This window comes from Malurus melanocephalus, unplaced genomic scaffold (genome assembly GCF_030028575.1).
Source record: "Malurus melanocephalus ecotype Western Australia unplaced genomic scaffold, MMel_1.1 scaffold_519, whole genome shotgun sequence".
NCBI classification, from domain to species: Eukaryota; Metazoa; Chordata; class Aves; order Passeriformes; family Maluridae; genus Malurus; species Malurus melanocephalus.
The window spans coordinates 1-67,676 of record NW_026623751.1 but is presented as its reverse complement, the minus strand read 5'-3'; the positions used below and the strand labels follow the sequence as shown (position 1 = coordinate 67,676).

Genomic DNA, 67,676 nt, shown 5'->3' with positions numbered 1-67,676 from the left:
GAATTTTATCTTTAAAAAAATAACATGCACACAAAGAAAGGGATTGAAAAAAATGTGCAGCTGGACTGAATTGCTTCTTGGTTCTTGGTTCCTCCAGACACCCTGAAACACAATGAAGGTTTGAGGRGAAACAGAGCCAGTGATGGGTTCTGGCTCACAGGGAGGGCCTAGGGGGGTCCTGCAGATTCCAAAGTCTCTAAGAACATTATTTCTTCACAAAATAGAAGTTTCTGAATAAAATCCACTGCTGATTTTCAAAGCCCAGAAGGAGGAATTAAATTATCACCTCTAGGACAGTTTCAGAGCCTGAATATTTTGCTCCCTGAATTTCCATGGATGGGCATCCATTGGCTCCAACATTCCATGGAGCTGAGAGCAGAGCTGAATCATGAGGCAGAACATTCTTTGGCTGAATATAATTTATTGTAGAATCCTTTCTGCTCCTCGTTGGCCATGGCAGTGAAGTATGAATGGCTCTTATGTTTTAGAAAGGTGCAGAACAATTTATCCATAATTTTGCTTGAGAAACTGAGGCACAAGAGAGATTAATTTTTCCCAGAAACACACAGGCACAGTTTTTGCTGGAAACAGATGGCTGAGATTCCACTTTCAGTTCCATGCTAATCACTGGCATATGCTGTCTCTGATTATGCAATGAAATAACTATCAGATGAGGCTGGGTTCCACACTGAAAAAGGACATAATTTTTGTGTCATAGTTCTGACAAATTTAGGACTGTATTTTGACAGAGCACAGAAATGCAATGGCAGATGCCACAAACTCTATTAGACCTCAGCAACTAAAGAAGTAAAGCTATTTTTGAGTTGTAGAGTGAAGGCAAAACCTAACTCTCCTAAATGTATACATGAAATAAAATCCAAACAAAAAAAAATTATCAATTCAAGGATCATGACAGAGGACAACATAATGATTTCATTTCTAAGGACAGGGTTTGGATGGACCCTGATGCTGTATTTGAGGAATCTAGTTAGGCAGGAGCTTCTYATGGCATTCATTCCAGAATAATGGGCAAAGAAAATGAACATTAAATGCAATGCTTTAACTGCAGCACCACACGCTGGCTCCRTTTTGTGAAAAACCATGGCAATTGGTGAAATGATAGTAATGTGTGATATACAAATATTTTGGGTGAAATATATAATCAGTTAATTGGTTTATTAAATTATAAAACTTTTGTTTGCCTGAAAGAGCAATAAAACTAACTGACTAAATGAATATTCGCCCCTTTGAAGACTTCTTACATTAATTATRTTTATGCATCACTTGCAGCAGTAATGTTAGACAAAGGAAGCTTTATCTTTATATGCCATAGCTACATTGTATTGTGGTACAAATGATGGCACCGACTTTGTGTCTACATAATTACTGAAATCTTATCCCTTTTGTGTTTGCACATCATTTTCAGTTTTTTGGAATAGTTAAACTCCATTTTACTTTTTAATAACATTTTAGAAATCATTCTGATTCAGGTAAACAGAATTTGATTGCTTTGATGGATTGAAAATGGTTAGCTCAGCCAGAGCTTATTTGATTTGTTTCTTCAGGGATTACAAAGAATAGGATTTTATCTATGAACTGACAAAAGAGGCAATCTCTGCATTTTTGCCTATGAAATAGCAGATCCACTAAGCCATTGCTCCTTCACATAGTGAATGTATTAGTCACGGGGTTGCTTTTTATTCATTTTCAAAGTTTTTATTCCACATTGTATGGGGTGTCAAGCTCCTTTGTTCTTAAAAAAAATTAATCTGGAAAAATAATACTGTCAAATGGAGTTTGGGGAGATTCAGTAGCCCATTAGATTCAAAGCAGATTTAAAAAACAAACAAACTCTTTGTCACCAGGAACTGACATCTTAGACAAATGCTCTTCAACTAATGCCATGGATTTAAAAGCCTGAAGTACCTGAATGCTGATTACCTGGCAAAGTTCAGCCTGGGAGTTCTCCTGTGGGTTTCCCAGGAGCTCAGTCCCTGACCCAGTCAGATTATGTGGTTTTCCTGGTACTGCTCTTCATTTTATCCTGTGTGACATGACATTTGCAAAGCAGACAGCAGCAAGAAAATGTCAATATACGTTATAGAGATGATACAAGACACCCTGAATAATGTGTTTGGAATTGTTCTTTCACTGGCTGGTGCATTCATTGAGTCTCTTCAGAGGTGCTGCTGRTGGCTGGGGCCCTGTGCTGAGTTTGCTTCATGGTGAAGAGATTGTAGCCTGATATGCATAAAAACACTAAACAATTTTTCAGGGAATTTGTAATTTGCAGGCACAATGTTTGTCTCACACTGGGAAAAAATGGATCTGCAGCCAGGTACTGGAGGATTCAAGCTAAACACATTTCTATCCAATAATCTTTGTTTTTCAGTCTTTTCCCCTTTATTTCTATTTGGGCTAGCAAAGAGAGAGATGTTTCATTATTCATTGTGGAAAATGKTTAAATACATTTAAATACAATACAAATTCAATTTTCAATAAGAATTACCCACTTGCTTAAACAGAAGTTTTTGCAGCCTTCTCTCCTGACTGTTTCCAGATTTCATCCTCATGCTCTGACTATTGGAACACAGCAGGATTTTCTGTGTGCACTTTAAGGCTCTGTTAAGTTCTGCATCCTACAAAGTCTACTCTCAAAAAAGTCCCTTAACAGCAATAACTTAATGTTCTTTCTCAAAATTCCCATTTATGGCCAGACATGATGGGAACTGCACAGCATGTAACTTCTGTATCATCCCCGTTAAGAATGAGGTTTTAGGCTTTCTCTGTAAAATTCACCAGGCAGTTTCCAAGTGCCCCAGATTAGAAGAGCAGCTGGTGCAAATCAGGTTTGATCCATTTTCTCCTTTGATCCACACTATCTGAAGATTTGGCCCAGCATGGGGCTGTTTCTCTTCCCTTTAATACACAAATATTGGAGACTGACTGATTCTGGTTTCTCAGGTCCTGCAAGAAAATTTTGGGGAATGTGCACACAGCTGCTCTAGGAAAAGCTTTAACCACAGCTCTAACCTGGACAACTCCTCTCATCCAATAACCCCAGAGATGACACAGGATGGTGCATGGGTCAGGAATGGTTCCCAGCATACCCAAAGCTRTTACTCTGTTTTATTTCAGTTAAACATGAATGCTGTCTTTCCAAGGTTAAACATAAATAACTTTTAAAAAAAAATTGAGATGAATACTCATTCTTATGCTTWTAGAAGGGAGAATTGTTTTATCTATACCTCATTTTTATAATTAGGTGCCCCCTTTTGCTGATTTATGACATATTTTAGCTTTAACTTGTCCGTGTTTCTGACAGCAAAAAAGATAATCCATGCTGCCAYGTGAGCTTCAAAGAAATGCTGATTATCTGCTGGGGCTGATCCCAAGACCTGGCAGCAGCAAACTGGAGGAGGAAAACAATGTGCTGAGTATTATTGAAAACCTCCTCAGGTCACTGGGGTTGCACTCAGAGCCTCTCTGACACTGAACTTCTCCCAAAACTGTTGGTGAGRCTTTGTCTTGCCCACTCCTACCAGGATTTGGGGAGGCAGTGCCTCTGTCTGAACCCTGTGCTGTGCAGCAGCACCTCTCCCACTCTCCCAATTCTCCCCAGGGCTCATTCACAGGCAGTGAAAGGTTCACCACGAAAGAGTTAAATCCAGCCACCCTCTCAAGGCAACAGGCACTCTGTGCTGCTTTACAAGGCCAGGTGAGCTCATTCATGAACATCAGACAGTTCATTGCCAGCGCTCTGAACTCCTCTGCTTTAACCTGAGATTTGAGTTGCAAACATCTTGGGCTTAATCCTGTATTTAATTAAGTGAAGGTCAGGAGGAGGGTCAACTAGACTACTGAACTTAATCCAAGACCCACAGGTTATACAATAGCTGCTTTGGGGAGGTATAATTGTAGATAGGAATTGAGACAAGAAAAGACAATATAATTGAACAAGTTATATGATAAAGGAGGAGGGGAAAACTGGGATTAATTTTTTTTAGGCTGTGTAACACTGGATGTATTTTTAAGAATAGCCACTAGATAGCAGAACAGGAATGATGCTCTGAGAGTTTCCTGGGCCAAATGCAAGACAAACTGACTTGGTCCCAGCAAATACTGTGTGTGTGACTGTGTTCAGCTGGGACCACTGTTTCACAGGAGAGAGAGATTTTTAAGATGATATTCCATTATGCTGCTTCTTGCTTCGGTGATCCTCGMGTGTTTTAGTTCCAGCATGCTGAAAAGGGAGCTGATTTCCTGAACAAGTGATCAGCCCTGACTTTTGCTCTAGGGAAGACTTTCTTAAAGACTGAGCTGATCATTTGCTGAGGTCAGGGAGCTCCAGCCTGCTGAAGTCAGGCCAAAAATGGCTATTTTGTATTCAAACTTTGMCAGAAATTATCTTTAAATAATTGGGTTAGGAGCATTGAAGTGGGTTCTCACCTGGCTGCATCTCTGATGAAACAATAAAAAGCTGCAGTAGAATTTCATTGGTACAGACACCTCACAGTCTTGCTAGGAAAATTTCATTCATGACCTTGCTGAGTTTGAAGCTGTGCAGCCACTCTCCTGCAAGACCTGAATTACAAAAGCCTCTTCAATAGATCAAAACATTTTTGAGCAYYRAYTGATKGACTCATCCAGCCCCCAAAACAAGKCTCCAGATCTTCAGGAGRGGGCTGGAGCACTTCTGTAAGTCAGAGGAATTAAAAAAAGCACCCAGAGCTTTTCCAGTGCTCCACATTTTGCGCTGTACTGTAGCAGCCTCCTGTGATGACTCAAATCCTCATCTCCAATTCCTATGCTGCCAGACCTGCTTGGGAAAGTCTAGAACTTAATTATGTAAAAACATTCCAAGACACCAATAGTAATTGATCCTCATTACAGATTCAATTTGTCTGCAATTGTTTTAACTAAATAACAGAGCTGTTTTTCAGTTACAGCAGAGGAGGGAAAGGGGTGTGGAGAYTTAAACAAGGCTTCACTTTCTAACTCACTGCCTCAAGGGGAAAACAAGATTTTTCCAGAAAAAAAAAATTAAAGTAATTAGCTCCTGAGCTGAGATATTTTCAGCCTGCTGTGAATTTTTATGACAGTGCTGTTAGACTGCTGAAAATATGATTTCCTAGTTTATCTTCCAGAATTTCAACTATGATGTGMAAGTAATATTGGAGGAGTACTAATTATATATCCATAGCCAGATATACACATGCATATATATCCTCAGATATTTTAACTTGTCTCTTGTGAGAACTGAACCTTTTTTGCTCAGTGAAAGAATGAGCTGCACTGCTCTGCCCAGTTCCATAATATTTTATCTGTCTAAAATGAAACTTTAAAAAAAAAATCTTGCTTTAAATGTGCTGTTCAGTGAATAAGGGACTTGGTGGATCTCAGAGAATCAGCTTTCAATGCCTTCCCATTGTCTGACTCTAGACTAGCAATATTTGCTGTCTCAACCTCAACCTGGTTTGCAAATTGGGGATAATGATGCTGAACTCATTTGCAAAATGCTTGAAAGTRGAGCCGGAATAAGACCAAATGCTCTTAGTTGATATGAATCATGTAATTCTATCTAACAAGAAAAAAAATGTTGCACTGGACCCTCTCAGGGTTTTTATTTTTAAAAACTGTTTTATTTTGCAGTCTGTTATGTCTGAGCTGCAGACACTTTGTCGTATTTGTCCCAATACGACACCGTTCTGAGATCTGCCAAAAGCTCACCTCGGTCTCTACAGAGCTCCCTGACAATGCTCAGACATCCTCAGTGCTCAGCCCTGTCCCYTTCCATCCTGAATCCCAAAGGAATGGCTCTGCACACACCGTGGGGATGAGGTGGAGGTCAGGAGCTGTGTCACACACAGGGACACCTGGCTGGAGCAGGGCTGGTGGCCAGAGGRGCTGTGTGACCAAACWCCTCCCCACTTGGTAGGTATTTCAYATCAATTCACATTATTYTCAAAGGCTGAAAGCTTTAAAGCTTTTAACAATACTTTTTAAAATAAGCCAAATAAATAAACAAGTGGAGCAGGCATTTCAGAGCCTCTCTCCTTAGGGAACAGCTTCCCCCCTGTCCATACTCACCCATTCACAGGAAGCATCAGCCTGCAGGTGACACCAAAATCTCCAGCCTAAAAGAGAGAACAGTAAGGAGGAAATAATACTGTCCTGCCTGTGTAATTAGAGAAGCTGATGCGTGAATCATTGTTATAACGAGTTTAATTATAAACATGATTAAATAGGCAATTAATGCGTATTCTGCCCCGGATAAACAAAATTAAATTCCTGCAATATTAACATCTTCCAAAAGGTTTGTTATTAGATTGCTGCAAGTCCTGTGTTACAGGAACATTTTCACGGCCTTTATTTGTCGTGAACCAACACCATTTTTCATTTCCACTTAACCAGATGTAAAGGACAACATTGGCCACTCCTCTAAACTGCCAGGGTCTCTGGAAAAACAGCATCCCATGCATTTAAAAAAAAGTATCACATTATAAGCCACAGGCAGGGAAGTTTTTCCAAGCTTACCTGGTGTATCTTACCACGTGTATCTATGTGGAAAGACACCTTCAATATATAGGGAGTCCTTTATCTGAGTAACTTCAGAAAATGGTATAAATATATAAACAGCCTTTTCTGTTTAGTGATTACTGGTTTGAGACTGTTGAGGAAAAAGAGAACATGTTGAATGTCCATCTATCTGTGAAAATCAGGGTCTGGGAGAAGCCTCCAGTTAGCAAAAATCTGAACTTGTTTTAGGATAGCTTTTAGTTCTGGTCTTCAGATAAAAAAAGTAACAAGAAACTGTTTGAAACTGSTTGCCAACTCCRAAAGGATTTAAGCCTTTTTYTYYTTTTTTTTTTTTTTTTTTTTTTTTSYWCAGCRCAGTCCCTGTCCATTTTTACTTTGGTTTTCCTTGAGGATATAATTTATGTTTTCCCAAGTCTCTAAAAAATTTTAAATTCCATAAATTATCTCATGCTTCCTAGACAACTGAGGTGGTATTTGTGATTTAAAGTTCACAAATCAATGTGTCAAGGAGCTACACATATTGTTTATTTGTCCTATTTGAAGCCACATCCTCCTTAAGTGCAAAACTTTGGGGATAGTTGCTAAAAAAGAGGAAGCTGCTGCAGTAACATTTAGCTGTAATATCACATCCAGTGTTATTATTCCTGACTGTTGAGATAACCAAGATTCTTTCTCTGCATCTCTCATAATTGCCCTGTGAATCCAGAAAGGATCCAAAATAAATTGATATTCTGGCCATATGCATAAATCTGTCTCAGCAGAAATTGATTCAGCAAATTTTCTGCAGCAGGGAAGCCAACCTCACCACCCCTGCACATTGTTCATTGTGTGCTCAGCTTTTGGAAAATAAGCAGCATTCATATAAGGCTGTTATGCTGTGCAGTTAACATCTTCTGCAGTGATGGAATAAGCAAGCAGCTGGGTTAGAGAGTCCAGGGAAAATCTCAATTTGGATAAGAAATTGCCACAAGTAATTTTAGCTCTACACTACCGCAGTCCCTTACTCTTTCATGAACGAGGCAATCTTGGTCTAATATAGCATGGCATTCACTCCTCACCTGATACATAATGGTGCTCATACCACAASAAAATTTGTGTCTCTATTTACAGCTGTTAGTGATGCTGCAGCTTGTAAATCCTCAGGTGGATGACACAGGCAAATCCCAGCTTTTTCCCCAATAAAAGTGAGAGCCAGATACCACTTTGCTGATCAATTGACTTTGTTGGGTTGACTGGAGTGCTCAGTCCAGCAGGGTTTGGTGCTGGGCACTTGAAAGGAAGGTGGGCAATGCCCTGATGGATGCAATATTTTGGAGTTTGGATGAGCAGAGTGCCCTGGCTTTAGGCACAGGGGATTTTCCTGCTTGTGCCCCTCACAGCCCCACAGTGACTCCAGAAAGATTTGTATTAGCCCTGGCYCTAATGCTGATCTGCTGCACAGGAATGAGTTCAGCATCAAACTGTGGTGAAAGGTGCCCTTGCTATCTGTGCTGGGGTTCAGACAAATTTACTGATTGAACAGCCCTGCMTTAGGCCAGTGAGCAGATTTATACTGCAAAGGCTGCACCATCAGGCACATATTACTTTGTGAAAGAAGTAGGTGACATAGTGAGCTATTCCTCCCAGATGCAGCACACAGACAGCACAGCCCTGGCTCAGGAGAACGCTGCCTCCTCCACACACCCCTTGTGCTTAGCRAGCCTTTATCACATTGTCAAAATCAGCACCAGCTTCAGCTTTCTGATATCAATATAACATTAACTTGTCTCGGGTYGACATTACCTATTAAAGAGCAGGGAAGAATTTCAGAATTCCCCTAGACATAAGCACACTGAAAAGCCAACTGAATCCCCAAATATGTTTTTYCTCAAAACCGACAGGTGTACTTTTCTTTCTCTTGTTTCTAATTGAACTTCTTGGCATTCTAGTCAATGCTCTGTAGTGCATTTTGGAAAACAATAAATCCTGGTAACATGAGAGCTTGCTGCAGTATTTCACTGTTAAATCTTTGCTGAGATTTGGGAAGAGCGTACAGGGGTTTGTGTGCTGAATTATGGGGTGTGCAGATGAAGGACTTTCCTCCCTTCACTTTTTCCATCACAGAATCAGCACACAGGGAAAYCTCTGATGAGTCAGATTCCTACTGTGTCTGCATTTGAATGTGGATTTCAAGTACACTTAAATCTGTCTTTGAAAGTAAGTTATTGTTTCTGAGTAGAGAACCCCGATGTTTTATTTTACAGGGCAAATTGATGTTTGATTTTGTTCAAAATTTAATTTTGACTACAGCCTGTTTTCTCCTTAAAGGAAATTTTTGGTTAATTCACAAAGAACTCCTGAAGTTTTTCTTGTTTTAAAGCTCTGTCTATAATTTTAAAATATTTTCCTAATCTCATAAACAATTTTTGAAAAGGAAAAATATTCTTTGAGGCATTTTTTCAATGGAAAAATCCACTCAATTTTCCCTGGGAATGTTTGGAGAAAGAGATAGTTTTGGAAACGTCATTAAAACATTTGTGTTTAACATTTCCTGATTATTGTGAATCCAAATACTTTTCTGTTTAATTGTTATATCTTTGATACTGGGACTTCCTGAAAAGAAATCAGAATATTTCTGAGACAGTCACTAATTTGGCATTCATGAACTTCCTGAAATTGTCTGAAATGGCAGGTTACTGAGAAACATTTTAAAAAAAACAAACCCAAAATCAAACTCCTGAAATTTCAAAATCTTGTATATATTCCTAAAGACCTGTTGAGGCATTTAAATATGGTACTGGGTTAAACATCATTGAGGYCTTAATCTCACAAAGGCATAATAAAGACTCCAATATTTCTGCACTAACAATGATTAAAAACTGTGAAATTGTATTTAATAATTTATAGTCTATATTTTAACTGAAATATCATGAACAATAATTCTTTTTTGACTATTTTTTTCCAATTTAACATCACTATTCCTCAAGAACCAGAGAAGCATAACTCTAATAATTTTCCTATTTCTGAGAAAATCGTTATGCTGCTTTAACAGACTGTCCTAAATGAGCTCAGCTCTCTGTCACAGACTTCAAACGCTGCCCAAACTTTTTACCCCAAGCTGACCTGGAAGATCAACTTTTTATTCCTCTAAAAGGTTTTATATGTCAAGAGCAGCATTCATAGTACCATGCTGGGTTTGTTTYACCAAAGCATTTTTGGCCATTTACAGGGTCCCTCAAGTTCAGTCATTAATCCTGGAGCTTGATCATAACATGGCTATTAAAATAGAAGATTACTGGGAAAATAGCATTCATTCTTTCCAAATCTGTACCCTGTAGTTTCACATATTCCCCTACATTTGATGTAAAAATTAGGACATATATATTTAAAGCTTAATTTTTGCCTTTATTCTTGAAAGTTAWGGAAAAAGTAGACAGCCCAGAAGACAAGTTGCCAGGTGTAATATAAAGAAGGATACTACAGAAACTGAGAACTGGTTATGGCAGATACCCTGTCAAAGGAATGATTTATAATCTGGAAATACAAGCAGTAAGAGAGGCCCACCAGCCAGACCTGTATCATCTGAAGCAATCAAACCCTGCAAATATAAAGCAATTTAGYATTACCATTTCCAAGTGCTCCCCACAATAAGGACTCTTGTATGCCAAAGTTTAATATTCAGAGCAGAAACCACAAAGTGCAGCAGCCGCTTCTGGTCAGGACAGCTCATAAGAGTTCCCAGGAATGGCCCAGTTGTAATGGAATTGCACAGAGCAGCTGGGGATTTACTTGTATGTCAGCTTCTACATCTGAGAGCCAGAGAACCATGGTGGGTCAGACATCCATTTGCTTTATATATTGATATAATTTCATCAGAATTTATGATGTGGGAATTATTGCACTGGCAAGAAATGTAATCTAACCTTCATCTTGCACAATGTAGTGCCGATATTATGTTTTTGAAAGAAATATAMTGACTTGTTGAATCAGATTACTCCAAGTACATTCCTAATGGATTTCAATATTCCCTTGGATAAACCAATGCTATTTGCTCTGTATTTATTACATTTTAAAAAAATATACAGAAGATAAAACCTCTTCTAACACCATATATTCTTTCATTTTGCAAACTACAAACATACATTTTTTCATTAATTTTAATGGCTAAACTTCTCCCTRGGTAACAGTCACGGCATTTACTCAACTACCTATATTTCAACTACACACTTTAAATGTATGAAGAATTTCAATTCTGAGTATTGACAACTGCATGTTTTTCTCCTTCCTCCCCYGGATTAGGCAGCTTGTCCTTGCATATCTGTGAGCATCACATGGTACAATAATTAGTGCTGGGATATTCCCAAATGCCAGGGCATGCCACTGCTAATAAGTGATATATTTGGGATAGCCTTTATTGTGAGACTTCTAATGTAACATAACTCCAGGGGATTTTATCAAGAGATAAAAGTTGGATCAGTCCTGAGGCTGCTTTATATCATGAGTCAAGAATGGGGGAAATAATAATAGCAACAAAGATTTATAGAAGAGAGAGTGGGATCTTGAGAGCAAAAAGCTCTGAAAAGACCTTAAAAACCCCTATGAACTCCAGTCCCTGACCCATAGTTAGATTATTCCCAAGAAGAGTAATTATTTTCAAACCCATCCATATCATGAACCATGCCCACTGCTAAGTTATCTTCTCCAAGGTCTCATTTGCCAATAAAAAAACCTGGCAACTTCCCCCAAAGAGATTCATCTTTTCTGGTGGAACATGCAGCTTGGTGAACATCATCATATGCTGAGAGCCCTGAAACAGCTCCTGGGCAGGAAACACTCTGAKCAAGCCAGGCCAGCTGGAGATGGATGAGCACAGAGCACACCATGACTGTCAGCTCACCTCAGCACCTCCCTCAGCCCTGGCAAATCCCCAAAAGGCAGGAATGCTACCGGGMTGAAAAACTGGAAACAAAGCTTCAAAGAAGCAAAGCAAGAAAACCATCAAGGTGATGCAGCTTTATCCTGCTCAGCTGCTAGTCCATAATGCCTGTGAGGACAGTGTGGGACAGTGAATAAACTCTGAGGGTGAAGGGCAGCTCTCCCAGACAGGATACCAGCTCATGGGGGTGTCCTGCTCACCCACCCTCTTCACCTCCCTCACAGGACATCTCTTACACTCCATCTCAATCAACAGCTACTGACTGGAAATAGYTCTTGTCCCATCCCATTTAGAGATCTCCTCAGTCTCCTGACTATTTACCACACAGATTGTTTCATATTCCTKCTTCATTTCATTGTCCTTTCCTCCTGCTGTGGTGATCAGACAAGACAGAATAGGTTTGTATATCAATAGAAATGCRAACTGCTGTGCATAGTGGGTAAATATTGATATTAGGAACGGGGAGACCGAATTAATACTTCCACACATTGTTAGTTAAAGGGTGCTCYGTCATGTCCAGGCAGTTTTATAAACAAATATATAAAGAAGAAACAAGACATTCAAAGATCTTATTCCTCAGTGTTATTTATGCTTGAGCACAATTAGAATCAGGAGAGGTAGACAATCTACCAACATCTGCTGGTGCGCAGTGCTGGAAAGTGCATTTTAGTTGGAAATCTCCTTTGTGAAGAGCTTCACATTTTCACAGTCTGGTCAAGCCAAAGTTGGTTTAGCATTGACACTGGGTTATATTTTAAGTGGCAGATGATATGAGAGAATGTAATGAGGGAGCGTTCATTAGAGCATTTGTAAAAAATTCACCTTCTGAACTCAAAAGCCTGCAGCCCCTCTTGTTATGGTTCAGTTCCACTGCATTCRCTGCTGATTTGGTGTTTCAGGATCCCCACCCTGAGGAGCTCAATGAGCTGTGATGCTCCTCAGAGTGCAGATCTGAAACAGAGTCAGATCACAGAGATGACTGCCTTGCTTGGAGAGTTTCTTGGGGAAAAACAACCAACCAACCTCCCCCCAAAAGAGCACCCAGGGGTTTGTGAGCACCCCAGGCTGAGAGTTCCTGTTGAACAGACACGCAATGCTCATGGATGAAATGCACACATCCAGATAGCTCTCTACTGTTATTGAGTGGCAAAGCCATTATTAGTCAGAAGCTCTGGATGAGATGGGAGATGATTCCAAGAGCAGCATTCCCTGGGCATGGGTGGCAGTGCTTCAGAACACGTGGGTGGTGTGTCCTGAGGTGGTCACCACTGCTTCACTCACCTGTTCTTTATTGTCCTTCCATGGTCGTTGCAAAGGGGCATTATTTCATGATGCAGAAGCAATTGCAGCAGACCAAACTCTCCCAAGGTTTTTTTGGTAACCTCGTCCTTGCTTCAGCACATGTGGCCTCCTCCTCTTTGCACCTAAATCACMCACAGGTAGCAAATATCACCATCCAATATGATGGAGTCTTGTGTTGATAAGATTTTTTCCCTGGGAGGAAAAGCTCTGTGTTCTGAAGCTCACTTAAATAAATCATTACTAGTATTAAATACTGTGCTTGGAAAAAGGCTTCAGCCCAAAATTAGGGGGGGAAAAAATAATGGTGAAGTTTGAGCGTGCAGCCACGTGAGTACATCTGTCTGTGCTTTACAGAGGCAAGGTTGAGGTATTACCTARAAGCATTCATTTCAAAGCAGTGTAGTGAAGCCTGAAGGAGCACTATTTTAAAACAAATCAGTCAGCATTTTATTGGTGTCGGCCCAGCTTTGTACTAAACACTCAGATTAATGTTAAATCACAGCTCAGGAATTATTCATGAGATCTCATACAATGTAATTGCTGATTTTGGCATCAATAGTCTGTATCCCTTTATTTCCTAGATTAGCTTCCCTTCCTGAACTACTGTATGTCATGCCAGAGACAATGATTTYATATGACATATTTAGGAAAGAGGAACCCACCTATTTTACATAAAAGAACGTCTGAGAAATGTACCCTTATTGCTGAGATGCCAGTCTGTGCTGACACGTTCCTGTGAGAGGCAGAGCCTGCTGGGAGAGCAGGGAGCACAGTGCTAAATGTCTCCTTTCAAACTGTTGACTGAATGGTTAGTTTTATTCCAAACCTTTATAAAAACTAATGAAATTACCCTTCACCTATCTGTAAGGATTAGCATTAATGCTCAGAACAAACTGCATGACTACTAATCTCTTAATGTCCCTAAAGATATGTACAAAATGAAATTTATAAATAATAAATGAAACCCAACTTTTTCTAGAAATACTCAGTCATCCTGCTCTTTCCCTCTCTCTCTCTGAGAGTTGTGTGCTCATGAATAAGGTCAGGCTGATACAGGGAGCTGGAGAAAGGTGCCTTTGAGCATGGAAGTCAATGAGCTCCTTGCTTTGGGCCTCCACCATTTTTTTTCCTCTACAAACACTTCCTTTTCTTTTTACAGCAGGGTGTTTAGATCTAAATACCTTCAGCCTCTCCCCCTTTTCATTCCTTCATGCTCCGAATACCTGTATCACACGGGTGAGCAATGAGAGCAGGAGTCCCTGAAGACACAGAGCATTTCATGCTCAGGTTGCTACATCCTGTACCTTCCAGSAAAGGAACACCCCCACTCATGCAATTCCCTGCATCGAAATTTTCATCCAAATGGAAAACAAGACTTGAATTCTCAGTGTTGATGAGAAGAAATGGGTAAAATTTAATGAGAATTCATTGCATGTACTGCAAGAAAATGAGTTTCCCAAAGTGAGACACCCAGCTGCTGCTCTCTTAGCTGGAATGCAAAACCAGTGTTTTTCTAAATGATGATACTGGAGAGAACAATCATTCTGATTTTACAGAGCCTTCTGTCCACCCACTGCACTTCACCCCTGCTTACAGACACACTTGCATATTTGAGGATTTTCGTATCTACCTTTAAAGATTTGCAAATGATAGATTTGGAATTTAGTAATTACAGATTTCACAGGAAAGCTGTCTCTGACCTCCATTCCTGGGGTGTTTGTTTTTGCAACAATACACCTGAGGTTTTTTTATCACACTTGTACATACTTTAGAGCATCCCAGGCACAGGAAATATATATTACCTGAGACTCATGCACTTACTTTTTAATCTCTGAGCCCTCAGAGCAAATTTTGGAACTCTAAACGAGGCATTTAGGCTTCACAAGCAAAGCAGAAGCAGAATGATGTGYCTTGTGGAGGGAATACATGAAAACAGTAAGCTCCAGAGTTGACAAAAGAGACATGAATTTATCCTAAATCATTCCCTATTCCAAGGGGGAAGGACACTTTGCTTTGACTGTCAAATAAAGTGATCCCATCATTGCCTGAGTTTGGAGAGGCTGATCTAAGCAGGTAAATTAGGGTGTCATCATCATCCTGCTCCCTCTAAAATCAACAGCCCCCACTACATTTGTACAGACCTGCCTCGATGTTTACATCTACTGGATCAATTCTCTGGGAGGACAAACCTGGAGAAACACCAAACCTATGGATCCCAGTTGAGCCCAGACATTTGGCAAAAATCAGTATTCTGTGCCTGTAGTGAAGCAGAATTTTTTGAACACTGAGATCACACTGAGACCCACAAGAGTTGGATTTGCTTGAAAGTTAGGCAACAATGCTATGATGATGATGATGATGATGATGATGATGATGATGATGATGATACAAGATTGTTTCACTCATCAAGATTGGGTTCCTTTGATTCTGTCAACCATGGCATGAGAAAACCAGGGTGCTGGTTCAGACCTAGGTTTCTAATCCAGCCTCTCCCAAAATCTCATTTGTTTCCAGCTGTGTTTGCACACTTAAGGCCTCAGAAGCCTAAACCCCTCTTGAGAAGGTTTATAGGAACTGTTGTAAGAAAACCATACTTATCCATGATAGAAAAACATACTTTATGACAGCATTGTCTGCTCATATGTATCAAAAAGTCATGAAATGTTATGATAGCATTGTCTGCTCATATGTATCAAAAAGTCACGAAATGTTTTTTTAAAAATACTTCCCAAGTGATCATTAGTGCTTGCAAGGCAAATAGTGATTTTGTTAAAATAAAGCAGATCTATTTATGAAAGTTGTAAGACTCCTTTAGGCATTGAGTGGAACTTTAAAGAGTCAGAGCCCAGAAAAGCAACAGCACCTATTTTTATGCTCATAATTTCGCAGTGGCCAAATGTAGAGTCTTCTAACTTTATAAAAATTGYATAAATTAATAATACAAAATAAAAATAGTATGATCCAACTTACCTCAAGGCTGAGATACCATGTGCCTAATTTCAGCCCAATTTTCATGGCTGTGTTATCTGGGCCTGCATATTTATAATGGAATTATTGACAACCCTTTTTTCATAAGGAGTTCCTCCTGCTTTAAGATCAACATGAGCATAGCTGGACAAATTTAGTATGCAGGAAAACAAAAATAAATGAAGATTTTGATACGCAGAATAATACAGAAATGACAACATATTTCTGACTGTACAAAACCATGCATTCATCTGCAAATGATTACACTTCTATCTGTGGCAGAATGGCAGTGTGGGGCATATGAATCTCACCTTCAAAAGATATTCTTTCGTTCTACAAAAAAAACGCCGGCAAGCACAGGAAACTTCAATCAATGTCTTATATTCGAAAACTATGACACTGTCAAACTGGTGTCATTAAAGCTAACTAACCATATTAAACGAATATTAAAATATAGGTTTCTTTGCATAACATAATGAGTAAAACTGCTTTTAAGTTTTTCCCTGTGCTTTGAGGTGTAGGTGGCATTTTCATTCCAAAACTTTGAAGTCAGAACAAAATGTACAGGTAGAGGGTACTAGATCAAATAATAATCAACTTCAAAAAGCATTTTGGCTGTTAGATGTCCCAAGGCTAATTTCCTCTAGACATTTTAAATGTAAATGTCTAAACTCATTTAAAAATTGTAAATTGGTCTAGGTTCAATCAAAAACCATCCTGACACAGAACAGGGAGACTGGGCTAATTGTCATTTGTTTGTCAAATGAATTCCATTTGGAAAGCAATGAAACCTCCAAGCTAATTCTTTTAAGGTGAGCTGGTAGTTGTATTATCAGTTAAATGCAGTAAAATGGATAATCACATGATGATAATGAAAACTGAACCTATGTTAGCACTCAGGCTTAGTCTGCCACAGGGCATATAGTGATGGAACTTAAGTACTGTAATGTTCCACTGGGCACAATGGCACCAAGTCTGCTCTTTAGCCTTACAGACACTTTCTTTGCATTTTAAAAAACTTTATCAAAGCACCGTGGCAATGTAGAAAATGTCAAAGTGAAATGCACTGTAGGCAAATTGAGATTTCATTAAGTTTAAATTTATTGCTTTTGACTGATGTATTACCATGCTTGTTAAGAACCAGTAATTTGGAATATCTGCCTGCCTGGTAAAATAGCTTTGTCTCCTTGYGTAATACTTTATATGGACTTTGAAAGACCACAGTAATTCAAAAAGAGTGTGAGTTATTTTATTTTTCTAAAGAACAATTTCAAATATTTTAAGGTCCCTGACCTAGTGGATCAATAGACTTATGTGTGTGTCCCAAGTGTGTTGTTGGTGCACTTGGTAGAAAATTACAGTACTGTTATTTTTTTGCCTTGGTATAACACGGAAAACAGAACCTTGGGAAGCACTTAACAATTCTACYTGTTCTGTCACTCTCTGATATATTGGAATTAAATGAAAATATCCGTGAGAGATAAGGAATTGAARAAAACTGGTGGGASACTRTGTGCAGATGCATAATTTTTTTWATATAAATATATATACACACACATAAGTTGTATGTCTACATGAGTTTGTGCATAGATTTATTAACAGACAAAGCAGAGMCACACCTGTATCTGTATCAGGGAACAGACAGGTACTCTGGTGTTGCACAGTATAGATGTTATTTACTTGGCTTCAGCTGTGGCAAAAGCTACATTTGAAATGTTGACATAAAATCTCTTAATGTACTCCGGTGTTTTTTTCACCTTCAGAAAAGGACTGAATCAATAGTGTAGGACTAGCAGAATTTCTGACTGATGAGGAAGGTTAGGCCTTCAGGAACAGATTACTGCCCTTGGAGAGAGACCTGGATTGAATTTAGTATATTCTAGATGTATTTATTTACACGAGGTGCCAGGGTTTTATGGCAGAAGTGACAAAGTTTGTGAAACCCGGGAATGCATTATCATGTTATCTGGTATCTTAGATGGACAGTGAATATGAACAGACTGCAGACACACCTGTCCCAGTATCYAGTTCACCAAGTAATGAAATGGAAACAATAAAAGTCTTTGAACAAACAACAGACATTTGAGTCTTTGGGTTTAAACAAGAGGRTTGTAGAATTCAAATGGGTTTCCTCCAGTGCTGCCAAGGCAGCCATATCTGTATTGGTGCCAGCACTGAGAGACACACAACAAAGCTCGACTTGTGTCTGCCCATGTGCTTTTATCCCAGACTATGGATATATGTACTTCTTGGGMTGGGGGCTGAAGGAAAGAAAAGAGTTTTAAATTATACTTATTTTATCTACACTTTCAATGAAACTTCCAGTTGAAACCTGAGGAGAAAGTGACATGTGGGTTTCTATGAATTTAAACTGCATTTTGTTTTTACCACTTAAACATTTCATTTTGAGGATTAGGGCAGGTTGTGTGAATTAATTGAATTAAGACACAATTGTTTGCCCCTGGAAAAACTGATTTCTCTCCTCATAGGGATACAAGCTGCATCCCTCCACCCCAATACTCAGATTCTCTCAAACACTCCCTGCCTGTGACTGCAGATTTACCAAGGCAGGACACGGCTGCATCTGCAGAACCTTGACCCAAATCCACCTGAGTGGGGCACTCACCCCTCTTTCCACATCAACCCCCAAAAGCTTCCTTTTTGTACTCTCCCAGGGGACAGCTCACCAAGGGAACCTTCTGTCACCAGTTCAGACTGATCAAGGGACTTGCAGAASCAGGAGAGATCCATGCAAAGGAAGCCCACCAAAGGTGGATGCAAATYTCAAACCCTACTTCAAAATAAAGCTTTCCAGTTTTGTTTGTTCCCATTGTACAAAAGCTACACCAGCTCCCAATAGGAAGGGTGCAAATCAGGAGCCAAGGTAAAGCTTTTTATTTGATAAAGTATCTGTTTTTTTGCTTTAAGACACACACGTGCAGCTCTCTTTGAAGTCCAGAGCTGTGCAAGTCTACACTGGAGGGCAGAATTTGGCCCAATGTGATAACACAGGACCTGCAATCTGAAAAAGGAGTGTGTTTATTACATTTTAAAGATTTTGTGGGTTAACTCAAATTAGCAAGGAAGAACTAATGCCTTTGAATAATTCTCTCTCTCAACACACACTTCAGAATACTGAAAGAATTACAACWAAACTCCACCTTTCTTCTAAGGCACTGGACAAAATTTGCATTTTGGAGTAAGCCACTAGCTGGAGCTAAAGACCTGTAGAGCAAATTCAAAGGCAAAAAAAAGGAAAGAAGGGGGGAAATCCAAAACCTAAGGAGAAATCCAGACTTTTTAAGGCAGGCCTGGAACAAGATTTTGAGTGAATTGTAGATACTGGTTGTTGTCTGTTAGAAGGACAGAATGACCAGCCTTAAAAAAATAGAAAATAACCATATTCCTGAGTTGATGGCTAGCTGAGCTAAACTGTGCAAAGTCTGGTATTTAACAGAAGAATGAATCAAAACAATCATATTGAGCTTTTAAAAGCACCCAAAGGAGCAGTGAAGCAATGAAAGCTAAGAAAATCTGACTAAAGAAGTAATTATAGGCAGAAATTGTAGGTTAACTTCTTTGGAATTGAGAAAGAATTACCTAGAAATACAAAAAGCACCTAACAAACTCTCTGWCCCATTCACTTTTAATTATTGATATTGCAGAGGTTCTTTAATATGTAATTGTTTAAACATCATCCCAAAAGATGCTTTTATGGGAGCAGAAGAAAAGGTCTCCTTTTGTAGATAAAGATCAATTTATCTCYGGCAATCAGATACAATATATCAGGTGGGAACTGAGCACTCCCCGGTTTTGAAGGGTCAGAGTGGAACAGAGGAACACAAAGAATATTCTGCACATCCTCCTCGTTCAGTGGCACAAACACAGGGTTTGATCTTCCAAGTAAATTGTGCCACTGAGATGACTTCAGTGAAAATGTGAATTGCTCTGAGTCACTCAGCTGCAAGCAAAACATATTTCAATCTCTCAAAACTTTTCAAAACATCGCCAAATAAATGCCTAATGTGCCAAATGGGATTAAAAGGGCCAGCTCGCCCTGCAGGCCTCCATAGAGGAAAACCAGGAGTAAAATGCTGCTAGGGAGACAGTAAACATTTCCTAAGTTTCCATTTGTGCCTCCTGCCCCCTCAGCCGAGGCAGATACGGGGCTGGCAGGCCAGGTGTTACACCTGGGGTAAGGATGTATATGCATATTCAGCGTTCCCACAAGGGTTACACATGTCACGCTCATATCCTGCTGCCCTTGCCATGATTCAACAAAACACTGAAATATGAATGCAGATTTAAACACTTGCTGAAGAGCTCTCCTGGAGCTGCCTGATAACCGCTTGTTAGAGTCGAGCCGGGTGTTGAATATGGGGCTCAGTTTCTATACGGAGGCATTTGTTTTCCACAGCAAATTTAGGTTTCAGAGGGTCACAAATGCATCCTGGAAATGGCTRTGGTAATTTCACCATTGGGATGGTTGTCTGAATCAGAGTAAGTCCTGTTCTTTGAGCAACTGGTGTTCACTGGATTCCTGGAGCCAGCTTGCATGGTCAGCACCCACATCAGCAGCAAGGCAGCTCCCAGCACTCTGTAGGAAGCAGTGGAATATTCTCTCTGGCACTACTGAGGTGTTGTTTTGGAGCAGCCATTGTGACAGACTATAGCYATCCATCTGCTTGTTATATTGAATGTGACAGATTCTTTAATAATTTTAGTAGGCAATTTAGTATTTTTTTTAACATGTATACYCTCTTTATTCATAGTACTAACTGCATTAAACATGGATAGTTGCAATGCCTTGAACTGGACCTTTCGTTTCAGTCCTTAAATTTAAACAGAGCTGCTTTCATATGTGAACATGAGACTTTCTTCCCCGACTCGGGAGAGGAATTTTTTTTTAAAGCAATTTCCACTCAACTACTTTCCCAAACCAATAGCCTGCAGACATAGTAAACAGCTACATTTTCTCAACAATACCACAATTCTGACCATTTATTCTTTTCTTTGAATTGTACAAAAAACCTTTGAGTTAACACCACCTTCAGAACTCCTTTACAACACTATGCCAAGTGTATTGATATGCTGCTCCTTAGGATTCAGAGAAAATTCATGTTGTTTCAGTGCTCCAGGCAGCATCGCAAATAAAGCTTTTCTATTGATACACTTAATGATTCAGAAAAGTTTCCTTCTGGGTCACTTTGTGGTGTCTGTTATTAAGTTCTGAAAATCAAGACAAAGAAAGACATAAAAATCACAAGGAATTSTGTGTGTACTTGTGTACRTTCCATTMGAGTGTTTGAAAAATTCWGTTAGGAAAAAGTAYAGTGTTCCTGAAGTAGTGRCTGCCTTCATTYTRTTGCACACACACTTAAAAWWRWKYYSYRYMWSMSYSWRMAYASARRWAYMYYTTTWYAYRTGKWSAWAGKGRWWRRRMMAARGGGRAMMRKTTTWKAMTKWAARRRGRRRRRWTTWRRWTKRAWKKYMRGRARRAAWTYYYYWMYTWMMRGGKKGKKRRGSSGKKRMMMMRGKTKSCCMRRRRWWMYKGGGATGCCCCATCCCTGGAAGGGTCAAGGCCACGTTGGATGGGGCCCTGAGCAACYTGKTTTAGTGRGTGGCATCCCTGCCCATGGCAGAGGTGCTGGAACCAGAGGGTGTTWAAGRTCCCTTCCAACCCAAACCATTTATGGTTCCATGGATACAGGATGGAGCAGGACATAYGCAGCCTTACTCGAGGTCCAAACCTTCTCTAGTGATGAGATTTAAAGAGCTGAGCAGCAAGCTGAGAAATTTCCAGAGCAGACAAACTGAAAGCAAGGAGCCTTGGCTGCAAATCCAAAGGAAACACACAGTGACTCCATTTCCCTATGGCATCCTCCACAAATTCAGTGCGTGGGCCGCTGTGGTACACCTGATCCTATCTCTTGTGCATACGATTGCATGGCATTCCCTAGAAAGGAGAGGCACAGTACTTTTAAGCTGTCCTCTTGTGAATCCTGTCAAACTGACACCACGGTCCTGTGACTTTCTGGAGTAGGGACGGGACATGACAACAGAAAAAGAGAGCTGTGCTGCACGGCAAAGCAAGAAAGCAGGTCAGGAGCAAACGCACAAGCACGATGTTTGTTTTGGAGAGGAGGAACAGCAGAGGATTCAAAGGCATCAGGCACAGCATGTAAAGGAACACCGAGGGCTGGCTGGCCAGGGAGCGCCTCTCAGTCATTCCGTATCGTGTGTATCCGTAAGAAATCGCACCTATCGCACAAAGACATTGGAGTCATTTACACAGCCTCGGCAGCAGTGCGAAATGGCTCCTCGTGGAGTCAGACATTTGGGAACAGATAAAGCCCCTAAAGAATGCTTCTTTTCTCCCTAAGAGATTAATGTAGATGCGAACACATTAGCGCTGTTTAAGGGAGAGTATTCTCTTTGACAGATAACTGGGATTGGGAATATTAGATTACCAAATAATGGACCTTTTAAATTCTGTCATCATTACTTATCAGGTACATTAGTTTAAAACCTGCAATTTTGAACTTAGCATTATTGAGCTTTTGAAAGATTAAATTACTGAGCTTTTGTTTGTGAATGGCTCTGTGAAATTTCCTGAAAAGGATAGTCCTCGTCCTTCATTGTGTCGATGTGAATGCCAAATAACATACTTTATTGATATTTACAGACATACAAATGATAGGACTAATGCACCTTAATGTCTGTCTCCCCGAGTGAAAAGCCAGAGCACTGTTAGATAATATGGTGCACTGTATCTCTTTTGTAACCCCGTTTGGAAGAGTTAGTGTTKATCTCCCCCTCCCCTCCTTGAAAACCTCATTTGCACAAGGAGCTTCACATAGGCAGGTTTGCAGTACAGGCTCCCCTGTAAGGGTCACTTGCTTTTACCCATCAGGTAGGCCAAAAAATACATAAGTTACAGACTTATAGCTTGCGTGTATGGGTTGGCAAGAAAGCCATGTCCAATACATTAAAAAATGGGATATTTATAAGCACATCCACAATTGCATTACACAGGGAGGATAAAGCCCCATATTYATTCTCAGTCAAGGGTTTAGGAGCAAAACTCTTTGCTGTCCTGTTAAACCTCTGGGTTCAGTGATTCAGCAGATCTGCTCCAACAGCCCTTGCAGGGAGCCTGACTGCTCTGATGACACAGGTGCCATCTGTGTCCTGGACCTGGCAATCTGTGACCTTCCTCTTTTCGTAATGAATTGTGAGATTGAGTCTTCGAGGCAGGATTTTCAAAGMTGAATAAGGAAATTAATCTCACAAATCCCTTAGACACATCATGAAAATTGGGTATTTTCTTTATACAAACACCTTTGAAAAYTCCCCCATAGTTTCTCAAAGTTGTTGGTGAGAGCAAGGCTTTTTATTTTTCAAACTTTACCAACTTTTTAAGAAGTCAATAGAGTAGTGAGCCAAAAAATATGAAGAGTGATAAGCTATAGCCATGAAATGCAAAAGGAATGTTTGYGAGAATATATGTTTGTTTAATGAGGTAGGTTCAAATTATGCTCATAAAACAAAATCAGAGRAAAAGAAAAGATATCCAGTAAATATCCCTGACACTCCATTAGACCCCAAATGTAGGTACCGCCTATGCCTAAACAACTCAAAGCACTTGGAAACAGTTTAAAATATATTTTGTTTTGCTTGTTCAGTCTTTATGTGTTTGGTTTTTTCCTTTTTTTTAAGTTACCACATTTTTTCATGCCTCTGAGATAAAACCTGTTATATTTGGGAGCCAGACTTCAAAAAGATGAATGTTCTGTAAATGTTAAAAGAAAGAAAATTATTTCAAAAACAAAGTCYCTTCTTCTGAATKATGCTTTTTTTTYYCCTTTTTTYCCCCACAAATGAAATRTACTCTCAATTCAGATGAAAAAAAACCTGGACATCTATTCAACTCATCAATTCAGCTAACAGCAAGGAGCATACTCTAGCTACAATATTCATGAGTTGTTTATCAGGTCAGGCTTAAAAGCCTTCCAAACTCTTGTATGTTCTTAGGTGTCTTTGCCACAGAGAGAAGCATCATTGTTATACTTGGATACTTGTAAGATTCACAAAATGTCACATATTCATCCAAAAGAGCAACCAAGTTACTCAACAAAAATGAGTTTCATTATCTCCTCAAAATGGTATTTCTGTTGTCAGCTCTCACTGAGAGAAAGATCAAAATAATTTAAATTTATTTTTAATTTAGAGCAATTTTGTTGAATCTCACCTAAATTGCTCCAGGTATAATTTATGGCACATAACAATGGCATTATTTTCTACAGGTTTAAACTGCCTTATCTGTTTATKTGACTTCTAAATCATTGACTGTACATCACTCTGTACGAATACATTTTAAAATGTACCTTCCACATTCTAGTGGAAAATGTGCCTGCCTCTGACAGGGAGGTTGGAACTGGATGATCTTTAAGGTCTCTTCCAACCAAAACCATTCTGTRATTCGATGGAAAGATAATAAGGATGTGCAAACAAAGGAAAATATAATAAATCCAAAATGCGTATAATGATTTCTCAGCCCCAAATTAACAAAGCTATGGATAAGAAGAACACTGGAATAGGAGGTTTGACACATGAGAGCATCCTCTCTCTGTGTGACATGAGGGGTTTTTGTGCAAAATGAAACAAGTCAATRTGCCTCATTCCAGCCAAGGCTAACATCTGCTTTTGTATTTGGGGAGTAATGTGACTCAGAGACCCACAAATGCTTTTTCTTGCCTGTATAAGCACTTTTCATTATGCTAAAAGCTCATTACCATTTTAATTTTTTAGATCACGATTCTCATTAATTGCTACTTAAAAAAAAAAAAAAGGCTTAAGGTTTGAGCAGTGTGGAATGCTAGAGAGTTTGCATGAGCACCAAAACTTTTTTACCCACAGTGTGTGGGAAATTCCTCAATGGCTCAGCAGTTACTGGACTATACTGAACCCTTAGATATGGGTGGTAAAAATGYATCCTCCTCGAGCTRTTGCTCATGAAGATTCTTCCASCTTCTTCTAAAGACATGRTTAGAAATGGATGCTAAGATYCARAGCAAGATTKTAGGATTTTGGGGGATATGGYTAAGGGGTGGKTATCRTGGTGCTGGGTTTATGGTTGGACTAGGTGATGTTGAARGTCTCTTCCAGCCCTGAAGATCCTGTGATTCTGTGATCASTTATGWGAAARCAGTTTTCTCTGGTGTCCTCTTTGRAGGSATAAGGTCTCTGTCCCACTGGTGGTAAATGCCTTTAACTCACAAGAAAGCAGAACTGTTTGAAATTAAACCTCTTCTGCTCAAGATGAGTGGGAATAYACACAAACTGCTTGATGTGAGCTTATTCAAATTTACAGAAGCCTGTTTGAAGAGCACATCCTACTTCTACCCTCGCAGAGCAATTTTTAAGCATTTCCATCCATATTTTGTCGATGTATACAATGCCCAAACACCCACTGCCATTTTTTACAGGCTAAATGACACGAACATCTCCTACCCCAYGGAATTTCACAATACTCCAGTGAAAATGATGGGGAAGTAAGGAAAGCCAGATACTCATTGCTGTCCCTCCTCCAGCCTCCTCTCTTTTGCTCCTACAAATCTTTACACACAGAACGGATGAAATGAGGTTTTTAACMTGAGGTCAGCTGCATGTTGGCCTTGCAATGCCCAGCAGGAAAAGCCTGKGGCTGCAGACAGAATGTGTTGTACTGCTTGCTGGGCACCTCATATGGACAGTCCTGACAGTAGAGTTATGTGCATTAGACACTAGAAATCTAATTTATGCCTACTAATAAAGAGTCTTTCAGATAATGACCGACAAACATGCTTTAGTTTAGGATACAGAACAGAAAGATTACACACTAATGGCAACAGCCAGGAAAGAAACGTTATAGGCAGGGACAGAGAAGAGCAAACAAGAGAGAATTTGAAAATKGTGAAGATGCAAGCAAATATTTGTGCAGGCTAGCTAATGTCAACCTACCTCCACAGTGTCTGGGGGGTGTGGCCCTTGAGAAGGACCCTAAGCTCCATCCTGTCTRTCTCTCAAGGGAAAGAGGCTTATCCAGCTGGAAAATGCCCCAGCACTTTGAAGAAGAGGAGGTATTTGTCAGACATATGGTTTAGAGTGGAATTCTCAAAGAGATACTTGAGACACTTTGTTAAGCACAAAAACTTACAATCATGGCTGCTAGGGTGCAGGGCCAGACAAAGCCCCTGTGGTGAATTTTCCTGAAGTGTTTGTGTTTTGTTAGATGCAGAACTAACATCCAGCTAAGCAGAAATAGTCCACTTGAAGAAATTAAGCTTAAATAAGCTCAAGCCTCAAATGCCTATGTTTAAAGCTCAGGTAAATKTGAAGGCAAAGACAGAGCAAGCGTTATTGGAAGACAAGATGCAAATTAGAGAGTCTAATCTCTGTGCAGTGATCAGCACACKCACTTTATCAGGTTTCCATCTGTCATCTGAGCTGCAAGTTTACAGGCAATGTACTGTCTGTCCTGAAATCTACATCTCTGATAAGGCATTTGCTTTTCTGTGGTGGAGAGTCTCCTCCATGGAGATAACCAGTCTTTTCTTTGGGGAAAAWGGTAAGGGAATTTATTCACAAACATACTGGAAAACTGACAGCTTTTCTGTCTGTTTTCACTTTTAAAAGAATGTCACAGTTTTCTCCTAGAATGGGAATAAAATTTCCAAGCTCAGAAAAAATGTTTAGAATAAACAGAGGGGGCTTTTTTAGGTGATGATAAAAAGTACTGTCAATGGAACTAAATGGAATTTAAAAGACCATTAGATTAATTAACTTTTCTGAATAGTTTTAGGTAATTTTTTTTTTGTAGATCAAAAAACTCCCTGTTAAGAGTCAACTATATTATTAAATAAAAAACTAAAAGCACAGGTGCTAGGGTGCCATGCTGGACAGAAGTCTCTGTGGTGAATATGGAGGAAGCAGAAATGTTGACATTTCTGAGTCCTGAGCATTGTTCATATAGGGAATTTCAAAGGCTTTTCCTCATTTTATGTGAGATCTAATTCCAATYTAAGATTTGTTCCATGATTGCAATAAAGCATCAGGAGTAGCAGATCTGAAGCCAGTCTGTGCATGGGACATCCCATAGACAGGGGAAAGGGAGAACTGTTTAAAATKAAATCTATCTAATCCCTAAAGTCAGATGTGCATGGAATCCATGTTGACTGTGGGACTGTCAGGTCAGAGTGGCCATAGCCAACTTGGATATTGGTATAACACAGAAAAGCCAAATTCATCTGTAAAAGTTACAGACCTTTATATCTATGCATATATGTTTTTGCAAAAAGAAATAAACTCTTCTGAAACATAGACCCTCTGCGAGATGACAATCTGAACCACCTCTAAATAAATCTATTGCCRCTCTTTGCTCTTATTAAACAGGTTTAAAATAAAAAAGTTGGAAACCAGAGTGCCAAAAACTTCCATAAAACTGATTAAAACTCATAAGCCTTACGTGCAACAGGTATTGGATCTAGATGCAATGTGCATTATGTTACCACCTGGGCTTTTCTTATTCTGGCCAAAACAACATCCTCGGCAGGTGTGCAGGAGGAGCAGGAAGGTAACTTTAGAGAAAGGGGAGAAAGCAGCACCTTTGGCTGAAGCTTTCACATCAAGTGTGCAGTCAAGGAACACCAGAGGATAACCAGGTCTGTATGCACAAATCTCTGTGTGCAGAACCAYGTGCAGGTGAGGGCACCAGGAAATACCTTTTGCCAGCTACATTTCTCTGAGTATTTCTGCTGATCCAGCTGGAAACGACAGCACATGCCAGTTGCAATATTTCCTGGGATTAATAAAAAAAGGATCAATTAGACAAACATAGTCTTTYATATTTATCATAACCACCATATTTATAAGCTGTTTCTGACATTTCTTTTCTCTCTCTATCTCTCCATTCTGCTGCAGAAGTAAGAATGCTGATGAGATGAATGACAGTAATTCAACCCTTAGCTGCACCCAGTGTATAAAGTTCAAACCCAAATGAGAGGGTTTTGGATGGAGAAGTAATAAATTTCACTGGTGATCCTGGTTTCTCAGCTTCTGTGAAGCACCAGGTCCACCAGGAAAGTGCTGGCTGCTCCATTAATACCTGGTGTTTCTTCCTCATCAGTTCAAAATTCATTAAAATTGTGAGTCAGACTCCAGAAGACTTTTCTTAGACACGCTGCATCATTTCTTTTACAGGAAACAGAATTTACATCCCTCTCACTCAGCTGAGAGAGGTTCTCAGCAAGCAATCTCCACAGCTATCTGGAAGGTAGAGCATCCAGGCCAGAGGAAGAGATACACTTTGAGCATTTGCAAGACTTTGTTATTCAAAACACAGTTTGAAAATGGCTGTAGGAATTTAATTAGAAACTTCCATTAGGAGATTAGATGACTAGAACAAAGAAAACCAGTGAAAAGRCTTCTTATTAAAACCAGTAGCACTGCAGAATATTGATAATATAACAAAGGAATGAGTGGATATGCATAGCAAATTATTAAAGGTTAGAGATAWATGTCCAGAAGTTGCTTAGTTTCTGGTTGTCCCAGCATATAGAGAAGCCACTGAGAGGAGATGACACATGGATCCTGCCCCTGCAGAATACAGTGACTGAAAGAGCCAGAGGTATTAGAGCACAAAGCWCAGCAGTGCTGTGCAATTACTTGTTTGCATCTTTCCAGCTCYAGTGCACAAGAGAAGCATGAACAAACACACACAAGTCCACAGGTTGCAGCACGAATTCCAGCCATGGAGATTAGTAAAGGTAAACTCCTCTGATAAAGAATCCTGCCAGCAAGAAGGTGAATCTATGCCTGGAAAAGGGCTGGAGCAAGAAGAGACTCACAGGGCTGCGACACCGCAGGATCCCTAAATACCCTCATTGGGCAATGTCAGCCCAGGTGAGCCTAAGCCCTAGAAATTTCTGCCCAGAAAACTGCCTGAGCAGATTTCAGAAAAAAAAAAAATCAATACAAGACTTAAGATCAAACCTGAACATAATTTAAATCAGTTCACCTTCCTGGAATGCAGATGATTTGTTGCATTTGTGGTCAGTACATGGAATCTGCTTGATCCTATTGTTCCCATCCAAGAGTGGTTTGYATTCTCAGTAACTATCCAGCTCCAAGTTCTTGTGGTTCTGTCTACAACGATCTGATTTGTTCCTAATTTTGTAATTTCTACAACTAGCAGCTCAGCTTTGTTTAAATCATTCTTTCTGATGCAGTCTGGCCCACTTTTGAATCTACACTTCAAATTTTCCAGACTGCCAAGAGCAGTCAGTGGGTTTGCAGTACGAGGGAACAAACAGCTGAGGCACAAAGCACCTTCCTTTTCAGGTCAGAAGAGATGGATTTCCACTGCCACCAAGGGTGACACTGTTGGTTATGTGTGCACAACGTTGCAATCCTGAGCTTGCCCAGGGCTGCTCAGCCAGCTGAGCACTGTGCTGATGTAGGTGCTTTGCTGGCAGTATCTGAGTCGGGTCATGCAGAGTTTGATCAGATATCTTCGCATGATACTTCAGAAACATTGAATGATAAACTGTAATATTAAGAAATGCTTTACCAATGATAAAAAACCCCATTTATGCGAATACAGATAAATATGCCCTCAGTTATTGCTTGAGAGAAAACCCTTAAACAATCAAGACAAAACCAGTACATGAGTAGCACTCAGTCTTGCCACAACCAAAGATCCTCCCATGTTTTCCACATTCCAGCAGGCTCCAGTGAGCCAACACCAACTGCCTTGTGCCTCGCTGCACTGCTGTAAAAGCTCCTTCTTACTGAGATCAATGTGCCTTCCTACCACCCTGCTGAGGTGGAAGTCAAAGCAGCACAGGTAGCAGCTGCCAATGGCAACATTWGTACAACTTTTGTCTACAAAAAAGGGGAGTAAACCAATAAATCAGCACACAAAGGTTTCCAAGAGACAAGTTTCCTCTTTGTTAATACAATACMGCAWTTTAGTGGTTGTCAGTTACTAAAAGGTTAATAAATTTGAATATTTCCRAGAARAAGTAAGGGTATTACAAGATGAACAGATAGCTAGATGGATGACTGTAAAATACTAGAAAATTGCTGATTGCTTTGCTAAAGGGCAGAGGCAAATTACAATCATTGTCTTTTGTTCTTGTGAACCCAAGGCATTCTTTTTTTTTTTTTTTTTAATAGCCAAGTTATTTTAAAATGAACCATACTAGAAACGATGATGTCCTAGGAAACAGTGAATATAACCCAGGATATTTACATGGGTTGTGAAGCCAACCTGAAGAAACATTGAAACACCCCAATATGTCTGCATGTTTCACAGGCTTCACGCAGTTTGGAAAAGGCAAAAAACATTCAAATGCTTGTGAAACAGTACTACAGTATCTTAAGGTCAATGTTATGGTAACACAAGCTTCCTTCCTTTGAATACAGAGAAGAAATTGTACAGCTACTGGAAGACAAAATATCATCTCGTTCAGTACTACAAAAATTAAAAAGTATTTTTTTCTACAGTAGTTGCTGATGAAACTCGATGCAGTCKCCTGCTTAGAAAAGCAAGGACTAAAGGAGGAGAAGCATGTAATGGTGGCAGAACAGCTCCAAAAGAGACCTTGCTTGGTACTTACAATTTTTCCATAATAATTATTACTATTCMACTGAAATGAACCAGCCCCCTCAAATTCAAACATCACAAGTCCTTCACTTTTTCAAAAGCCTTTSATGGTTGCTGAGTAAATCTTGGTTATACTGTGACTATTCCTTTCAGAATAAGCTGAGGAGGAGCCTGGCAGCCTGTTCCACAAGAAAAAAGGGATCTGGAGACAACTGGGACCTTGGGAAGTCAGCAGCCTTGGGGGTCTATTAGGCCTCTGTCTTCTTTAGGCAACAGTTCTTTCAAATTTCACTCAAAATAACTCTACTATTCCCCCAACCACACAATACCTGCTTTAAACTTATGTTTATATGGTAATATTTAAATTATAAAGCACTAGCCTTTCACCTTTAGGTCCCTGACTGGTTTCAAACCCTCTTCCGATGGGAAATGAGTTTGGTGGCCTAAGCAGAGTCTYGAGTAGACAAAAGTCCTTATCTCTAAACTCCAAACATAATTCAGTACAACATGTCATGATTGGAACTCCCTGCTCAGGAAAAGACAAGGAATGAGCTTGTGTCAAAAGTAAATTACCTAAGTAATCAAATCAATACTGAATTCAAAATGGAAATATCAAAATTATCAGGTGGTGCTGTGGAGGCTACAAAATTGCTGTTTAGCACAATGTTTTCCAGCTATATTCAAAATGAGAAATGTCATTTAGAGCAGATAAACTACAAAAAATGAGGTCAAAGCTGCAAAGAAGCATTAGCTGAGAACCTTAATAAATTAAAAATTTTCCTTGAATAGCACCTTATCTCCCCTGGAAGAATGCATACAGTCTGGAACTGTGTATCTTCCCTCCTCACGAGTGTGAGGCAAAGAACCACGATCTACATCTCAGATACATTCGAAGATGCCTGAGCATGGGGTAGAAATACCATTTAGAGGTGAATCCTTACATAAATTTGATGAGTTTAAAATTGGACATTGCATGCTATGACAAAATACCTACAGATGAACTACCGTAACTTTAAGTTAAAAGAAATTCAAGAAAATACAGATAAGCACAGTCCCCTTCTTCGGTTGGAGGGGATAAAAAGACGTAACAGGCTATGAAACTTYTCACCTGATGATGAAAAAAGCAAAACAAAGTAGCTCTCAGCCATGTTATGGTCTGTAAAGCACCTTGTGGTCAAGTTCACATGGCGTCAGATCTCCACTTCATCCCTGGATGTTTGTTTTATAGGTTCTACMCTTAACTCACCACAAAATGGATGACAGTTTCATTACAGAATGGCATCACTTGTCAAACTTTGAATTACTGATCATAAAAATATATATCAGTTATGCTTTGAAGGATTGTTTGAGCATTCTTTTTTTTTTATTATTTTTTTTTATCAGCAATACTGTTTAGTGCAGTGTACACAAGGGGTTGAGTGGGGGAGTGATGGTGGAAAGAAATCAAACCTGGCTGAAGAGCTAAGAGTTTGCAATACCCTACCCATACAAACAAGCTTCTATCGCCGTTATAGACAGCAGAAATAAAAGGGAGCTTTTTGGCTCACAGCTATAAAAAAAAAAAATTATCATAGTGATGAAGTTCCTCAGCCATCAACAGAGCTGTGATAACGCTGTTTGATGATGATTTTCCCATGAATGTTAAACAGCCGCCACTGCGGAGGAAAAGGAGCTTATCTGCACCTAATACTGATCTCTAATTCCTGCCCTTCTTGAACCATCCATTTTCTAACAGCATTAACTGGCAAATTTACATCCCATCTTAATGCTGCTAAAGAGGACAGGAGATGAAGAGTAAATGACAGCAGTGTAATGAGGATGGCTTTTTTCTCCTTTCTCTTTAATGGCTGAAGATTTACACAATTGTCTGTAAGCTTATATAGAGAGCTTACCTGAACCTTTTGCCAGCATGGATTCAACTTACAGGAGCTTTTGTTAACTAAATACACATAAATATTTTTAAGGAGGTTTAATATTGTGACTTCAAAGAAAGCTAAAAGACAGGGTGAGAAAAAATATWTTTTTAGCATTTTGATTATGGATAAAAATTGCTAATATTTTTTCCTTAAGCAGATGCAGTTGTATTTACAAAATACAAAAATCAGATCCTAACAAAAATTCTTTTTCTGCTCAAAAAATGCTTGTCTTTTTTTTTTTTCTGTCATGTGGAAGAAGACATTTTTTTCCAGTTACAGAATTTTAGTGAAGAATTATCTCCAAAACTCAGAAATCAATGGTTATCCAAATACATTATGTAGAGCTGTGTTTCACATGTCACCCACAATATGGATTGCTTTCTGATCATGTCGCTGCCATCGGAATAGAAGGCRCAGCCCTGCATGGCAGAGAGGAGAGCAAGGAGGGAATGTTCTAATACAGGAAACCACAGCAGCAACACTTGGCCACATTCAAAGTGTTTCTACAGATCCAGATGATAATTTCAGTGGAAATTAGAACCAGTTCAAGATGTGTTGTTGATATTCAAAAGGCCCTTGGTCTGACTATGATACAAAAGACTAAATTCAATTAGCAAGAATTTTTTTTAAGATAGCTTTTTTCCCTACTTTAATTTGCTTCGTATATATTATTTCTCCCAGAGTGTGTAAGGAAGACTGGAGTTGAAAGGGAAAACAGAAAATGTTGTTTAGAAATACCAGGGTGGAGGCTTCAAATCCTACTTTGTGAGAATAACCCAGGGCAGCAAATGTGTCTGAAGGAAATGCAAGACAGGGACATTGCTGTTTTTCAAAGACTTTTGTTATAATCTATTAAATTTAATCTTCAGAAATTTCAGTGTCTCTTTAATACACATTGTCACAATTCTTGTGTCAGGCATGTCTCAAGTATTTAATACAAGACAAATAGGCATTTATGCATGCATGTGTATATATACACACACATAYACATATGCAAGTTTAATAGTGTATCAAATGACAAAAAAGAACCTAGAATAATAAAATAATTTTTTTTCCTGTCAGAAATATTGTAAACCTGTAAATGTACCTTGAGAAGGGTTCCTCAGTAGGGCCCTGTGTGCTGCCAAGCATCTGTCATTGCTCAGCTGATGGAAGTTCAGGAGCCTTGAACCATTGCTGTGCTGGAAATGGGAGCAGACAGCAGCCCCAGCCCAGGTACTGTCACTACCCTGGCTGTGGTGACACATATTCCTGAAAGCACATGCAAACTTTCTTCACTCTTAGGATATTTGACAGCTAGATTTATAAAGCGATCTCCACCAAGACTCCAGGAGCTCGATTTTCTAAGATGTGTAGTTTCCAAACTGCTTTAGTACCTCTGAGTACTTTAGCATTTATTTTGAGGACATTGGAACCTGCTGGAGGTAGAACCCAAGACATGCAACAAAAAACTCAGGACTGATCACTGAAAGACATACTTTGTCATTGGCTAGAAATGAAAATTTTGGTGCCTGTTCTTCTACATCAATCTCTTGGTCCTAAGAGGTTGGTAAAATAAAGTAAGCTAATTTGTAATCTGTCTTCACTGCCCATAAAAATGTAAACAATTTCAGCTTCAAGCCAATCTAGTCAGCTCTCAACCCCAGCAAATGAAACACAACTTTCTTCTAACCATTTAAAGACACTTTAATTACCTGCTATAAGCAGATCTCAGTGAATGAAATAAAAGTTATACATACCCAGAATAAACAAGAGGTTAATCTGAGGGCTTCTGTTTATTGATCAATTCAGATTTTTTTTCAGATAATTAAGTTTTATGTAGTATATTACCATAGCCCAGCATTACTTAGGTTGCAGAATCACTAAGGAAGTTGCCATCGAAGACATATAAGAATACACAGAAGACTTCACAGAAGAAACAGAGAAGCCTGAATTTCATTTTGTATCGATCTAACTAATTTCAGAGGCTGGGAAGGTCTGTGTAATCCTGTTTTGGTTTTGATTTTYCTTTGAGCATCATCCAAACCTTCACTACCGCTGGCTTTTTGGCAAACAGAATTGTCCTGTCACAGACTTGTTTGCCTCTTCCAAACAGGTCCTAAACTGAAACACTCTTCCCACCTCTCAGATATGAAATAACCTCATGCTTACTAATGGAGCTGTCTGCATGACATATTAGTACTGTCCARTCTGACTTTCCCTGCAGCCCAACCTCCTCATTGCATAAAACTGCCTGAAAGAACAAGGACACAAAGCAAAAGGCCTAAACTGAGAAGGAAATGAGAATCTAACACAGCAGGATACAGATGTAGAGGATACTGGAAAAGATTTGAGGAAAAACAACTGCCATTCACATTTCACTCTCTCTGCAAAGCTGCAATCATGACAGCATCTCACTACAGCTGTGTGAGAATTCTTTACAAAATACTGTTTTTAGGAAAAATAGTGCTCTTGTCAWAAGAATCAAAACATTATGACTTTCTTATARAAACAGAATATATCTATCAGGCAGAAACTCCCTTTGAAATAATGGGAGGAGGTTTGGGTCTTGCTTTTGTTTTAAAATGAAACTGAAACTGATTAATTTAAAACATCTGAATTMCATTTCCCATAAATCACTGCAGCATATTATGAAGAAAAACTCARTTCAGTGTTAAACAATGCCATAGAAAACATCTGTTTGGCCTAACAAACTAAAATGAAGCATTTTAACATTATCAGTTTATTCATATTACTGATATTAAACTGAAAAATCACTGTGGTATCATGAACCAAGAAACATCATAACTTCAGCACAGCATATATTTCTGTTTTCAGCCAATTCCTCCACCCACACACACAAATTTAGATCCACAAATGGAGTTGGTTTAGAGGTAGCAGGACGGCAGAAAGGTGCAAATCCAGGTCAGCACGGCAGCATTCCCAACAACCCTGCAATGACCATCCAATTTTCATTTTGCTGCCCACCATAAATCAATATAACAGTATGAAAGAATGGAAGCTAGCAAAGCAACAGGACATATCCACCTGCATTACACATTTGAAATGAGATTAAAAGAAGAAATATTGTCACAAAATGTCACTGTTTCTGCATGTTTTAGCACATAGCATCAGAATCACTGTTGGAAATRCCAAATGCCAAGTGCACCAAAACTCTACCTTACCAACAGCTGCAGATTTTTTTCTGTGATAAACACTTTAACATAACAGGACAGCAAAAATGCACCTTCAACTGTACTTTGCAAAATACTTTCTCCAGGGCTGCATACTTGGGAAAATTAGGGACAAGGAAATAATAAAGGAAAAAAATACAGRCAGAAATTACAGGTTTTAGAGAAAAAGCAGATGCACCCTCACAACAACTAAACAAGCAAAGAAACAAAAAGCATTAAGTGCTACCCAAATCACTTGAATATATCGTGAAGCTCCATATTCTGTTAACATTAAGCCTTACAGTGAGAGATGGAAAATATGATGTGGCATAACTGCATTTAATCAAGGTGAAKCCCTCTCTGATGATTATCAAGTGAGGATAGATTTCTTGCTCCACTCTCTCTATCTTTATACATGAAGAAAGATACTGAGATAACATCTAAAACCATAATAAGGAAAAGAGATTATGTTAACTGTTGCTTAAGAAGTTTCTTTGTGCCAGAGAAACAAACAAATTGAAGGCTTTAAAAATCAAAGGGCAATTTAATGTTGCAGCTCTACAAACACAAAAGGACTAACAGAGAGCTGCCTCCTCTTGTTGCAGGTAGATCACAGAACTCTCACTGTTTCCAGCTTGCCAGCAGWGGCTTCCTACTACCTGCACCTTACACCTGCCCTGGGCTGACTGGCTTTATCTTCAAAACTGGATTATAGGCTGTCTAGTTTAGCTTTATTATAGCACCTGATAGAAGAAAAATACACTGTGGTTATTCTTTTGGGAAGAAAACCTTCAACATACCTACATAAGCAAGGTATATTTTTAATTTGTGATGTGGCTCGTTGTGCCGTACCACATATTTGGAATACCAAGCCAGAGGTCCCTCATGAACTACAATGGTACTAGACTGTTACAGAAATGGATTTTATCTGGCAGAAAAAAAAAAAAAGAAAAAAAAGCTAAACACAGAATAAACAATCTGAATTGGGGACCCCTAAAACAGGACCCAGAACAATAAAAATCCCAATACGCTTGGTTGAACTGAAAATCCCTTCTCGCATAAAGGCTGTCCTGGAGAATGACTGAAGGAATAAAATCTTCAGGACAATGAACAGCTGGGTTCTGCTKTAGTAAGAAATGTTTCTGACTACAATGAAGCCAGGAAGGGATTTGCAGGTGACAGATGACAGTGACTGTCCTGTAGTGCCACCAAACACTGCAAGGGCATTGCAAGATTTCTCTGTACTAAGTGTATGGTTCATCTCAGGGGATCACTCTGATCTTTGTCTCTCTTTCCCTCCCACACCCTGGCTCAGGGATGAGGATGTGGACATCCAGAAAGTTCAATGCCATCAGCTTTACTGTTTGTCATTTGAAGATGCCTTAGAATGTCCTAGAAATCTTCTGGATCCTCACATAATCAAATATACCTCCAGTCTGTTATTTTGCAAACCAATATATTAATTTCAGTTAATGTAACTAGAAAATAGAAGAAAGAGGGTGTCGTGCCAAAGTGATTTTATATCCAACTGGATATTCAGTACTGGRCATCCAGACTTGGTCAAATAGATGGAAGCATAAGCAGGAAGCACGACAAAAGATAGGAGCAAATATTAAGCAGATTCAGGGGTTTTTTTTGTGCACAAACCCCAGTGTTTTGCTTGTAGCCACAGATCTACATTAATTTTTGTGACTTTGTCAAATTATGATGCTCATAATGCAGTATTGTGAATTCAGCCTCTGCAATCTATCACCAATGGCATTTTTAGTGGTCCAGTTTGAAAACGTGACCCTTAGAGACTCGATGAATAAAATTAGTCAACTCTGTAACTTTAAAATAGCTCTTTTCTAATTAAAGTGTGATGAAGCTTTCAGCCTATCTAGCTAGGGATGCAGAGTGCACGAGCAAACCAATTAGAGATAGTGGCAAAAACAAAATGGTGTCACAAAAAGATTTACCACATCAGTCCCTCCAGTAGCTGTACCATTTCTGCTGATAAAGGTGAAACAACAGCTACTGCTGCAGCTAAGGCTGAAGCTAATGTTAAGCTGACAAATCAACTTTTAGAGTCTTGGGAGATTCAGCAGAGCTATCAAGAGGCACAAAGGCTACTAATGCTTATGTCATACTTCTCAACTCTCACATTTTACCCAGGAGACGCCAGATTTTTTTGGCTTAAAAATTTTTTGATTTTTGTATTCTCTTGGGCAAAAAATCAAAGAGGCCCATTAATTCAATGAGAATTTCACATATCTCGCTGCTTGATTTTTTTTTTTCTCCACAAGACTCACACTGTTTGAGGTTGAGAAGTATGTTCTACTTTGATAATGACACCCTGAAGGATAGCACTGGTAGAASGATGAACACACAACAAAATCCCAGCTGCTGCCATTCAAGGCAAATACTCAGGATGTGTCGATGCTCAAATTCAGGTGGAGAGGCCACCACATATCACTGTAGTGCCATTGTGTGGAGCCTGCACAATCAGACCCAAATTCAKCCAGTATTTAAACCACACAGCACAGGGAAGAGAAGAGCTTGGCCTGACTCCTGTGAGCAAGCACACAGCTAGTAATAATCTGTCAGACATTTGCACGCCTTGTGGTAATCTGGTTCACCACTTCTTAGAGGACGTGATTACATGCTTACTTGAACAAATCTCCCTGGCTGTCTAGTGGTGAGCATTAGTAGCAACGGGAAGAAACAAACAGATGTGATGCTACAAAGAGAAAAAGCAATGATTTTTATGACAGACTTTATGTTGTTCCAGTCTTTCATATATCGAAATACTGAGAAGTGAAAATTTTTTGCAGAGATTGAAGCTTTAGACAAAAGCTAAAAGCAAAGTGAGCATTAGAGGCTGGAACAAGGTTTTGACAGTAAACTACTTCTCATGTTAAGTTCAAATTAGGGTCCAAAAAGCCCAAGAGTATTGCTTCTTTGTGGTCAAAAGTGCATGTGTTTGGGCACCTGAGGGCAGAATTACTGGATCTTTTGCAAACTCTGTGTTACCAAACCCACCCAGTGTACTCTGTATTACATTCAATGTTATTCCACRTGACAGAATCTCTGTAGCACAAGAATAAGAAGCAGTACATTGCTTACATTTTCAAGATCTATATCCAGCTTCAAACAAATAYATGCTCCTTTGCTTCAGTTGCAGATAATTTTGTAAAGAAAATGTAARTGCCTAATATAGAGAGTTAGGGTGAACTGTAGATTGAAACACAGATGCAAATTTTCAGGATTCAGTAACCCAATGTAGTTCACCTGTAAAGTTCATCTGAAAAGAAGAACTGAAAAAAGATCTGAAACCTAATTCAAATTGTACACGTGTAGCTCTTCAAAGCCATAGATTTATTTCAAGCTTAGCTGAAACATTATTATTATGAAGAAATAGTAATTAAAAGACTAACTTGGCCAGAGGAACTGGGAAAAAATGTAAGACAAAGTGTAATTTTAAGATGTAGGTAAATATGGAAGAATGATATCTAGTTAATTATGTGCAGGAGAATAGAAATAATATGAGTTAGGAATATGACAGTATTGAAGGTAATAACATCYAGTAATACATCACAGATTATATGAGATAAGTGGAAGAAGAGCAGACTCTTTTCAATGCATTCAGAAAAGGCTACAGGTAAGTAACCACCATATAGATTCCCATCTATGGATCTGATAGGGAAACTGCTTTAGGATATAGCACAGGGATGATGGCTGATATTCTATATAATTCTCACTCAGTTTTTCAGAGACGGCAGAACAAAAACTGACAGATTCCCTGACTCATTGGATTAGCAATACTTGCAAAATGTGGTGAAAACATCTGCATTTTACGTAAGATGATGTAATCATAGTGGAGGAGACCTCTGGAAACAGGGAACCGTATTRTGGACCTGGTGTTGGAAACAGGAACTAGAGGGGAGAGTTCTAAACTCAYAAAAACTCAGAGATAAGTAATAAATATTTGATTTTCAGTCTGCAAAAAAGAGAGAAAAGACATTAAAAAAATTATTACACGTCCAACAGAAATACATTTCTAATTGGCCTAGGCCATTMTGCCTTTAAAATGCTGATACCTGTGTTTCTGATTTGGTCTTACTAAAGATGTTTTCTGAAACTGTCATTTTAAGCAGCACGTGCAAAATACAATCTGTTTTTTCCTGGGGCCAGCTTTTTTTTTCCTGGGCTCTGAAAGCACAGCTCTGATACAAATCTACATCTCTGTGTGCCTGCTGCATTAGTGATCATACGCAGTGGCCTGTCTGCTGTGCGAGATTATGGGGATACTGCAGGCAGGGGGCAAGGGATCAGCCAGGATGTGTACAAACTTCAAATTGCTGGCTACACCCCTGACTGAAGTCTACATAAATTATGTCCACCACGTTCCCATCATTTATTCCTTTTGTCATTCCTTCAAAGAACTCGGTCATATTCTGTCTGACAGGATTTATTCTTGGTAAAACCATTGCTGATCTTCTTTTAATAACCCGTTCTCTGATAAATACCCAGCGCTTTCATCCCTAATGATTGATTCTCATATCTTAACTTTCAGCAATATATCTGAGGAGAGCTATTGAAAAGCAAGTTTCATCTGCCAAGGCAAGTTTAAAGATGAACTCAGGTGGCTCTGTGCTTAAATGTCTATGTATCTATTTATCATCTGTTAAGGTACAAACAGCTCATCATTACAACAACAACCACTGAAGATGAAAACGATATCCTTCACTCAGTCAATTCTAAAGCAGGAATCAAGTGTCTGCAAATAACAGTTTAACTTTTTTGAACATGAAAAGGAAAAAGCAACCCTTTATCACAGACATTTTTTTTCTGTCAGAAAATCATTTCTCACCCTCTCCCTCGATACACGTCTACTGCATTTGTATAAAAATTGTGACAAGTTTGTTCTAATACAGACTCCCAACTTTCATAGGTTCAAGGTCCAAAAGGTACTGGTTTAACATATTTGATTGGTGACACTTAATAATATAATAGCAGGCAATAATTGAGGCTGTTGTATATTCTAGCATTCTTACTGAGTTTGTTAATGACATGTTTATATCCTGTTTTAAAACAGAGAAACCCCGTGGTACCTGTTGTTGCTGATGTAATTCTGCATGGCTGTGCCCACTCTAGAACTCGATAATGCATTTCCATGTCAGCATTTTGTCGGTCTCACTATTGCACTGGTGAAGAAACTTCAGTTAGTCTGGAACTCAGCTGCTGAAATTTTGACTGACACCATGCATGAAAATCACATTACYCTGGTTGTAAAAAACCTTCTCTGGCTACCTGTAAAGTACAGGATTATGTGTAAAGTCCTAGTTATTAACTTACAAGTCCTTAAATTGACTTGGGTTTGAATACCTCAGAGACATTCTGGAACCATACATCCCCAGTCGTTTTCTTTGGTCTCAGTCAATTGGATTAGTTCTTTTTGGCTGAAGACATTGAGCTACAGGGCATTTTTAGTGTTTGCTCGCTCCTCATGGAATTCATTAACCATGGAGGTCAGACTGGCTGACTCTCTAACATGCTCTAAATCTGAACTTAAGGTACACATTTTCTGATTGCTTATTAGGATGTCTAAAAGGTATATGATTATCTCTATTAGGTTGCAATAGTSTTTTCACATCTGTACATATCCTTGAGTGTCAGTATTTCAGAGCTAGAATTAGTCTTGTCTCAGGGTTATTTTTCCTCTGTGCACTGCAAGAAAAAATCACTTTGCRCTATTGAAACTTTTCCCAATATCATTGTAAGGATCCGCAGAGAAAAGACTTGGCAGATGGAAATCCAATGCTTAGACAAGATATTCATACTTTTAAAGCACATTTGAYAACATGATCTAGATCAATATTTCCAGGAAGCACAGCAGATGAAATAGAGAGCAACTGTCTTTTTCAGTTTTTTTAAGCATTTAGTGCAAATATTATGAGCATTTGCTTTCAAGATATTTATATTTATATTTCAAGATATTTATAACTTTTCCTTTATCTCATGAGTACYCACCTGAAGATGCTTCCTTGGTTTTAGCTGGTCTGCACCACCAGCAACTGAGCACTAAATTCAGACATTAGATTAAACTCTGATCTAAATAATTATTAAGAYTAGAYGWGATCATAATTTTACTGTACATTCTMATGAACTCCTGTGTAGTGCGGTGGTATTTACATTCCACAGTGGTACTGCAGGTGGACATATTCTAAATTATGAAAGCATAACAAACTTAAAAGGTTGACTAACAAGAGTCTGAGGGGATTTGATTTGACCCTTCCCTTGTGTCCTAGGGATAAGTCAACTGGCTACAGAGAGGATGATGCAATCAAAAGAGGGAGGCATGGATGCAGTTAATCCATGAACGTGCTCTCTATATTGGTATATCATATAAAGAACAATTCCCTATCAGCAGTGTATGAATAACTGTGTCTTGAGCTTGCATGCCAACAGTTATGGGTAGATGTCATCACTTTAAAAAATAAAAGCTGTTTCTACAGACATGCAAGACAGATTGGTGAATTTGCCTGGTTTAAATTAGGCTGAGTGGTTCATGATGGTGTAAGGAGAAGAAAGATATTTTAATAAAACCAGCCAAATCAAACCTTCCCTGCCCAATCGACTTTTCACAGAACAGGTTGACAGGGTATTAAAAACTGTTCCATTGCATTCTGCATGTGAAAAGGGTGCCTAGCATCTAGATTTAATAGAGCCCTAAATAGCTATAGATAATTTATTCTAGTTATAGCTTTAAGTTCTGTTTTTCAGAGAATATGAGTCTTACAAAAATGGTTTCCATGCAAATCAAAACCAGCTGAAAGCTTGCCAAGGCCAAGATGTAATTTAAGATGGCATTTAAGCTGCTCTGTCTTTTCTGTCTCTAGAGATATCATCATAAAATAAAAGAATTCATCAGGTAATGTTTTCTTCATTATTCAACTGCACARTTCTGAAGTGAAAAAGTTAATTAGACATACAGTGCTGTCGACACATAGTTTATTAGGAGATTCTGATYAATTAGCTATGGTAAAAGGTTTTTATATAGTCATAATTAATTTATATTTCAAGAAAAAAGGCAAACAGACAGTACACAGATTTTAATATTTCTTTCCTCTGACAAATTTATCAAAGCAATTCTGAAGTTCTGTTGGACCTACTGCACTTATTGTTACTTTATAAAGATGGAAACAGACATCTAACAGCACCCCACTAAAAATTACTTCCCTGGGAGTCAGCTTAACATTCTCATACCATTCTGAAAAATGCATTTTTCCTCTCCTGAACCAGCAAATGAAATCACTGTGAACCGTTCACCAAGACACACCTTGGTTTGGAATACATTSAATCAGCAATACAAAATTTGGATGCAATACACAAGTTGCCTTCTGAATTTTCATATTTCCTTCTACCCAATTGACSTGATTTATAGTAGGACTCAGGTAAGAAGTTGATTACTCCTTATTTCTTTAATTTTTCATATTGAGTATCATCTACAGGAGTTAGACGTATTTTCTTAATATATTGTCATATTTGCTCCAGACCAATGCTCAAACTCAAGTCCAGCCTCCCCTGGTAGACCTCACAAGTGATACACATTGATTTATGTTTTGGCCAACTGGAATGAGTCAACTCAGGCAAAGAGAAGGATGAGAYAAACTCAAGCAAACTCAAGGGCACGGGAGAAATGCAACTTTTTAAAACCATACTCTACAGAAAAAAAGAACCTTGACTCAGGCATAGATAACAGAGATGAAACCAAAGAGTTTAACAGGTGTATCTTCACCAAATTATAGGCAGGGATTAATTTAATCCAAATGAAAGAAAAACTCTCTGAGAAAACCTCACTGATCTTTGAGACAATCTTTACACTGMATCACTGTGTGTTCAGGTTTATTAGCCATAGCACCTACATACTATGATATAAAGATTCATTTTTTGTGAAACACACATTATGAATCCACGTTTGAAATGAGGCTAAAGCTAGAAGCACACGTGCAATCACCAGATATTGATCAGTGTTTGTAAGTCACTTATTCTGAGAGAGAAGTAAAGTGTCCTCTTGGGACCTACATGAACTGGACACAGCAGCACTCCCTCCAACGTAATTTGGCTCAACCCTTTGGAAATGCTCAGGTGCACTTCAGCCATGGGTAGAATTAGGAAAACTGCCAAAACCACCGGTTCTTCTTTTGTTTCTTCAAAAACCCTARTGATAAAAAGTATCTCAGAAAAGCTGAATGCAAGATTCCAAGTAATGTCCATTCCATTTCTGGTTAAGCTTATTTGATGCAGTACATTACTGAKAATGATTTGGAGCTATAAAAAAATGTTACAATAGTGAAGATTCCTGAATAAATAATTCTCAATTAAGTGTTAGCACCTAATTATATTAACTTACAGTAATTACTGATTCAATTATGAAATTGAAGATTAACCTGAAAATGCAGACTGGCTTAATTTATTTTTATGATAGCTATACACTAATAGCACATGCAGTTGGGCTTCTCTGGGCACAAGCAAGGTGGGGTTAATTTTATCACTCTTTTAGGAAGCTAGATTGTCTTGTCACACTTGAAGAATATCTGACTAGAATACATACTGGATAGTGTCTGACACAATGTTCCATTTATTATTCTATAGTCTCATGTACCTTGCACAGAAATAGGGGAAATAATAGACCTAGCTGTTAGTCATCTCTTTATGGTTTTAGTTTTTTTCAGATAAAGTTTGAATAGGGCATTTCATGWCAGTCTGACTTTTATAGTAAGTACAAGAAGCAAACATATTTCTTGATACTTTTGTGATTGGATTTTGTCTTGTGAACAGGAAARTTAGAGAATGGTTTATGGTTCTGGTTTGTTTAGAGTGGACAATAGTTCAACTGTCAGTCCAAATGGCATCAATCAAGTATTTAGGAAAGCTTTTCACTATTAAGAACAGTGGGGTAGAGTAAGATAAAGATGACACAGTAAAGCTTTCTTTGGCTTGGAAAAGATAGACTAAATGAACTTAAAAACTTCCTTCGAGACCTCATATTTTATGAAAGTGTGTAAAATAAGACTTCTGGYGTTTTGATCTCTCATGTAATCTCATCTGATTACATATTTTCTTTCTATTACGTGTATTACTAAGGACAGAGTTTTGCCACTGATTTGTACTTTAGTCACAAGACTAAAAAAATAACATCATGCCTTGGAATCTCCATCAGGTAATTTCTCCCAATCCAAATTTTCAGTAATGATTTGCTTATTGTGCTACTTACAATAAATATCATGATTCTCGACTACAAAGATAGCAAGCTGCATTTGTGAGTGGTGCATGTCACWTATTTAAGTAACAAAGCAGTAAAGATTACTTCACGTGTGCAGATTATGTATTATTTGTTAGTGTGTCACTTCCAGAACTCTTTCTTTTCCAAGGGAAAGTATAAAAAACATGTGATTAGTTATGACACTTTAYATATTAGCTTTTACCCAGATAAATGTCAGATTTAGGTAATCCTATAGGATCTATGCTTCAAATGCTCAGAAACATGACTCTGAAAGTTTAAGAAAATACATATATACATATTATTGAGATTAGTACACCAAATAACACAGTCCTGCAATAATAATGTATGGGGCAGATTGAGTTCAACAACCATCTCCAAACATTTCCTACGTGAATTAGTGGAAACCAAGCATATGGGAAAGGGGAGTGGATTATTYACTAAAGGCGACTAATAAATGTATCATTGCTCCCTAATCCATCTCTATCTTAGCACGTTTTCTAATATCTCAATCTCAAGTATACTCCTAACTTTCAGGAAGTTAAAATATAGTATTTATGGCTTCCAAAAGTGACTGCTGTGGATAATTCCTTTCATCCCAATTCATGGACTTTTGCACTAGTAATTGGTTTTTCCTCTATCCCTCCTTTTTGTTCATATTTTTTAAAAATTTGAAGTGAATACTTGAGATGACTGCTKTATAGATCTTACTTTGACACTTCCCTCATTGCTATACAAGAAATGGGAAAATTTCAGGCAATTTGTGCTTTTGACATATTTTCCTCATCAGAGTGTCAAACTGGAAAATATAAAACATGTAAAGATAATTCTAAAAAACTGATTTTGGTAAAATCCCATTTTACAAAATGTTTCATAGAAAGTCAGATTGTTTCATGATTATACATAAACTTGTCACTACCCAACATAAAAACAAGTTTTATACGAGTTCCCTGTCTCMCTCCACTTCATGACTCAGGTACTGCATGTTTCAGCTACTTCCAGAACACACTGTATTACTCCACATTCTCATAAACACCAAATATTTTAAGAATTTATTACTGTTAAGAAGCTGGCAATTAGAATTCATGAAAGCACCATAGGGGAGGCAATCGAGCTTTCCAATACAAAACAGAATTTGACACTAGYTGTGTAGAAGTGTGAACAGCAAGGTTAACCTTGCACTCATTCCTCCCTTTCCCATTGTGAAAATCTGTTTCTTGCTGATGGTTAACTCACAAATGCAAAAATTACTCACCTGTCTGCCAATTCCACACAGCTGCATAGATCTCACTGCTGATCCAACCATCTGCAAAATACAGCAGCCACTTAATGAAGAAATTCAAAGCACTCTTAAAAAACAATATTTTATTTGCCAARTGGTCCCTGCATCTCAAAAGAGGCATCCATTCTTTGGGATTTTTTATTAATAGCATTGGATTCAATTTGGGAACATAAATGGTCAAGCCATCCTGCTTTAGTTATTATGAGTTTCATCAAGGGCCTCACACAAACCAAGCTGGTTTTGATTTCTACAGCAAAAGACAGGCTAGAGAAATCAATCTTACTGGTGTCTACCCATAACAAAACAGTGGTGGTAAGGAAGCGGCAAACCTTAAAAAAACCCCAAGCCACTCAGARGTCCACATCAGACAGACTTCTGCTGTTTACACTCAGTTCAATATATAGAAAATATGTGACTGGGGCTTTCTGACACTTTGAAATAGATGAAACTAAATATACAAGGAATTTAGAGTAGGAACACTAAAGTTAGAACTCAAAATACTCAGCATCGGTTTAAGTGGGCCCTTATCAATGCATCTATTTCCCCAGGAGGAAAAAAAAAAGGAAGAAACAGAGCAATACTGTGCAGTTTTGAAGAAAAATAAGGATGAAGAAAATATCCTGGGCACTTACAATATAAATGATGGGCTGTTAACAGATAAGGGATCATATAGATGTCTCCATTGCTTAAATTATATCTTTCTCTTGGAAACCAGTTCAGTGTAAATGGCAAATAGGCAAGACAACCCTTAATGAGAAAAGAATAGAATTYTGTTTATTGTAAGCATCACATCTAATTTTTTAACAACATTCCAACCCCAAAGCTCTTGGAAAATTACTCTTGAAAAATAATGAGACACAAAAAACCTATGGTTAAATGTGCTAAATTATGATGTTCTGTCTGGTATTCTCATGTAGAATTAAGAAGAAACATTTTCTAAAATGTGTATTGATTTACAACCATTAATTCCTTTCTTTATTAAAACAAATAAATCTTTCTGATATGTTTATTTCTAATCAAAGACCATTTCAGATATTAAAAGAAATTAAACAGCACTCATTTAACAATATGTGTTCAGGACTCTTTCATCCCCCCAAATATACACACCAATTACCTTACCTTTAGCAYTTACTCTGCTATCCCAAAGAATCCCAATGTGCTTTGCAAATATAATTAGCAATATGGCACATCAACGTCCACTGTTGATATGCAACTGCTCTTTCTGAACCTGTCAGCACTTGACAATACTGTGTAAATGTTTAAAACAAAAGTGAAGAATTGGCTATCAGTCTAGGGGGCAAATATAGTCGTGTAACTTGGAATCTGATTGGGATTAAGCGCTTTACAACCCTGCTCTTCTTACTGMATTCACAAGGTATCCTCATGGTTAGCATCCTTTAGCAGCATAATGGATAATGATGTTTGATTGGGTGACCTCATCAGAAAAAAGGATAATACACAATGAATGAGCCTGGTTTGTGCTTTGTTTTGTTTTGTTGTTTTGTTTTGTTTTGTTTTGTTTTTTTTTTAATATGAGAGCTCAAACTTTTGTTTCTTCCCCAAAATACCTCTCGGTATAATTAAAAGGAAAATGTTTTGTGGTTGGGGTAGGTAGGCTGGCTGCAGTAACTGTAGCATCTGGAAGCTGCCCACTCCACATCCTTTCTGGATGTGCCCCCTTTGAAGGGATTATCAGCAGCCAGCTCCAGGCTGTCCTCTGGGTATCAGCTGGCATGTTCCTGAGACACTGCCTGCAGTAAAATGAGTTGATGATTGTAGCTACAGACACCTGACACCTTGGAAGAATCTCAAACTGGTCACTCAGGCTGTCCATAGGGCCTGACAAACTGGTAGCCAACAAGGACTATCACAGGAAACACTAAAAACACAGCACAAGGCATTGCAGCTGGAATACCCAATAGTGTGGTTCACAAATGGTGTTTTATGAAACAATAAATGCTGTTTACTTTCCCTGGTTATAAAAGAGGAGACGAGAATTCCTAGGTTGTTCCAAAAATGTAAAATAGGATCAGCAGTAAAAGATGTTGAAGCAGCAGCGTTTTCCTGAGAAGCAGCCAACTTAGAAGTGGAATATGGATTAGTGTCATCAGGAGCAGCAGCAAGAGCTGCACAGGCAGTCTGATGGGGCACTTTCTTCGCACATYATTCTGAGGCTCTACAGCTGAGCCACTCAGAAAATCACTGCTGAAAAAATTTTGTCCAGAACTATCAAGCAGATTTGCACCTTCTCTACACTCTGAATTTTGCAGGTTGCTGAATAAAGATGAATGAATATCTTATGTAGCAGGTGGAATTTCGATCTTCTGAAAAGAAAAAAATAGCTCCACTACCATAAAAAGCAATGGCATGAACTGGAGTTTGATGTGCCGTACAGGGTCTTTGCAGAAGTCTGTAATCTCCTGTCGGATGAGGAAAATAAAAGCTCTTTATAAACAATTCAGTCAATCTCTTCTTTAAATTATTTTAAAAATTTTTTTATTTGCAATAAGTGTAGGGGGGGAAGTGTCTAACATGATGTGATATAATGAGGAAACACTCAATAATTTTCTTCTTTAATATTTCATTTTGAAATTATTTGTTCTTATTAATTATAAACGTATAATGCTAGAAATGTTAGAAATCAGCCTCCCACACTGATTCAATGGTAGCATTAATTCCAATCTCTATCTTTAACTGGCTGCAGTCAACAAGCCTTCAGACAGCTTGTGAATCTCTACTCTTAGCTGAAACTGGCCACCAAGTTCAAAGGTATAAAGGCATTGATTACTGAAAGATTGATGTCTGACTGGAAGACCAACCAATATTTRAACTGGGAGTTTTTGAAGTGGCAAAACATATTTAAGCTCCAAAAGCTCAAAAATGTGGGGTTTTCCAATTTTAAACCATTTGGAGTTACCATAGGACAAATTTAGATCACCAGACAAGGTTCTATTTAAAAGAAATATTCTGCAAGTCTGGGTTTACTTTCTAAGATGTCTCAAGGCAGACACCTGAAATTGCAAGTACCAGAATACATTAGAAAACCTAAGCTTCTATTTTCAAAGCACAGAAWTTTATTATTCTWACTGACTTTCAGACATKAAAWAGCATTATTTATTCACCACACATACACACAACAACATTACTACTTCCTTTGCCCTTGTCTGGATTGAGCTGGTTTTTCATGGTGTCCTTATTTCAACCACTTCAATTGCTCCTATATATCTTTTTGTGTTCTTACTCACATTCTAGAGAAGTTGAAGAATTCCAAGTAATAAGTTTTCCAATATGAAGATTTACAGTATTTACCACTATTACATTAGCTTCAAGAGACCTTCATGCTACCTAAAGAGCTGGTAATWCTTTGTTTTRAAAAGACTCCTTGTCTTGACATTGAAATTTTGTGTTTTTCTGTTCAAGGTGAAATAGCTCTGGCCATGAAGACCCAGCTCTGCAAGATGGAAAGGGAATGAYAGAGTATGAAATTCCTCTTTGTTCRTAGACTTTCCATTCCATGGTATAACATGGCTTTGACTACCTGGCACATCCTGGAGCAGGTGAAAAATAAGACAATTCCTGACTTTAATACTAAAGAACAACTCTAACCAAAGAGTTCTATTACCCCGTGTGTTATTCTTTTGTGTGATGAGGAAACAAGGCAAACCTCTCATCCTTATCTTACAACTGGGAATGAGCACTGAGGGAGCAGGACCAAGTGCCCTATCAAATCTCTGGGTCATATCAATATCACAAGCAGGAGCTCAAAATTTCCAAATCAGGCCAGTAACCTCTAGCTGTGATCATAGGCCCCTTGAAAATAGTCAAATTGACCATACAATCACAGTAATGATGCATTTAAATTAGACAGTTTGTTATCATAATTACAAGTTTAATCTGAATTCTGTGTGTATAATAAAATTTAGAACTACCTCAAATATGCTTCTCATAGCAGATTGCAATTTTTAGTTTCTTGACACTCTGTAAATGTCAGGAAAGGGTTACTGTGATCCTGATGTCTTTTAATATGCCCTAAAGATAAGTGAATCAAGATGAAAAAATCCAAGAACCATAGGCAACCTCATAATCCATACTCTCTGTGCTGTTCTTTTCCTAAGGAGTGTTCTATATGAGGGAAATTATCTATATTATATGTACACTATAGCAGAACAGATCTATTTTCCATCTGCTACATTTTCCCCCCTTCAAACTGTAGTCCCTCTGTTGGTATAATCAAAAGATGGCCACTTGTCCTCGAAGAGAAGAATACAGTAAAGATCTAAATTTATATAATTTATCCTATGTTTTTTAGCAAAATACACAAAAACTCAACATAATTATTATGGATTCTTAAAAATCTGGCTAGGCCTGAACWGTTAGCTACCTCATTTTATTCTAAAATTCAACAAACTCTGAGAAAATCTCTTTTTTTATACAATCTTTTGGATATGTCATTTGCCATTTATATTTGATGGCCTTAAGGAAAAAAAAGTTACAAAAAGGTATTAATGCAAGTAGATAATAAAGCTGCATTCTATAAATCTATAGCAGCTTACAGTAATCATTAAAGCATGCAAAACTCTTTCATCTATTCAAAAATATGCAGTGCACAGAATGCCTGCTAAGGTGCATGACAAGTCAGAGTTAAATATATATTAATAAATGAATTAGCTTCATAAATAATAGCCATAATGACATTTTAGGAGACAATAAGTCTGAGGATTGTCAGAAAATGGTTGATGTATGAGCTTCACGTCTCAGTGATTCTTCAAAATGAATAGGCTTTGCGAGATAGTTCAGACCCACGACCAGCCTATTTCCTTGAATAATTTACTTGTTGTCAATTTGTACAGCCACATTACACATGCAAATTGTGCTGCCTGTGCAAACACCACTTGGAGATGATAAAAACAAATTTACGAAGGCTATAGAGGAAGGATTTATTTCACTTTCTCGCCCAGGTCAAGCAATACATGTATCTGACGATTGTGTGTACCCAATTTTGTTGTAATTATATCAGCAAATTATTCTTTATAATCTTATTATTTTTAGCAGTCTCCTTGTGCTTGGGATAATTAGCTTTCTTCACTCAGTGTAAAAACAATTCAACTTGCCAGCTAGGCAGGGCACAGCTCCATTATCTGTTTTGGGTTTAAATTTATTCCCTATATTCTTGGACACTTTGTGTAAATTAAAAATTTCATAGTCCCTAATACTGTACACGCTGTTCATTCAGTGATGAATTAAGGTCCCTAAACCTCTACGTTTGCTATTAGATATCTCACCCACTTTATATGTTAATCTGTGCTAATGAATTCCACAACCCCTAGCCACAGCGAGATGACTAAAATTATTACCACTTACAGAGATATGCCTTTTTCATTTAAAGTTCAATTCAAATTGCTCCCATAAACAGTCTGCCACACAAAGATACCTCCTTTAAAGAAGAGTTACTTACCTGTAAGTAGAGTTCTCTGAAGGTAGCACTATCTTTGGATACACATTCCTCAGCCACGTGACCCCTGGTTTGTGGCAGGGGGGAGTGGATCCATCCCTTGATAGTTCAGACTTTTTCCTCAAGGCACTTCATTACCTCTGCAGCTCCTGTGCCTCAAGGGTTGTTTATATCACAGCCTGTCAACATAGCCACCCCTCATTTTTGGAAGGCCCTGGACCAGGCTGAAGAGCAGAGAGTCTCCTTAGAGTGGTGGCCATTGTGTTGAGGGAACATCTACACGGTGGCTCTGTACTGAGCAAATCTCAGGTGTGTGTTTTCTTCCCTCTCAGGATTGCTACCTATGAGCTTTCACGGGGAGAATAGCAAATCCTGTGAAATAAAAACACAGGAGGCAACAAAAAAACCGGCCCAGAATTACATATGCAGCACAAGAGTCACCCAGGTGTCAGCTTGCCTGTGGTGCAGCTTCTTGCACTTCACAGAGAGCCTGGGTACACAACCAAAATTCTACTGCTCTCAAAAGGACAACAATTTAGGTATTATTGTTTTCTCAATAAAGGAGAACAGCAATACCCTCTGCTCAGCGATTGTGTTTCAAACCAGTAGAGGGCATTGGCATACACAGAGACTAAATAGGTTCGTTACAGGAGATTGAAAAATTAGCRGTTATTTATAAAAATGAAACAATAGCACACTTCAAATACAAAGTACAAAGCATCAAAACCAGCCCTTCAAAGTTAAATCAACACAAAAATAAAACTATCAAGATTCTTATRAGACTTTCCAATTATATAGAGCTTTATTGCAGTACAAATACTAAACTAATTCATTTTATCTAATATCCTTGAAAAGTAGTTAAAATAGTGTTGTTTGCTTCACAAACTAAAGCAAGGARAGGTTAAGTGCCTTGCCCTAGCTCTGAATCTGAGTGCCACAGGAGCTGTAAGACTCAYTATTGTACTTCTAAACAACACCCATTAATACACAAAGCAAAATTCTGAGAGGTTAAGAAAACTGCTTTCTTACTCTTTTTGCAAAAAAACAGTCAGGCGATACTCCATTTGGTGATAGGGCAGAAGGATATATTATATACATTATTTCAGAGAAACGTATCCAAGATCCCAAACCAACCCAAGGATTTTGTGYTCATTACAACAAAATTGGGATTGATGTATTTGGATCAATGAAATTTATCCAATACTAGGTGAAGACCCTCACAATGTAGTGAATTACATGGCTTCAGGTTCCATAAAACATATCCTGTAGTCAAAATAACCAATGCAGCTGTAGCAGCAGAGGGTCAGGTCGGAAAGCACAAGAGTCCCAAGGGGATGAACAAATGCTGTAACACARGAAGAAGTGAACTTCACAGCCTCATTGCCTACCCTTGCTGGGCTCCAACAGGTTAAGGGTGGTATGGGTACACATACCACAGCTCAGCTATGCTTTTGCCTTCTGGAAAAAAAAATTATTCTACAGGGCCCAGATCTTCAGCACCTTGAAGGGCTTACACTTTTTTTTTTGTCAGATCTACACTGCAAGATTGATTAGTCCAATTGTTATTTTTACCCAGGCCTGACTCTTTGAAATCCAGTGCAGCCCTTGCCAGTGTCTGCTGATGCTCTGAACAGTCCAAACGGGCTCAAAACCCTCAGAGTTTATGCTCACAACAGACAAGATGAAAACTCTTTTCCGCCTGTAAGGCACTAAAGTTGAAAGTTGAAAATACCATATTCATGCCTCACAGGAAGCCTCTAGCAAGAATGGCAGCTGAGCACAGATATTCCAAGCTTCAATCTGGAATTTTGGACACAAGGTCTTACTTCCTCCCTGAATACTGTGTKTTACACTTTAGAGATGCCTTTTTTAAAGAGTAGGCAAAGTAACTTGTTCATGGGCTGCTGATGCTTAAAACCACAGACATTTCTTTCTGATTCTATGGTCAGAATTTTCATCAAAATGCAAACCTCAGAGAGGCAAGGGCATTGTAAATGGTGTTATGAAAATACTCTCAATAAAAGCTCAGGGCTTGATGCTACATTATTCAGTTATGTACTTCTCTAAAATAAGAAAATTTAGAAACATCTGTGCAGACTTGCTTAGATCTTATATGGCAGAGTATGTAGAAAAAAGCCATCTGTAAACCTTTAAACTGACTTTAAATGTTCATTTGACTATAATTATTTCAAAGGATTGATAAAAAGTGTATTTTAAGTTAGAAACAAATTAAAATTTTAGGAAAGAAAACTCAGAGGCTATTTTATTGTCTTTACATCTCTCTTTAAAATCATATTAATTTTCCTTTCCAACACTATTTTATTGTATTAAAATATAACCATGCTAGAAAAAATTCTCATTATTAGAAAAAATGAATACAAGGTAGATAGTATACTAACACAATGACTGTAATCTGCTAATACAATAAGGYCTTCCTATTATGTTTAAACAAGAATCCAGTTCTTGATCATTTTGACATAGTTTGAAAACACTGTCTCAAAAGGGTAAAATGTAACATTTTTCTATGCTTAAGAAAAAGTTTCTTATGTCTTCATTTACTGCTAAGAATACCAGACAAAAATGCAAAATTTATGTTGTAGTAGATTTCATTTCTGCTCTACGAAAATGTGTGTATTTTGTAAAAATAAGCAKGTAGAGGATTATTTATGATTAGCTAAATGTGGCTTCAAAACTATATGCAAAGTACTAATTCAGGCCTTCTGCATGTTCTATAGCTGTCTGAAAAAGAGAATTGCTGTGAGAAGCTGCCATTAGGACCTGGCACATACACAGCTATCAACTTTTCTGGTATCTGACAACTCTGRTCACTTCTGTGACTTGCACTCATTAAGAGAGTTTCAAAAAGCACTCAAAAYACATSTCASAAAGTWCACTACAATAACTGGGACTCACAAYAGTATCTGTAAATATCCAACAGCAGGTAAAGGAAGGGGAGATAAAGAGAAAATTGCCTGAAACCMAACAAATCAGAGGCATTCTGAAAGATTCAAATTAAACTTGATGTTACATCTATTTGGAGTAGTYCTTCCTTCTAAAGTTCAAGTAGTTTTTAATAATGGCACAAAAAATATTTACCCTGTAATTAGTRTGTTGTGCCAGTTTGATGTTCCACAGGAATCTCAGAGGCATGACTTGTTTCATTCATAAGAGTCATTGTTTGGCAGGTCTCCAGGACAGGAATTCAAGTGAGAAAGGAAGTTAGATCAGTTGACCAAAAGGAAATAAATCAGATTATTTGAATATTTGCTCAATGGGGAACAGAAAATTGCCATCAGAAGAATTTGACACTGAATCAAGTGCTGGACACAATAGCAGCCCTCACAAAATTGATGTAGGGACATCRGGGTTGGTCACAAGGTTGCACTGCCTTCTATTTTCTTCTGCAGATAAAATACTCTACATATTGTTTCAACAAAAAGCCCCAAAACCAAYAGTAAATTGCAAATTCTGATAAGAAGCCAACAGTCGCTTTTGTAGTTTCAGCAAGCACTGACTTTGTGAATTCAAATACTTCCAGACTGATGAAAGTGAGGCAACAGCTCTTGTCACCATTTTTCTCATGGATAAACCTGGGAGAAGTCAGAATTTTTTTGTGGGAGAACTGGAGATTATCCTGAAAATGTGGCTTTGAAATCAACAAACACAATTATTTTGCAATTATAAAATGAAGTTAATGTGAATATTTGAGTACTTCATTTGCGTGCGCTACCAGTGCCATTCTTGCTACAAATTGGGGCCCAGTGTCTGGATACAAATTGTGTCATGAAAGTAAATTTGCCTTCTGGAAACATATCCCTATCCAACATATAAATTTACAGGTAATAAAGACGTCACACACCTTTCAATTCTTTGAGTGCGTTCAAATTTGRTCTCCTTAAGAAAATATCATGCAGCCTAATGGTCTAACAACTCCCTAGAAAAAATGGCAATGAATACCCAGTATCAACACAGTTATTAATTACCAGCTATCTGTGTACCAAATACAACTATTCCATGTAAATAAAATAACTCTCTTAAAAATTGATTTCCCAGATGAGAGGAAAATCTAGTTAGCAAGCTGAGTGTGAAATTTACATGTAGTTCATGAAAAAGTGATTACTTACGGAATTAATTGATTTTCGAAATGAATCTGAGGATGCAATATCATGGCGTAAAAAGGAAAACAATCTGAAGATCTGATTTATGTCCATGAGAAAGGCATTTAGATATTCCTCCCATGCACAGCCAATCCCAGAAGCTGGAATCCACCAAGAAATCCCTACTAAAAGCCATATTCCCTATTATCCATCTCCATSACATTTGTCCTTTTCTCATTTCCCTCATGTTTGTCCACATGTGGGTTGTGTCATGACTTAGGGTCAGCAATTCCTTTCTCAAAAGTCTCATTATCATATTGAGATATAGTTTCCAACCTGTCAAACTGCCACTTAAAAATGCATCTTCTCACAAATTATTTCAAAGACAGGAAACCTGCTGTCTTTCAGACACGTTTCAGTGCTGGTGATGCCAGCCTTACCCCTTCATTTCTTCCTTGCCATCTCCATGTGCTTCCTTTCCTGCTGCTCCTTGTAAACAAAATATCCTTGCTAAATCATATTCAGWCTGCTTCTAAATACTCGTGGTGTCTGCCTCACCTATGAAAGCTGAAAGGACAAGGTCTAATAGAATCTTTCCGATAAACAAATCCTTTGCTGAATGTTCTGCATGGACATTCCTGAGGAGTTTCTAGSAGCTCTTTCACATTCTTAGAGAAGCTTAAGGAAAATGTGAGCTCTGATGCTGACAGACAATCCACAACCTTGTAAGATCTGTGATTGTGTTTTTGAGGTTTTCTCTTTACCCCATTAATCCAAGGCACTAGTGGGAACTTTGGAAGGATTTTTCAATTCTTGAAGAGTATGATCCTTGTCGCTTTGTCCCAGCATAAACATTTTGGCGTAGCTTAACGATCAGGCTTACTTTTGGAACAGATGCCGTAATTCTTTTATGGCAGCAAGGATTGCTGTACATCTTGATCCCTGTCTTTCTTCTGGAAGGAGCACAAGCCTGATAAGGAGCAGCTGAGCAAGCTGGGGGATTTGAGTCGGGAGAAAAGGAAACTCAGGGGGGACCTTTTTGCTCTCCACAACTCCCCAACAAGAGGGTGCAGCCAGGTGGGAGTCCGGCTGTGTCCCCAGGTAATAAGGGACAGGATGAGAGGAAATGGCCTTATGTTGCATCGAGATTTGGGCTGGATATTAGGAGTAATTTCTTCACTAAAAGGGTGCTTAAACTTTGGAATGAGCTGTCTAGGGAGGTGATGGAGTCACCGTCCATGCGAGCGTTCAAGGAAAGAACGGACGTGTCACTCGCTGCCATGGTACAGTAGGACTGGGTCATAAGTTAGACTCGGTGATCTTGGAGGCCTTTTCCATCCTCAATGATTTAAGGACGCTGATAACCTCCCCGCGGGCACCAGTTGTTCCCCTCAGTCCCCCGGCACACACCCAGCGCGGCGATTCACCCCACACTGCCCTCACTGCCCTCACAACCCAACCCGGCCATGTTTCCCCGCCCCGCCCGGGGCCGCCCCGCCCCGCTGCCATGGCAACCGCCGCGCCCGCTGATTGGCTGCGCCGCCCCGCCCAATSGGCGCGCGGGGTGTTCCGGCGGTGCCAAGATGGCGGCCAGGTAAACACGGCCGGGGGCGGCGGGCGCGGGGCCGGGCGGGGGCTCTGAGGGGGCTCCGGCAGCGCTCCCGGCCGTGCGGGGCCTCGGCGGGCATTGCCAGTGCTGCTGGCCCTGCGGGGACTGGGGGGATGGCGAGTGCCGGCTGCCTTCCCTCAGGCCGTCGTGGAGCCGCGTTTCTTTTCGCGTCGCTGCCTCCGGAGCGGGTCCTCCTCACTACCCCGGCCTGTCTCTTCTCTGTCCCCGCCCGGCGGCGAGGGGAGGTGGTTGGCCTGTCCCGGGAGCTGTCCCTGTGGAGGCACGGGAGACGTTTGCTGCAGTGTCGCTCCGAACCTGAAAGAAGCTGTAAGCAAACGCATAGGGGCACAGCTTTAAAGGACRAGGAAGAGGGGGATAAAAGAGCCAATAGTGTCAGCCTGTGTACTCAARTAATCTGCTTGTTTCTGAAATAGTAAGTATTAGAAGCTTTATAATATGCTTGTCTAAAACATGTCATGATAGTTATGTAAGAGAAGCTAAAATATTTCTGATTTCGTGATATGTTGTTTCTGTTTCTCTCCTYTGCAGGTTGTTTTTGTGTTGGGATGGGTAACCTGGTGTCTTCTCRCTGACTTGAAGTGGTTTGGACTTGTTTAACCTGCAAGATGTGGAGTGGGCTGTTACCTCCAGGACTGAATGAAAGTGATGTTGATCTRAGTTCTGATGATGGAGACRAATCACCTGATTCCAGTTCAAAGCAAGAYGCAAAAGAAGATACTGAGAGAGTTCAGGGGACTGGAGAGGAGAGTAATGCCAGTAGTGGACCTGTTGTGGTACCAGTGACAGAGGAAGAAAGTGAATCTCAGATGTGCCCTCCTGGAGTTTCTGTAAATATCTGGAATGTATGTATCATTACAGGTCTCCAAATGACCATAATGCAGTGTACTCAAAGTTGAATGGCTGATACTCTGAATATACAAATCTGAAATGAGATAAAATATGATCTGAGTACGTACACCTCAGATGRTTTCAAGCAAGGTGAACAGGGATTTAGRAAGGAAGTKATTAGGTAGTTTGGTGGTTACTGAAAGCACARCAAGGAGTTGTCATAACTATACAGTTGCATAAAACTTGTGTTTTCAGTGGTTTATGGGCTCTGAGCAGTTTGGTAGGTGGTTTCTGCATTAGTTAGGATTTACTGCTCAGTGTATCAGCCACTTTAGGAGGGCTGCATACCTGGAGACTGGAGGAGTGACCTGCTGCTTGCTGTCAGGGTTAATTGCAGGCATTCAAACTCAAGAGTTCCTTATAACCTCCTGATTTTGCAGTTGCATGTAAAGACTGGGAAAAAAAACAACCCTTAACAAAACAATCTATGGCTTTAGGCTTTGGATTCCAAATAAGAATTGGCAAGAAATAGTTGCTCTCTTTCATCCATCAGTCCTTGTGGTAGCCTGCTGTGCAAGGACCATACTGTCACTCATTTGTGGATTGCAAAGTACCAGCAAGGCAATAACAAGACATGGAATAGCTCAGGAGTGCACAGCCAGCAAAAGTGTGGTCTGTGTCACATCCCGTGAGAGAGCTGTCAGATTTGAACAGTCCTGGGATGTAGKGAAGGAAGCAAGTCAGAGAGAGGTGATGAAAGTTTAGCACCAATTCCAGTTTAACACCATCAGAGTTGGATGTTCTTGATGTATAAATTCAAATTTATACACAAGGTACCGTGGATAAATTTGATACTGTGACAGCATTTCTGTTTGTATTAAAAATGGGGGGGAAAATTAAAAATACTGACTTGCTTTTTCATAATCTTGTAGAAATTTGTGGAGCTTCAGAAGAAACACCGTGAAATGAAGATGCAAGCAAAAGAGGAAAACAGATGCCGAAAAAGAAAGCGTCGCCGAAAAGGTGATTTTTTTATAGTTAACAGAATTTACTTTTTAAAAAATCRAATTAGTATCAAGACATGCTGCTTTGTGGGGTTGGTGTTTTTTGGTTTTTGGGGTTTTTTTGGTGTGTTGTTTTGTTTCTTTCGGGTTTTTTTTTAAATGAAGAATTGAATGCCTTAGTAGAKGTATTCTAGCTGTTATCTAGGATTTTATTTTTCCACTTGTATGTGGGACTTACGAAGTTGTAGTGAGATTGTAGGTTGCTACATAAAATTCAGGCAATATATTTGTCCTGTTTTTAAAAAAGAAAGCAGAACCTTTTCAGTTAATCCTGATTTATAATGGTTTAATGTATTTCAGTAGTTCTATAAAACTTACTTTCGTATATTCCTGTTAATACTTCACAGATATTGTAGGAGTTACTTATGGCTCAGTGGTTTAAATTCACAAGATCATTGGGTAAAAATCCCAGTGTGTTGATCTTTCAAAGGAAATGTGACCAATTAGGGCTCTGTTAACTTCATTGGATGCTGTGGGGTATTACTGTGTAATGCTGGATTTTTCTTTTTTTTTTTCCCCCCTTAGCAAAACAGAAAAAGACCGATGAAGTGGCTAAGAGGTATAACCAGGTCAATGGGATTACCTGAGGTCTGTTAGTAGCAGGCAGAACTTGTAATAAGCTTGACCACRTTCATAGCCAAAGCCTAGCTTTGAGCACTGTGTAAAAATATCTTTTAGATTTGTTCAGTGCCTGTTTTTCAGGCTGACCTTGTACCACTGATTGCTTGATGGASTGTTATTACTTGATTTTTAAAATCAACGCAAATATGATATTTAATGTAACTTATAATAGACTTAATGTTTTACCTACTTAGTTTTGGATGTAACTTCATACAACCTCCTGTCAGCCTGCTCCTTCCCTTCTTTCTGCTCCTTGGCAGTATTAGGTTTGTGGTTGAATTCAATCTTAAAGRGCTTTTTCAACCTAAATGATTCTATGATTCTATCAGCTTGCTTTCAAGATTGTGAAATTGCACTTACAGAGGGGAGGGAGTAATTAATTTCACTTTAATTAAAAACTGAATGGGTGAAAAGACCATGTCTGCCAAATACAAGAGTTTATTTTAGCATTGGAAAGGATATTATTATAACTTGTGGAAAAGGAAGTGGTTATATTAATGACTTGTTTGTTTGTTTTTAGTAGTCAACAGTTGGAAAATGAAGACAAATGGAAAGAACTTACACAATACTTTGGAATCAATGATAGATTTGAATCACCTGTGGACAGCAGGGCTCCACAAAAGGTGACTGTTAATACAAAGGCAGTGTCAGCTTGTGTTTGGCAGTAAAAGAACTTGACCTTAACTGAGACAGGAATAAAACGGAAGCTATTTCAGAGCAAAGGATCAACTTTTTCAATAAATGTCCTTGAATGGTTGCTGTGCTTTCTTTTTAAGACAATATCCAGGCTTGTTTTCTGTCTGATTTTGTTTTCTCTTGTTGTGAGAGACAGGGCACTTCATATATGCTGTTTGACAGTGCCTTTTCYTTTGTTTCATAGTGTTTTAATTTTAAAACGTGTCACGTAAATACTTCAGTTCATACCAGTGGCTACAAGAATCAAGGCCCATCATACATTTTGACTGGATTCATARCACTTTCTGTTCATAAATATTACTGTGTAACTAGTCATATCTGAAATAAYAGTTACATGTGATGGATAAGTTAAGAATTGCATTATATTGTGACTTTCTGGTAATAGTGTTGGTTATGTAGTTTTTCTGATAAAGTTCAGTGTAAGTTCTATGACATKAAATGTTCAGTTAGCTTCCTTTATGATAAATTTTGTATTTTTCATTTTCCTAAAGTAAGTTTCTACATGCAGGTCACGAGGATTTGTTTGCTTCTTACTTTTTGTGACTATTTAGTTGTCATTGAACTGCCCAGGATAGATCTGGAATGATGTTGAAAGTGTTAAATTGCACATGGTTTCCTTGTARTTTCAGGGATTTTATCACTAGTGGAAGATACGTCTCATTATTTTCAGAAAAAAACATCTTAACAGAATTTGCTATCACTGCAACTTCCAATTGTGTGGCTTTTTTCATCTACCACCTGAAATAATTCAAGTGCAGTATTTGCAGATCGCTGTTTCTCAAGAATTCCATTAGCTTTTTCAGTTTGATCTCTTAAAATAAAAGTATGTTATGSAACTGTCAAATGTGTTTTCTTTAGCTTCACTAATATTTAAAACCAGTGAGGCTGTAAATTGTCTTTTGTTATGAGAATGAGTTTTTTTGTGAAATTGTGAAGTCAGTGCCTGCTGCTGTGCTACCCTTCTGTATTCCATCTGAAGTTTCCAACTATAATTTCCAGGAAATACTTACTTTTTACTGTTACATTATTTGTCAGTGTTGCCATTAAACAAGTTGTGTTTACCTTTGGAAATAAGAAAACATCCTTTAAATCCTGAAGCTTTTCCATTGTTTTCTATAGGGCTGCTAGATTTTTTAATTTATTAGCACAGTAGAGTGGCTTTGTGCCAGAACTCTGTTTTTTGGATAAAGATAAGATCTTAGAACTGTAACGRTACAGTGGTAATTGCCATTCTTCATGTTACCTGACACATATATTTCACATTTTGTTTAGGAACCTCCAGGGATGGAAGAGATAAGCCAGATCTTCAGATGAAATTTTATTGTGACAGGCATAAACTAGCCCGTGTAATTTTTTTAACCTATAGTATTATCCTGCACATAAGGTGGAACTAATGCAATGATTTGTGCTCAGGCGGCCTCTCAGTGAATTCTTAATTATACTGTCCATTACAAAACACAGACAGAGTGATTTGTGGTACACAGAAATTACAGGTTTATGCAGTGTCTTAAAGAATTTATGAAAGAAATATTTTTAGAAAGGAGGTACTCCCTTTAAATATTTTCTTTTTGTTCTAAAGGTATTTGCCTTTTTTTTTTCCCTAGTCTGGCCTTGAACTGAGCATAGAGAAGTGTGTGGCTGAAGGTGACATTGCCAAGGCTGAGGAGCTGAGTGACAGATTGGCCATTCGTGAGGTAAGTGGGCTGTTAACAAAAACTCTGAGGGGTTATTTAGTTTTGCACATCTGGACTAAMAGTGTCATGACTAAAAATAGCATTGAAGATTGTTTGCAGCATCTGTCCCATTTCCTAAGCAGATTCCTGTCAGTGATTGACATTGCTGCTGCTCTAGCAATGCTTGGACAGCTGTAGCTGTGTTTAAGAATTGAAAATATAGCCATGAACTATCCCAAGTAACCTTGCTTTAGAGCCTTGCTGTCACCCCACAAGTCACAGGAGTTGGTAACTGTCATCTGTATTGAGCTTTTGATTTTTCTGCATGTTCCAAGCCAAGACAACAGGAATAGGATTTCTTTTCCTGTCAGTTCCCTGTGGATCATATTGCTTTTTCCTTTTCCCAATAAGCTTGGGAAGCCTGAAGAGAGGTAGAGATTGAGCAAGCCTAGAGCAAATAAGAACATATGAACCCAAGTTGTGTGCCAGTACTTTTCTTCCTGTGTATTTGTGTGGTCAGGAGTCGAAGGCTGGATGAATGCTGAAGCTGAATGGGAGTAGATGGTTGTCAAATACACTGTTGTAGCCTTAGAATTGTGGGTTTTTCTTTTCTCCTTGTCATAATTGTTTAATATCTAAATACAAAGCTAAAAACAAATCCAGAGAAACACARTTTTTTCAAGATGTTGTCTTGTTAGTTGATGTAGCTGAGTAATTTCATGAAAACTGTGCTCTGCCACAAAAATGGGACCTTTGAAATCTGTTTGTAGTGCTTAATGAATACTTACAGCTGGTGAGGAATCTATCAGATRACTGATAATTTCATTTAAGAAATTGTAAAATTGGTGCACTTAGGTAGATGGTAGCAGCTGAAGTAAGTAGCTAAAGTTCACAAGGTCTGTTGTGCATAGGGGAGAAAATGAAGAAGAAAAAATTAGGATAAAAAGATTGTTGAATCCAATGAAGAAACAAAACAAGTACTGTTTGAGTGAGTGGAGAAATTATTATTTTTAAGTCGTGAGTTGTATGATTTAACTAAAAACCTAGATTTAGACTAAAATGATATAATTTTTGCTTTCATTCCTTTATCTTGCATATTTTTCTGACTTCACAGAGGTAATGGGAAATTTCTGTCTACTGTATATGCTTSCAAAATTCAAAGGTGTTAGAAAAGGATTAGGAAAGCAAATTTTGACTGCTTCTCATTCTCATACRAATATTTTAAATGTTTCTTAAATACAGTGTTTTAAACTAAGCTTTAATGTAAAATTACAGATTTAAATCTGTTTAATGCAGTGTATTACAGTATTGTGATAGCTTTAAAAACAGCTGGCTTTTGAAGTGGGAAATACAGYTCTTAAGGTTCTCAGGGTTAGGTAAAAGTAACTGTTCCTCAGTGAGTGTTCTTACAAATCATTAAACTCCTCCATTTAGTCACTCARGGCACTTTCTAATGACTCGACTCTTATCAGCCTTGTCACCAGTGATCACAAAACTTCAGTCTGCAAAGATAACAGCTATTGACAGTGGTAGGAATGTGTCCTGATGTTCCCTTTAAGTCTGACCAGCTTCTGACTGTTATATTACCTTTCATGTATACAACATGAAAAACACTTGCTGTTCTCCTTCACAAATGTCATTATCCATCTCCTCTAAAGTGGTTGGAGTATTATAATCAATAAAACATACTGAGGTTCTAGTGMAAATTGTTTGACTATAAAAACAAATTAATGTAAGAAGTTTTAAGGTTTTGTAATATTTATGATAAACTGTTATCTGATTTTGGTAGCCATGGGATTATACAACATCTAGCATATCCCAGGTGCTACAGCAGTGTATTATTATTTGTGGAACATTAGCTCCAAATTGTTGACTTTCAAATATTAGCATGTTGTAATTCTGAAAACAAAATGCTTGAAACATTATTAGTATTCACAGCTTTGACTTGGTTTTGGTTAAGTGGGTTTATCTGAACAAATAGTATGTTGAAAGAAGGAAAACTCAAATGACTGGCTTGATCTCTCAGGAGGAGTTTTGTCGAGGCAGAATCCATGTGAATTCACTGGGGTTCTTTGCTTTTGTAAAGATGTGCTCCATTGCTCACTGCAAGATTCATTTTCCTTTGTGATTTTCAGAAGCTTTTTTTTTTTTCCTAAGGAAATTTTCCTTTGTGATTTTCAGAAGCTTTTTTTTTTTTCCTAAGGAAATGGTTTTAACAGTGACTATTTCAGTGAAGAGCTATTAAAAAAAATTTGATTATGGAAGAGGTTGAGCAATCATTGTTCTATATACAAGTACAGTTAATAAATCATTTCTTTCATGTTGCATAGTGTTGATTCAATTGCTTACTTTTCTTCTCTTAGCAATTTACAGAAGTGCCCATTTTAAAATACAGTACCTCTAAGAAGTGAGTTAATTTTTAAATTATGTGGCTATTTGTGTCCCTCTAACTTCTGTGAGCTAGTCATGGCTCTATACTGTGGCTGTATTGAAGTACCACTTCTGAAGTCTGGAGTAATAAGTGGATGAATTATTGTTCTTTTATCTCAACTTCATCTCTTTATGTATAGTTTTCATTTTTCTTGAGCGGTGTTACAGGGCTGGGGACAGAGAGTGTGTGAGAAACAGCTGTCTTGTGTTTGGGGTACAGCCCCCCTTGCAGCCATGTGAGAAATGTTCAGTGGGTAGGTGTTCTTTTTGAAATCAGGTGTATGGGGTTTTAATCGGCACCATTTTCTTTTGCAAGAAGCAGTGACTGGAACCTGCTGATAAAGCTTTTGCTTTGAGGCACAGATCCCAGAGTTCTTAAAGCCGTTTCCTGCCTTAATAAGTGAAACTAATTTTTGATGTATAACATTTATAAGCCTGTGAAACTGATAGGGCAGCTTCAGTATTTAGAAAAATGAAGCCAAAAATAAACAGATGATGAGTATAGACGGTAAAAACATGTCCTAAAAAGCAAAGGAATGTCAAAATGATGCTGTCAATATCCTATCATTATGACACAGTGAGAAAAGGTTTTTTTTAAAATCAGATTCATTTAAAATCAGTGATGACTTAGGCAATATGCATAATCTAGTAGCTGTCAGTGCATCACAGAATTTTACATTCTAAAATTCTAAATGATACCGCTTCAAGGTTTTGGGTCTTTCTTCAGGTTTCCATGTGGTACTTGTTGCAGGTTCTTTAAGGAAAATGTTATTGCACTGCAGTAAATGTGGCTTTGGGCACTAGATAGTTTGTCGTTTTCTTTGCTTTGAAAAATACATACAAATGGTGACTTTAAAACAAAACTTCTCGGTCCGAGAGTATTCTGGGTTTTGGAGTGARGRTTAKAACCTGGATACYTCCTGCATGAGGCTGYATTTACTGATGACWGCATGTGTGGGGTCATATGTAGCTTTTGAGACTGCCTGGTGTGTTCCTCCTTTTTATTGGCATTTGCATTTCTGTTATAAAAGTGAACTGTACTTACGTAATGATGCTGATATTCAGTCTAATCTCTTGGCAAACCTCACTACAAAGTATTACCCCTTGTCTCTTGTTGTCAGTTGTCAGGGTAGCAGATCTCTACCTGTAGCATCCTTGGCCATTTCCACAGCATGTTCTCTCGTGGGGTGTTCTGCTTCACTGAGAGGTGTGGTGACCCTGAAATTCTTGATGTTATTAGTTTACACACGAGTTAAGTTTTTCCTGAAAAAAAATATGGCCATGTCTGCATTAAATTATAGAGAATAATTCAAGCATCCAGTAACTCTGCTCCTTCAGCTTGTGGCTGGGGCACCTCAGTGCTGTGATGCAATTACAGTGTCCAAGATCAGCACTGCTTTGATAAATGTCTTGAGCACCAGCATAATGCAGGTGGGTCATACTGCTCAACTTGATTCACTGTAGATCTTCCAGCACAGTTAGACTACTGAATTATTTCTTTCATACCTACAATGCACCACTGTTAGTGTTAAATAACTAAGCATTGCAGTGTGCATGGTATAATATGCACAGTTAGTGTTTATTATTGTAATCCAGTTGCTGTCTTTGTTATCACATTCCAGGGCTTCCAGCATTGGCAGAGTCCTTCATGTTTTATAGCTGTGGTTTTTAGATGTAGACTGGCATACCTAAAGCCATTGTTTGAACATGGCATTTAAGGATGACTTATTTAACTTGAGAGATGCCAGTAGAAATGTTAGTGTTAATGTAGGAGTTACCCAGAAAATTGAGCCTTTTAGAATGAAAGTTACTGAGAGAATAAAGTTTATGTGAACACTTATCTAGGCTGAAATTACCTGATTTTTTGGTGATGCCTTGGGGTAGGGTAGATGAGATCTAATAGTAGCAGGTACTTGGATATGGAGCTGGAAACAGACACTTGGAATTATGTCAATTTTTTAATGCTTTGTAAAAATCTTTCTGGAATAGTATCTTCAGATATAATTAAATTGTTCCTACTGTGTTAGTGGGAATCCACTTAGATTTTTAAAAATAATAAATGTTGATAGATTAGAACACTGTGACTTTGCATAGCTGGATGTGTTTATCCCTTTGAGTGAGGATGGTTTGTGCAGAGATCTGGTAATTTCGCTCTGCTATGAATCAGTTTCAATTTGGAGTGATAACTGGTAAAAACCATTTTCATAATTAAATCAAATAATCTTAAAAGATTCCCCTCCACCACATGTTAAATATATTTTCCTAGCTTTTTTCCCCACAGAGAATGAGGTTTTTTTGTGTAGTGCTTTTGAGCTCAAAGCATGGTTTGGTGTCTCAAAAAGCAGAATGCAGATTTATTATGGCTCTAATACTGTGAGAACGAATCTGACTAAAGCTCCGACTTTGCATTTGTTGGTATTTTTTGTGTGAACTTCCTGATAGGTAGGTGCCACATTGTCTAAGAACACATTAGCCTGAGGACTGTAACTTGAACACGATAAAATAATCTTGACCATATTAGACTTACCTGTCAGAAGTAACTTTTAAAATATTTTGTAATTTAGTGTGCTAAATTGCTGCAGCACTTGTCAATCTCTAAAGAGCACAGCCTTTGACAGCACTTCCTAAGCATTTGGCTTAGTGTCTTCTGGCATTTTTGGGTAAGACTTAAAAAGCTGCAATTTATAGGGACACTGGTATTTAATCAAACATAAATGAAAGATCTACATTGTAATTGAAGTGAATTGGTTCTTCACTGGAATATCATCCTCATGTTAACAGCAAGATCCGTCCTGCTGTTGACTCCAAAATTTGATGCATCAGTGTTGACCATTTTCTCATGATTAAATTAGTGTCTCCTGTCTGCCAGTATATTCTWGTCATAGAAATTAGAAAGGGAAGTACACAAAGTGGGTTGTAGGTCATAACTACTGAGAACCATTCTGCAAACTGGTTTCCAGGTGAGAATCTGGGTAGGATGTGATTGATTGTGATGACGTTACTGTCAGAGATGGACAGGTGTTAGTACTTGATAACTAAATCAAGTAAATTTGGTAAATTAAAATTTCTGAGTTCTGAGCAATGTTCACAATTTCTCATAGTGTTTTTAGGTACCTGAAGTGATACACTTTTTATATGGAGTGTAGCCAAGCACAAATGAACTTGCAAGTCTTGCTTGTTGAAGAACTGATCCCCCCTC

At 38.4% G+C, this 67,676-nt stretch overlaps 1 protein-coding gene across 3 annotated transcripts; it reads left to right on the top strand.

Annotated features, from left to right (window-relative positions):
* Positions 1 to 57,080: 57,080 nt before the first annotated feature.
* On the top strand, positions 57,081 to 62,260 carry FAM204A (family with sequence similarity 204 member A). 3 transcript variants are annotated; one of them, XM_057381657.1, is made up of 6 exons: positions 57,081 to 57,129; positions 57,694 to 58,007; positions 58,926 to 59,016; positions 59,583 to 59,616; positions 60,199 to 60,301; positions 61,979 to 62,260. In XM_057381657.1, exons 2-6 carry the CDS (start codon positions 57,771 to 57,773, stop codon positions 62,243 to 62,245), a joined length of 732 nt encoding a protein of 243 aa, XP_057237640.1. In that variant the 5' UTR covers positions 57,081 to 57,129; positions 57,694 to 57,770; the 3' UTR covers positions 62,246 to 62,260. The 3 variants fall into 3 exon arrangements, with proteins under 3 accessions (XP_057237640.1, XP_057237641.1, XP_057237639.1); XM_057381658.1 differs by lacking the exon at positions 57,081 to 57,129 and adding an exon at positions 57,209 to 57,577 and having other exon boundaries at positions 60,202 to 60,301; XM_057381656.1 differs by lacking the exon at positions 57,081 to 57,129 and adding an exon at positions 57,210 to 57,577.
* Positions 62,261 to 67,676: the final 5,416 nt, after the last annotated feature.